This window comes from Carex rostrata, chromosome 21, assembly GCF_964058835.1.
Source record: "Carex rostrata chromosome 21, lpCarRost1.2, whole genome shotgun sequence".
Lineage (NCBI taxonomy): Eukaryota > Viridiplantae > Streptophyta > Magnoliopsida > Poales > Cyperaceae > Carex > Carex rostrata.
The window spans coordinates 7,773,573-7,845,211 of NC_135938.1; the positions used below are offsets into that span (position 1 = coordinate 7,773,573).

Below are 71,639 nucleotides of genomic sequence, written 5' to 3' on the forward strand. Positions count from 1 at the left end.
AATTTGCCATTAATTAACGCATCGATGTTTTAACGCATTTCTATTTTACATTGATTGCTTTAAATGTTAGCTTTGCACGGTTTTGTCTTGTGCTTTAATTTCGTGGACAGTCTGTTAGGAGGAGTTGTAATAACTAATCCCCGAGCTAGTCCCCCAGCTTATTAACAGTCATGTAATCATTAATTAACTACTTACTTGAACGTACTTTAAAGTACAATTTAAACCCAGTTAACTCGAGGACGCGATGGGGGATTGGTTCTAATTTTAATTATGCAAATTAATAGCTTTTGATATTTAATAACTAAAAATACAGTCTCCATTTTGAACAAGTAATCCATTAAATGAAGATTTTTCAATGTTTGTAAACGCATGTTTATATGCTTTAAAATGTGTTTGTAAACACAGGTTTATAATGCACAAATTTTTATTGCTTTATTTATGTTGTTTTCTTACCAGTATATATTGGTTTACTTGCTTTACACACATGTTATATGCTTTAAAATATGTTTGTAAACACATGTTTATATGCTTTAAAATGTGTTTGTAAACACAGGTTTATATGTTTGTAACAAATTTTTTAATGTTTGTAAACACAGGTTTATATGCTTTAAAATGTGTTTGTAAACACAAGTTTATATGCACAAATTTTCATTGCTTTGTTTATGTTGTTTTCTTGCCAGTATATACTGGTTTACTTGCTTTACACACAGGTTTATATGCTTTAAAATGTGTTTGTAAACACAGGTTTATATGTTTATAACATAGGTTTTTTAATTTTTGTAAAAACAAGTTTATATGCTTTAAAATGTGTTTGTAAACACATATTTATATGTTTGTAAAAAAAATTTCAATGTTTGTAAACACATGTTTATATGCTTTAAAATCTGTTTATAAACACAGGTTTATATGCATAAATTTTCATTACTTTCTTTATGTTGTTACTAGTTATATGTTATGATTTTTACAAGGAAAAGTCTTTGATGCTCCCAGCTCATAAACGATGTCTATATCAATTATGTACTGTACGACTTAGCTTAATCCACTCATATCAGTTTACTGTAGATTTAAAATGAATTGTCAACTAATCATTGCCACTTTATGTAAAAAAAAAATCAATATCAGAAGTAATTTTTTTTTATAGATGTAATATAAAGAGGGACTTACGAGGCTTCTTTGTTACTTGGAAAATCATGTGTCGCTATACTGTAATTGTCAAATAAGTATATTGGTGCTCCATTGGATCTAACAAGAAAAAAAATGTTGTGGGAGAATTGTTCCAATCAGTTAAAAAGTTCATTTGATCCAAAGCCAATACAAAAGAACATTTCTTTTGTGTTTTTATGCAGTTATGGCTACACTGGTACTATAGTATAGTTTTATGCTTAAGTCCCTGATATTTCAATTCTGTTGTGTATTAAATTCTTTATTCTTTCTGAAACATTTTCAGGATGATACAATTATTGTTGTGAACAAACCACCCAGTATGGCTGTGCAAGTAGGTACTTTAGATTTTTTTTTTTTAAGAGTGAGGCTATGGTACTATGTATATCGCAGATTTATCTGTACTATGGATCAATACTTTATTTTTAAATTCCAAACATTTGGTCTGAACCGTTCAACTGATCTCCATATGAAAATGTACTTGTAAACACAGATTCAATGTGTTTGTAAACACAGGTTTATATGCACAAATTTTCATTGTTTTGTTTATGTTGTTTTCTTGCTAGTATATATTGGTTTACTTGCTTTACACACAGGTTTATATGCTTTAAAATGTGTTTGAAGAATAAACTTTAAAATGTGTTTGTAAACACATGTTTATATGTTTGTAAACACATATTTTTCAATGTCTGTAAATACATATTTTTCAATGTTTGTAAACACAAGTTTATATGCTTTAAAATGTGTTTGTAAACACAGATTTATATGCACAAATTTTCAATGCTTTGTTTATGTTGTTTGCTTGTCAATACATATTGGTTTACATGCTTTACTTGTTCACATGTACTGTTTCTAGCACATTCTGCACAAATGAAAAATATTTGTGCTAGGGGACGCCCTGGGGGATTAGTACAAATTTAAAGGTGTAAATTTCGTGCTCGGGGACGCGCTTAGGGATTGATTCTAGTTTAGATCTGTAAATTTTTGCTCGGGGACGAATTCGGGGATTCGTTTTTGTTTTTAAAAATAAAAATTTAACTCATTTACAATGAAAGTTAAACACTTGAACGCAAAAGATTAAACGATTTCCTTTATATGTTTAAATTATACGATTGTTTCGCTGCATTTGGTGGTGCTTTTGTTAAATTTGTTTAACATAGCGTTTTTCTCTTCATGCAGCAAAATTTTATACAATAAAGAAATATTGGTACTGTTATTGCGTTGTATGAAGTAAAACCTGATCTTCTAGAAGGTTGGGGGACGCGTACGGATACTTTGTTTGAGGTACAATTATCAGCTTCCTTTCAAAAAATATATATAAATATTAAAAAATTTAAAACTGAACCTCCATTGTTTTTCTTAAAAGAAATTAGCGAAATGTTTGTTAGCCAAATAAATATATATTTTTTCAATGCAATTACATATTTTGGAATAATAAAGTTAACACGTACATATTTTGTCATTTTTAATTAGACCCAATAGGACATTGTTAGCTTTTAAATATGTGTGCAAGTAGGCAACATAATGGAACAGCGCACCAGTCCCGATTCCTTTTCATGTCATTTCACGTGAGCATTTAATAAAAATCTAATTAACACTTATTCATTTCATAGCTCCCCGCAGTTCTGTAATCGCACTCGCCAGTACAAATTTTCTCTTCCCTTCACGTGCCATCAAATTATTTTTAGTAAGAGTTGAGATCAAGTCATTAATCATTATTTATCCATTAATAATTATAGAATTTTTTTTATTTGATCCCGATCTAGATCGAAGAGGTTAGTTTTTTCGCCACCAAATTGTTTTATTTGAATAGCAGAAAGTTGTGGGAGAATTGTGTGGGAGAAAGAAATAGATGTTGGGTGAAATTAAAATTGAATAGATTTATGTAAAAAGGTATACAAAAAAAAAAAAAAAAAGGTTTGGACATTACAGTCAAATTTATTCAATTTTTATATCTAGTTCCTTTCGATTCTATTGAGATAGAATGATCATATTATAGGATATGTTTGGATGAAACAAGTAATAGAGCAAGAATAGATTTAATCTTAAGTTTGAGAATAGTAGTTAACTCAATTTTTGGTTGGTTGGGTTAGTAGAATAATGAGCTATTCTTGCTCCATATAAGAAAAACAAAGAATTGTGGATTAGTATTATTATTGCTCCATCCAAATATTGAATAGTTCAAAAGAATAGTGTTATTCTTGGGTTAGTGCTATAATGAAGAGTGAATAGTACAAAAAAAATAAGCGTTTGATTGAGTGATTAAAGAAAATATTATTTGTATGAGAGATTACAGATTTGAGATTCAGATGGAAATTTTTATGTTTATTTAAAATTAAAAATTTGCCTTCTAACTTTATCTTTAAAAACGATTAAGTCTTGGTAGGTCCTACCAACAATCTAAAAAATACGATTAAATGGCTATGTATAAATATTTACCTAAAAATGTTTCACCTCCAACTTTTATGAAAAGAAAAATAATAGAAGAATACTTATTTGAGGCTGAAATGGATCCAAATTTTACTATTGTTGTTAAATTATATTGAAATAATTTATAAATGACTCAACTTTTGAAACATTCGTATTTCTATGCTCTCTCTATTCCGGTTTCACTAAACATGAAGAAATTTATAATTAGCAATTCAGGTGTATATACGGACAGATGTCTTTTTTCTGTTAAAAAAAAAAAATCATTATTAAGTAATGATCATATGAATGCACCCAATAATTTATCATTTTTTGCGATCTCTTGACCTTATAAAAAATAATCAACTTATAAACAATCTATTCATCAAATAAATCAATATGAAGCAGCTCAGATTCACCATTTGATTACTATTCAACTGTTCATAATTTTAATTCACAAATAATTTTATTAAATTAAAATTCATACTTACATTTAAGCACCATATCCTGCCCCAAATGATTGGGAAATGATCGTTTTGGAAACCTGGGTTAATAATTTTTGAATTATAATCTGGGTTAATACCTGATACGCAAGTACAGAGGAAAAAAAGAGAAGCAGACAGCGACACAGAGCTTGTTTAAATTTGGTTTATTTATTTATTTAATTATTTTTGTTTTACATTTCAAAAGGAGAAGAGAATAAGAGATGGCAACGGCTAGTCAATGAATAGTGGCAGAAGTTGCGTCAGAGATTCATCGAGTCCAGCAGTACGGATAAGATTTTGAATTTAATTGAAAATGTTTTGTCTGTTTGACAATTTGATAAACTTCTCCAACTGGATGACTTACATTAGTTATATACATACAACTCCGATTTTTTTTAAAATACCCAAAACAAAAAATAAATAATTTAAAATACCCAGGTTTCGGACAAAATTTTAAAAATGCCCAAACCGCCTCAAAATTCGGCGGTCCGGAATTTTAATTCCGAACCACCAATAAATTCGGCGGTCCGGAATTTTAATTCCGAACCACCAATAAATTCGGCGGTCCGGAATTATAATTCCGAACCACCAATAAATTCGGCGGTCCGGGCCTATAAATACCCCCCAAAGCCTGTTTCTCTCTCCTCACAATTCATTTTCTCAAAATCTCACTCTCTCTCCTCCCCACCCGAATTTCTCCTCTCTTTTCTCCTCTCTTCTTCTCTCTTCTTCCAATTTGCAAGTAAGTCCCTAGATTTTTTTGAAATTTCATTTGTAGTGTAAAAAAGTTGTAGATTAGTCCAATTATGTTAGTAAGGTACCAAAATTAGTATTTTTTTTTTAGTTAGTTGAGTTAGTGCTAATTAGTTATAATTAGGATTAAATAATTACGGTACCAATTTAGTAGTAATTAGTATCAATGTAGGTATCAAAATATTTATAATTAGTGATAATTATGGTACCAAAGTTAGTTTTAATTTTAACTTGAATTATTTAGTCCAAAATTTGATCGTAATTAGTGCTAATTAGTTATAATTAGGGTTAATTAATTACGGTACCAATTTAGTGGTTATTAGTGTCAATGTAGGTACTAAAATATTTGTAATTAGTGATAATTATGGTACCAAAGTTAGTTTTAATTTTATTTTGGATTATTTAATCCAAGCTATGATCGTAATTAGTGTTAATTAGTGGTAATTAGTGTTAATTAATTAAAGTACCGAATTTAGTGATAATTAGTGTTAATGTAGGTACAAAATTAGTTTTAATTAGTGATAATTGAGGAGGCCAAAGTTAGTTGTAATTTTATTTTGGATTATTTAGTCCAAAATTTGATAGTAATTATTGTTAATCAGTTATAATTAGGATTAATTAATTACGGTACCAATTTAGTGGTAATTAGTGTTAATGTAGGTACAAAATTAGTTATAATTAGTGATAGTTGAGTATATTTGAGTATATTTTATCATATTTGAGTATATTTTTGTCGTAATTAATGTATTTTAGCATATTTTACCGTGATAAGCGTATTTTAGCATATTTTAGTATATTTTGCCCAAAAAACAATTTTTTTTTCATATTAACGTAATTTAACCAATTGTAGCATGTCTAATTTTTTTTCAAACGTAGGATGGCTAGGGGACGGCCTAGGAGACCACCACTACCCGACCATACTGATGATCCCATTTCCGTGGACAGCACGGAGCATTTTAGTCCATTATTATGGATACCTCATAGTGAGCATCGAGTCTCACTGGCATCCCGAGAGGTACTTGATTACTTTTTCCTTTATTTTTTGAAAGTTTAAATTTTTGCTAATTGCTCATTTTTTTAAGTTTTTATGTTGTTTTTTTTTTCAACACAGAGTCAGGACCTCCTAGAATGTAAGAATCGGGCATACGGCATGCAGTACTACTCTCTGATGGACCCGTATCTACGAAATTTGGGGTTGTACCATTTGGTCGATATTTTGGAGACGGAGAGCAAGGCTACTAATGCATCCCTCATCCAGGCACTAGTGGAGCGATGGCGCCCCGAGACGCACACGTTCCACTTCCAGTTTGGAGAGATGACAGTGACTCTTCAGGATGTGAGTGTCCTTTGGGGTTTGCCCATCCAGGGCATACCCGTCGGTGGCATATCAGACTCCACTGATGATAAAACGATTAATGCCACCCTTGCAGAGTTGTTGGGAGCGGAGCCAGCTATACGCGATAATGGCGGGAAGTCGAGGTTTCATGTGAAGAAGACGGCACTGCGAGCTCTATTCGCCAATCGACCAAATGGTACAGCCTAAAAGTAAGCAGATTTATGGACCGACACTTCTACTGCAGCATTGGTCATGGTCACGTATACCAGTGGCTGTTCCCGTGCCGAATGAGCCCGATGATGCATATCGCCCGGCACTTGCCAAGAAATGGTACGGAGATCACCGCTATGTTAACCAGCATCACGGAAAGACAGTAGGTATCAGGCTAGTCCGAGGTCAGTTGCAGAGTTTGGGTGACACGCAGGTGAGCTGGACTCCGTACAGTGAGTTATACGATGAGGGGAGGCTGCCGCAGATTGTATCGGATGATGAGGAGATGTGGCTCTACAGGGGTCCGTTGGTTTGCTTCTGGATAGTGGAGCACAAAGTACAACACAAAAATAAGAACAAAAAAATAAGAACACAAAAATACTTCAAAAATAACACTAAAATAAAATAGTACAACAACAAAAATAAGAACAAAAAAACACTAATAAAAATAACCACAAAGTTAAACCCCGGAAGAAAAATTTATCGGTTTGGGCTATTTTTGCGAGCTTATATCTCACGTTTTGTTCAGAGATTCTAAATAAAACTTGGCAGTGCTATTCTAGGATGTTGATACTGTATGTCGGTAAATTTTCATGATTTTTGGAGATGTTTTTCTAAGGAAACCAGAGGTGCAAAGTTGGACCCCGGAAGAAACATTCATCGGTTGGGGCTATTTTTGCGAGCTTATATCTCACGTTTTGTTCAGAAATTCTGAATGAAACTTGGCAGTGCTGTTCTAGGATGTCGAGACTGTATGTCGGTAAATTTTCATGATTTTTGGAGATGTTTTACTAAGAAAACAAGAGGTGCAAAGTTGGACCCTGGAAGAAACATTCATCGGTTGGGGCTATTTTTGCGAGTTTATATCTCACGTTTTGTTCAGAAATTCTGCATGAAACTTGGCAGTGCTGTTCTAGGATGTCGAGATTATATGTCGGTAAATTTTCATGATTTTTGGAGATTTTTTACCAAGGAAACCAGAAGTGCAAAGTTGGACCCCGGATGAAACATTAATCAGTTGGGGCTATTTTTACGAGCTTATATCTCATGTTCTGTTCAGAGATTCTACATGAAACTTGGCAGTGCTGTTCTAGGATGTCGAGACTACATGTCGGTACATTTTCATGATTTTTCAAGCTGTTTTGCTAAGAAAATCAGAGGTACATTTTATTGCAAAAAATCTGAATATATAAAACAATTTGATTTGCAAAAAAAAAAAAAAAAAAAAATTCGGACCGCCGAATTTATTGGTGGTTCGGAATTAAAATTCCGGACCGCCGAATTTTGAGGCGGTTTGGGCATTTTTAAAATTTTGTCCGAAACCTGGGTATTTTAAATTATTTATTTTTTGTTTTGGGTATTTTTAAAAAAATCGGCATACAACTCCAATCAGACAAAATTTAAATCAGTCTGTACCAACACGTCTATGTTTTAAGCATGCTATTTTTAATTATTGATTGTTTGTAGTTGATTTGTTGAGAGCACCGACATTTTTATTTTTACTCAAATTTTAAAATATTTTAATAAAAATAACCAGGTTTTTGAAAAAATTTTAAAAATACCCAAAGTGCGGAAAAATTCCGCACCCCAAAATAAAATTGTTTAGACCTTTGGATTAAATCCAGCACGGATCTTGAAGCACCCAATTAATCCTCTCTCCCTTCTCTCTTTCTCTCCTCTCCCTCCCTGTCCGTGATTTTTCCGACTCGATCGAATTGCTCGAACCCCCTCTAGATGACCTCCGTTATGATATTGGTAAAGGCACAAAATTTAAATAGAGGGGTTATTGGTAAACTTAGATAATAAGGAGGGGTATAATGCGAATAAACTTGAATTGTGTAAATTACTCTATGCAAATCTGAAAATTTTGAGTTATTGTTATATCCCGAAATTTTAAATAAATATTAATCATGCTAATTTAAAATTTTCACTCAAATTAAAATTTTACTAATTAAACCAAATGGTCGTTTAGAAATTTTATTATCAATTTAAATGAATCTAAAAATTTCAAAATATAAATAAACTATGATATGAAATTATGTATATTAAAATTTGAGATTTAAAAAAAAAAAAAAAAAAAAGTATAGTACCTATAATAATTTATAATTATCCACAAGATTCATAAATCGAAAATTCGTTACAAGTTCGTAAAATTTAGAATAGAAAATTAAATGATTCGTGTAGAGAAATAAATAAATAAGAGTTCTAATTAGGAGAATAAATATATAAAATTCTCGTACAAATAAGATTATATAAAAGTTACAAATTTCGTTCATTTATGAATTATAGATATTTGATTTGATATTTATATATATATAGAGAGATGGGCTATGGTGCATTGCAATGCATGAACCCCCTTATGCATTGCACTATAAATCATGGATTTAAAGTCCAAACGACCGATCCGAACCGTTAGATGTTTAATCCATATTGAAATGTGCTTGGAGACCAAATTTTACATTTTTTGAAATTTTTTTACTATTTATTAAGCATTTTTGAAAATTGCTGTTTTGCTGTGAACAGTAAAAAACAGTAAAATTTTCTGGACCATCAGATCAGCGACTTTCAAAATTGCTTAATAAATAGTAAAAAAATTCCAAAAAATGTAAAATTTGGTCCCCAACCACATATTAATATGAAGAACAAGATGAACGGTTCGGATCGATTGTTTGGACTTTAAATCCGTGATTTATAGTGCAATGCATAAGGGGGTTCATGCATTGCAATGCACCATAGCCCATCTCTATATATATATATATATATATATATAGAGAGAGAGAGAGAGAGATGGGCTATGGTGCATTGCAATGCATGGAGGGGTTTGTGCACTGTCTCTATATATATATATATATATATATATATATATGTATATATAGGGTCTGTCTAAATTGCTGCTGGCAGCATTTCAGCAGAGGTGCTGTCGGGGCTATATTTAGCCGTGTGATGTCCAAACAACAAATCCAAACCCTTAGATGTTTAATCTATATTATAATCTACTTGGAGACCAAATTTTACATTTTTTGGAATTTTTTTACTATATATTAAGCTGGTTTGAAAACCGCTGATTTCAGTAAATTTCTGCAGCATTGAAATCAGCGGTTTTCAAATCAGCTTAATATATAGCAAAAAAATTCCAAAAAATGTAAAATTTGGTCTCCAAGTAGATTATAATATAGATTAAACATCTAACGGTTTGGATTTGTTGTTTGGACATCACAAAATAAAAAAATGGGCGGCAGCACCGCCGGCAGAAATGCTGCCGGCAGCAAATTAGCCACAGCCTATGTATATATGTATATACATACATACTAATTGATATCAAATTTTTCGGATTCTAAAATCGAATTATAAATACTTGAAAATATTCGTACAACATTATGGAAATTTTACGAAGCCTCGATTCGAGTTCTGAATTGAAGAATGATTTGTGAATAAATTACATGATATGAAATATTAAACTTTGAAACTCATATATAGAAGAAAAATATATAATAATGTTAATTAAAAAAATTATAACTGTTTACTTCCCGTCAGATACAATTCGCATCATATATATATATCACTCAATTTGAATAGTCGAATTTGCAAAATCGACGGAATTTATATATAAATATTATTTCTTAAGAAGAAGAATATCCCACCATTGGTCGGATTTTATTCGATTTTTTTACAAAATTCATTTCAAAGTTTTATTGAATGGTTCAAATGTCTTCATTTTTTGTGTCTCCATGTCTTCATTTTAAAATTTTAATGACTTATAATTTAAAACATAAATATTGTAATAAAAGTGTCAGATATAATCCATATTATTTTGTCTATATACACAAAAGATCATGATATTTGAACTTTGTTTTTTATTGTAAGTTTTGTACTATTTTGACTTATAAGTTTTTAAAATAAAAAAATATTATTCTAAAATAAAAGATAGAGACATAATAGGAGGCACAAAAATTTAAAACCTCCTCATTTATTTGTTAGATTAATCAAAATTTAATCTATGTCTAACCAGTCCAAACTAATTTTATAATTATCCGAATTTGATTGGTTTGTAGGGCTATTTACAAGAAAAAAAATGCCTATATTGCAAAATACCAAAAAAAAAGGCCGGGCCATAGAAAAATTCCGCACTCCCGAATTTTTATTCCGGGGTGCGGAAAAATTCTGCACTCCCGAATTTTTATTCCGGGGTGCGGAAAAATTCTGCACTCCCGAATTTTTATTCCGGGATGCGGAATTTTTCCGCACTTTGGGTATTTTTAAATTTTTTTCAAAAACGTGGTTATTTTTATTAAAATATTTTAAAATTTGGGTAAAAATAAAAATGTCGGTTGAGAGCATATACACCAAAATTTTTAAATATACCATACCCCAAAAAAAGATAAATCAAACAACCATAATTTTTGAAAAATTTGAATTTTGACACGGCCGCATACCCTAGGTGCGGCCACTCTTTTTCGGGCCGCATCTAGGGGATGCAGCCATGGCTGTATCCCCTAGATGCGACCACCCCTTTTTTTCGTTCAGATTGAACTGCCGAACAAAAAAAAAAGGTGGTCGCATCCCCTAGATGCGGCTAGCAAAAAAGTGGCCGTATCTAGAGGATGCGGCCATGTCAAAATTCAAAATTTTCAAAAAATGTGGTGGTTTGGTTTATCTTTTTTTGGGTTATGGGTATATTTAAAAATTTCGGGCATATACATCAATAAAACTAAAATTAAATTAAAAACAATTGTCATAGAAAATAATCAAAATTAACTTGGAGCATCTTTATTTTGCTAATGTGGGGATTAGAAAGTATTTTTTTTTAAATAATTTGTTAATTATGAAATTTTCATATATTCCATTATTGAAAAAAATATTGTCACTTTGAATTAAAGATTAGAATGAAAAGTTCAATGTAGATATTCTGAGAGGTTAATCTTTATTTATGGGAAAATTTAGTATGGATATAGTAAACTATAAGAGGAAAAAAAAAGATATTAACATATACAGTATACAACATTGTATCAAAGAATCTAGGGAGAATTTTATATGTACTCCTCAAAACTTTAAAATTATGTATTTTTCCGCTCTAAGGTTCATAATTTTTTTTATGTACTTTAAACTTGGTAGTATTTACTAAGGATTTAAAAAAAAATCATAATTATTTTCTTTTCTATTAAAATACATTTTAAATTATGATGTACTCATTTTACTCTTTATTAAAAAAATATGTAGCATAATTACAAAAAATATCAGTCTTCTAAATGGTCGGTTTTTGAGAAAAAAATGGGTTATTTTTCTACTTTTGATGAATACACGGTGACATTTAGGTATATACTTATGTAAGCGTCAGAAATAAAGAAATGACTCATTTGCCCTCATAAATTGTCCAATTAGAAGAATCACACTTTTCTTAAACATGCTACATTTTTTTTAAAATGGTAAAACGGGCACTTTATAAATTTAAAATGTGCTTTAACAAAAATGACAATAAAATAGATAAATTTGTGAGTTTTTGAAATTTAAAAGGGTAAATATGATATTATGAAGTTGGGGGTGGGGGGGGGGGGGGGGGGGGGGGGGTATGTTATTTAAAGTTTTTGAAGGGTATACGTGAAATTCTCCCTAAAAGGTATGGCACCTTGCTATAATTGTGCCGTAAATTGAATGTGCCGGATAATGATGCGGTTTGTGAAAAAGGGTTCTTTAGAAGCGTGCGATGCAAATCGAACGATTCAATCACATGCTATAATTGGGATCCTTTTAAAGTAAATTTTGAATTCCAGGCTTGTAGGAACGGAATAATGCATGACAGTTGCTTAACGCCTCAACATGAACTTTCGGTAACTTGCATGAAGATGCAAAATACGTTTGTTGACTTTCATATGCAATATTTGAAGAGTGAGGATTCTTTGACTATAGTTTATCTTTCATAACTTTAACAACGTTCCAAATTACGCGACAGCATATTGCATTTGCAAACTCTTTTGACTAGCACGATTTGCATCCCTTCTTCTAAGCGTGTTTCCTTGTACCCTTCGGCGACAAGGCATAGACTTTATTTTCAACTTTCACGGTACGTCGAAATTAAGCAGTAAGCACACAGATACTAAGAAAAATATAAAAAGAGAGGAAAAAAAAAACAAGCACACGAATGGTTTAGAAACGGTTTAAGCGTGGCTCGTTTGGGCTCTTCGAAAAGAAAAGAACAAATAATTCTATTTAGAGGTTTTGGGTCGGTGTAAAGTAGTGGATAATAGGCTACTGGGCCCCACAGCTCAGCCGACCTATACATGGAAAAGAATCTCATAGGCAAAGAAAGAAAGAAAGAAAACGAAGTCATACTTTCCATCCAATTTGGTAGCCCACCTTTTGTTTGGTTTTTATTTTTTATTTTTTTTCCAATTCTTTAGAAATGCATTATTCTACATTTGTTCTCAATTCCCAACTTGTCCAAATACAGCAAACTTTAGCATTGCTCTGAGAGCGACATCTTATTGGTATATGATTTGTTGCACTTGTGACAACAAATCAATCAAATGCAACAGCAACAACTCCAAAACATCATTTTCAAGCAATTTGTTGTTTAGTTTATAGCATAAATGATTTTCTTACAGCAATATATAATACAACCAACAAGGGTGAAACCAGAAATACAATGTAAGGTAATATTGGGGTATCTCTAGCCTCTTCCGGTTCGGCTTTTGCTGATAGTATAACCTCTTTATTGTCAACAAACGAATCAAAGTACATCTCATACCCAGTTGTTCGTGAAAGATATGTAGATTTCACTTTCATAAACTCCATTGCCTAATTTGATGACAAAAAACAAACAGAAAGAAATTACAGAATGAAGAAAGCAAATGATTAAAGCAATAAAGGCTTTTCTTTTAAGTATAATTAAGTGACGACAGCTACAATATGTCAGAGGTTGACCTATATTGTAAGTTCTCAAACATTATTGGTCTATTGAGTAATAGAAAAGCCACCTAACATATCAGTATGATTTGAATTAAATTAGACTGGCACCATTAGTCCTTTGCATAGTCTATTTAATCCAATGATTCACAATGATGATAAATGATAACTTAAAATGTGTTTCTTTAACCTTATTGTTTTTGTTGTTATTATTATTATCATTATTATCATATGAACTTCAATTGTATCATGTAGCTTTCAGGTAGCTATTCTAAATTCTCTCTGCTTACAGGCCATTTTCCAAAAAATAATAATCCTCTTGATGTAACAAATAACAAAGGTGATAAGGACTAACTGAAGCATGTGGATAATTTGAATTTGAATTTCTCCAGCTAATGCAAAGCTGTTTGCAGATACTAGAAGTTAGGGCTCTTTTTGCAATTTTCTGATAATGTAGGGTTTTTTCAGCAATGTTTATCCAGTTCATATTAGAGCCTCAGTTATGCTGTTTCATAAAATTCTCTTACCTTAAAACTGTCATAAAAGTGCCTGGCCGTCGTGTTAACCTCAGAGTTTGGGTGATTTTTGAGCTTTTCATACATGACTTTTGCTTCACTTGACCTAAGAATATTGCAGATGGATCCCAAACAGCAATCAAGAAATTAAAGTACAAAGTTTATGCAAATTTTATATACATGTGCTTGGAAAATTTGGTCCAATTTTATATACATGACTTCAGTTGCGTCCTAGTTCAGTGTTATATATTCAAAGCAAATAAATGTGAAGTTGCTAGCTTCAGTTCCTTGCTAGATAAATTGGCTACCAATCTACCATGTTTCAATGGTCATTTCTGAGTGAGGCTATGTACTATGCATAGCGCACTTTGGTCCGTACTATGGATGCATATCTCCATTTTTAAAGTACAAACGGTCGATCCGTACCGCTCAACACGATCTCCATATAAAAATGTGCTTGGATGCCAAATTTTACATTTTTTAGAATTTTTTTTACTATTTTTAAAATATTTACAAAACCACTTGATCTAAATATTCTGGGCCATCTGAAAGTAGTTATTTTCTACCTATCTAAAAAATAGTAAAAAAAATTCTAAAAAATGCAAAAGTTGGCCTCAAAATACATTTTCATATAGAGATCATGATGAACAGTTCAGATAGACTATCTAGACTTTGAAAATGAAAATATGGATCCATAGTACGGACCAAAATGCACTACGCATAGTACCGTAGCTTCACTCATCATTTTTTGTTACTCATGTTTGTGTCTTGTGTGGGTATGTGTGTGTATGAGAGAGAGAGCAACTTGGCAGCCACTGCAAAGATTTTGGAGAAAGAGAGAGAGAGAGCATACCTTTGAAGTGAATCAAGACAGATCGCCCATTTCAAGGCAGCCCTTCCATGGAGTTCACTCTGCAATGAGCAATAGTAGACTTAGTAGTAACATACATATATTCAAGTACAATGATCAAAACGGCAATTCATTACAGTCTCAAGCAATTAGGGCAAGCACAAACATTGGTCAATTATAATGCCATAGCAAATTTCTTTTTTATTAATAATACTGAAATAGTAAAATTGTCAATTTAAATGTCATTTAAACAATGAAGACCCAAAATTTAATCAAATTTGCAAACCAAAATGCTGCAAACATTATATGGCAACCCAACACCAAACAGTTATCCCAAAGAAAGGACAAAGACTCCAGAAGTCTAATGATGATATCTTATCAAGCTAATAGGAAAATTGTAATCTAATTTTATTATTTATAATTCAGCTGTCAGTGTTAGATGTGAAAAGCCAAAGAAAAATTGATATAGATATAAGAGATACGGGGCACTTGCATTGATACTATAAAATGTTGGGTTTAGTTTGCTGAAAAACAGTTATTTTTAAAGATAATTCTAACACTTCTTGATAAGATCCTATTGCTTTTACACCTTCTATGGTAATAAGAGGATAATGCACACATACTATCACATGTTCAAATCTGAAAGAATAGTAGTTGTAATTTTCGATTGCTAAAAGTAACGCATTCAAAGTTTAAACCTAACCATCAGCATGAGAATAGGTTTGATGTAGCTTCAGATTTAATCTAAGCAGATTGAGAAAATATATACCTCAAAGATCATGTCTTTCATTACATTCTCATAGAAAGGCAATGCTTGCTTTAGTCTTCCCCGGTCCATCAAATCATTGCCTTCTCTCAAAGACTTGATAAACAAAAAAGGATAAAGACAATCTAATCACTGAAACAGAAGCTAAACATAAACTTGATAATTGCCAAAAATCATGTCTGTTTAAATAATATAAAAGAAATATTGTCCCCGTGAGGAAAAAAAATAGTATCCTTGCAGTGTTTTAGACATATTTGCGAAATGCCCCTGTATTGTCACAAGTTGCAGGAAAGTTCCTGTTTCCGAAATTTGCAAATGATCCATAATTTAAAGCTGTTATTATTTTTTTTGCTAATGTACTTGCTGTAAATGAAATAATTCTTGTCAAAATAACTAATCTGTTGTTTTACAATTCCTTTACAATAATACCTTCTGACATTCAGCTATGAGTTTTGGATCAACATCCAATCCCGCCTTACTTCTATAGGCAGCGATCAGCTCTCTACTACGCTTCTCCTTTGCCTCCTTAGCTTCTTTCGTCTCAAGTTCGTCACCAGGCCGTATCACTTTCCCACCACCATACTGAAATGAACACACATATACTATTATCTATGTTTTTTGACAAGTAAAATTGTTAATGGAAAATAAATTACATCTAAACTCCCATGACCAATTTAGTTGCATGGTTACTCCTTAACTCTGTTTATGTATAATAAACCAGTAATGTCAGTGCAATAGAAAAGGTGGACTTATTGCATATTATGATCTCTTTTCTTTCTGAGCATGAGGAAAGCTAAAATAAGCCGACTTTAATTAGATATTTCAAGGACCAGTTGTAATTTTTTTTATTTGAGTTACCAAGGAATCCGATGGTATTTTGTTAAACCCTTTGTTTTGGACTTAATGGCTAGTGTTATCGAACAATACCCCACAATTTATCAAGCAGATTCAAGGGATGATGAGTGATATCTGCAAATAAAGCAAAAAGGTTGGGTTCTTTTTTCAAAAGAGAAAATAAAAAGGGATAATCTTCCTAGCAATGCTTTTATGTACAACTTTTAAATGGTAGAGCAACTGCATCAAATAGCTTGTTATACTGATTTAGAACTGCAATAAATATTTTCTGACACGAAATTGCAATTAGGATTGGATAAATGAACCCATATATCAGAATCAAGGGAAGGCAGTTACGATAAACAAAAATAAGATACTCAATTTTTCTTAATACCGTTTTAGATATATTGCTAGGCCTTGGGAAAACGCCCCAAGTTTTAACTTTTGGTCGGTATGCTTCTGTTTCACCATCCTTCTCAGGCTCTTTGATTTTTGGTCGGGAAGCTTCTGTTTCACCATCCTTCTCAGGCTCTTTGATTTTTGGTCGGGAAGCTTCTGTTCCACCATCCTTCTCAGGCTCTTCAAACCTTCGCCTACGGTTTCCAAATTTGGTGGGGTCCCCAACAATAATCTCTGCCTCTGGCGGTTCTAAATCCCTAGAACCTTCATTAGCTTGACCAAAGTCATGCCAAAGAAAACAATAAAACTACAAAACATAAGGTTAATATTCAGGAAAATGATATCCATATACTCTAAATGGAAGAGGAGGCGTAGGGGACTTAGTTAAGCCAACAAAAATAATAATAATCAAGAAAGATATTGTGTGGGACAATCTTTTGGTTTCTTAGAGCTGTCACACTTGACCTCATAATTTGATTTTATACACATTTAGAAGGAAAAGCGTTCATTGGAACTAGTAAAGCTATTGTTAACCATTTTATAAAAGAAAATAGTCTACTCATTTCATTTCATTTGGCACACACATGGTGTTCGGTGAAATGCTTTCCTGATTTTATTGTTTTTATCTGGTTCCTAACAGTTTCATGCCAGTATTTAACATGCATCAAATTTCTATGACTAAGTAACACGTTTGCAAATTTGAGAAAAAAATTAGTTGATTACATGGTAAATGGGTTTGGTTCAGTGCCATGCTTCAGTACTCCTATTTGAACTATTCAAAAAGTGTTGCTCGTCAACCCACTACTGCAATTTGAACTGATAGCAGAATAAAGAGAAATTGAATGATCCGTACCAGAAAAAGGATTATCCACAACTGAACTCTTTCCTCCCTTGCCAGAAAGGTTGGCTTCGAGCTTCTGACCTTGGGCCTGAAGCTTCTGTTGCCTGTAAGCCTCAGCTCTTGAAAAGGCGAGCTTTACCGGGTCGGACATTTCCGGGTTATCTTGTCCGTCGAGAGGTAGATCCGAATTAGGAGAGGCTTCAAGGGGCTTGAAGCATTTGAATCTGGTGGTGACGTTGCGAAAGGAGGGATTTGGGGCCAAGGGGCGGGAAGGTGGATAGCGTATTTGGAGCGAAGCCATTTTTTTTTTTTTTTTTTTCCTGTTTTGATTTTAAGTGCACGGTGCTCACTGATCAGTGAGTAGGAACTGAAGATCATATCTTTGTGGAATAGTTGCGAAAGTGTCCTTCTGTTTTTTCTATTTGTTTTAGTTAAATAATTGCTGCTTGTCGGATGGCGTTTTAATCTGAGCCGTTTATTAAGACGGATCTGGTCCCTCGGATCAGAATTTAATGGTCCCGAGAGTCTCAGGCTCCGCTGCTCCTGATTTACAACGATAGAAGAGGGTGGGAAAATATACTGACAGTTGAGAGGTTCATCCGTTTACGAGAGCTGGATATAGGGGTTCAAACGGATCGGATACGGGTCGGATATTGGTAAAATCATATTTGTATCCGATTTTATTTTTCGAATACAGATCGGATATTAGATCGATATGAATGCGGATCAGATATTTACCTGATACGAATACGGATATCCACTTTTTATAATAGTAAATAACATAAATTTCTTCATAATATATATTAAACTATACAGTATATATCTTCTATTCGGATACGGATAATTAAAAGTTAAAACCATATCTGTATCCGTATTTGCACGGATATTCGAATATCGGATATCTGTATTAAATTTTCGGATATAGATTCGGATACGGTCGAATAATATCCAATCATTTGCACCTCTAGCTGGATACATGATCTTTTTCACAATTTACAAAAATTTAAATTGATATTTTCATTTTGTAAAGCATATCAAAATTATACGTAAAATATGAACTAACGTATTCAAAGTGTTATGTGAATTCATCCGCACAAATTTCAAACATGCGTTTCTTCTTTCGTTTCCTTGCAAATGCGGATATTATCTACTTTTTATAGAAGCTGGAATATACAGCAAATATTATAGAGAGGGGCCCGAATGGATTTTTATTTTTTCAAGCAAATGCTGTTATTCTCGTGAATGGACAGTGTTTCTGTTATCTCTGTCTTTTCAAATTCAAATTAAATCATTGAATTATTTTAAGATGCATGTACAGACATTTTTAAAAAAAAGTTGCTTTGAAATTCATTTCTCAAAAAAATTTAATGGTTGAATTCGAAAAAGCGGAGATAGCGGATTTTATTCCCAGACGAAGAGGCCAAAAGCCTTTTTCTTTGGGGCGTGCTATTCTGAGGGCATAAATTGAGATTTTCAGGGCAGAGAGAATATTTTTTTTCTTAAATTCCGATTTTGCCCTTACTCTTTCTTTCTAAAGTAATTAAGAAGGGAGCTAATAAAGGAGGAGAAAATAGAAATAAATCTCAGTTGCAAATCTCTCATGTCTGTACGCCAAGTTGCTCTTCCTCCAGTACGCAAAAATGAAAATCTTTGATTTCAAATCTCTCTTTGTCCGAATCAGAGAAAAACTTATAACAAAATCAAATTTTATGATATTGATTTTACAATATAGTTAAGCAAATCATGAATAAATTATTAATTATACTGAGTACATATACTATTGTTAGGTACAGAGTAAATCTGAAATTACGAGCCAAAAATACAAACAAATCTACTTTAAGGAACAATATATTGACAAGGGGGACAATCAAATTGATAATTACTACTGAATTCATGAAAACTTTGCGTAAATATTATCTTTTTTTTCTTTTCTGTTTCATTGGGGCAGGATAATTCTATCAACCCACCCTCCCTTGTTTTATGTGACCATTTTGTATATTATTGTTTTTTCTCCTTTTATTTGTGCTTTTTAATCACGGAGGAGGAGGCAGCTGGTTGACACACAGGGATTGGAGGTGCTTCATATGATTTGGAGATTAATCACGAAAGGAAAGATTTTTTAGGCCTCTTCTCTTTTCTCAGAGATGGAAGGAACTTTAAAGTTTCCATTAAATTATTTCCTTTATTAGTTTATTTATTAAATGAGTGAGAGAGAATGTGGAAGGGCAAAATAGGTGTTTAGAGAAAAAAGTTTATCTCTGTCCTGAAAATCTCAATCCATGCCCTCAATATAGCACTCTCCTTTTCTTTTCCGAAGCTTTCAGGAGTGCTAGTCCGAGTCCGGAACCTCTGAGGTAACTCAAATTTCCAAATTCTGAGTTTGGATGCTGACCGTCCGATCATAATCTAGATAAATCTAAATCTAAATCGTGATGAATCATAATCTAGATCAATCCAAATCGTGATGAAATGCACAAGACCCCTTTAATAGTCATACCAAAACAGATCGGACGGTCTGGATCCAAATTCAAAATTTGAGTTACCACTAGTGTGACTTCCAGCTCAGTCTAAGAACTTAGTTCAGCTTTTCAATTCGAAGAACTTTGATGCTAGAACATAGCATTACAAGTACATAGTAGTACAGGTCCAAGTCAGCTATTCAGTCAAGATAGCTCAATGGTCAACTGAGCATAAATAATAAATATGCATTTTTTTTCTTCTCAATTTGACCCCTAAATGAGTAATTGAACCATACCATCAATCTAGAAGAAGTATAAAAATTGGAAAAACCCGATCCATATATCAAGCAAAGCAGCAGCACTTACATGTAAGAAGAAATGTTATCTTATACAGTTCATGGAAAAAAAAATGAATTTCTTGAAGAACCCTTCTATTATCTATTGATAAAAGATGCACCCTCTGAAATTCTCTCTATTCACCTCTCGCTGCTCTATTTGTCATTACTACAGCCCCACAAAATAACTCGACATGAGGTAATGAAGGAACTGGTAGATTCCCAACAATACCAAGAAAACCTTTCAACTTCAGTTCTACCTTTGATGCCGTACCAATTTGTGCCCCTATTTACAAAATAGTAAGGTTCATCATCCTTCCATTGGCCCCCGATTGCTCAATGAGCTAGCCCCGGGTAGATACAATATCCTGTTAACATATCCAAGTAAATCACATATGAAAACTGCTTTGCAGTGTCATAACAATTATATGTTGCTCTTTTCAAATAACACCAAACAATTTCTGTTTTGGTAGTAGCAGGATATTATAGTAACCCTTCCACTTTAATTGCGACCCAGTAACCCCAGATTTAAATTTTGCACAACCATTATCTTATCTTATTGGAATTTTATAACAATTGTGTTATCTTATATAGTAGTTAAACTAATACAATCTTTATAATTATCATGCATTACAATTGTTTCAATTAATTTCTCAAAAAAAAAGTAAATTTACTAAAAACTTTATCCAACCAAAGTTATCAGTTTGAGCAGCAGCATTCTTACCTTTCCTAGACCACGCATGTCAAAAATTTTACTCTGAAAGAATTAAAAAAAGGTGTTGGTTAGTCAATGATTAATTGATGATATTCAAGAGGAAAAATTTGCTGAAGATTAAGCTTTCATTTTTGTAGGAGCAACTGCAATAATTAAAGTAAAATTAAGTAAAGTGGGTCTTTGAATTGTGCTCGGTTATGTTATCCAACGTCTGATTGACCCCTCATGAGAATACCTTTATCAGAAGGATTAGTGGAGAGGCCTTCTTTTTCAAGTATTTCTCCTAGTTCTTCAATCAAGAATGCCTCCCATAATCATCACTATCAATTGAAAAAACAGAATGAGCTAACAAATAATCATTCAATGCACCGACTTATATCTAACATGATGAAAAAGAACTTGATAAATATGAAGGAAAACTTACTTTCTGACAAAGAAGATCAGGCACTGCTCCTTGATTGGATGAAGCTGCAAATATTATCCGCCAGATCAAACCGACCAAGTTACAACTTGGCACATCCAACCCTTCCTCTAAAACTTGGGTAGCAACAATAATATTAACCTACATGCATATAAGATGAACAAGTCAATCATAATTTATATTCTCTCTTTTACAAATCAAAACAATATTTTACTATACTTCGGACTAACACCAATAGTGTGTTGGAGTTATTATTCAAGTATCACATGATGTTTAACACAAAATATATGTAAACCAAAAGCAACCAAATTACACCCCAAAAAGAAAGAAAAAAAACAACAACATGTACTTTGATTATCAAAGCTGCAACTCAACACCAAATACCACCACTAGCTATTTTTTCGGAATATATTTCTGGACTTGATCACCTCTGAATTGGCCAAAATTTTAGAAGATAATTGGACCGACTGATGTTTTCTTTTTTTGGTTCTTCTCCTCTATATAAGACTCAGTTTTCCATTTCGCCATGGACTCCACATGGATATGGTTAAGAAAACTTTTATGTACCTTGTAATTGCTCCCAGCTAGCTTGCCAGAAAGCCTCATTCATTACCCAGCCATCAGGCAAACCTTCCGACCTTTTGCCTGAGTAGCCAACCCTGGGCATCAAGATCCAACAGTAAAGAGAAAGTGAGAAAATTGTATCACTTTTATGTGTCAGTTTTTAAAACAGAAAAAGGGAACAATGCTTTTTTTGTATGGTGAATATGTTCCTATCTACCAGTACTGTACAACAGAAGTTTTTGTGGTAAAAAAGAAATAAAAAATGTGTTAATTGTCAAGCATAAAATTTATCTTAAACAAATTACCAAGAAAATATTATGAAACCCAAATTATGACCAATTTTGAGAAGGATTCTTACCTTTCCTAGACCACTCATGCCAAATTGACATGCAATAGCTATTCCCAAAGCTACTGTTCGAGTTCTCAGTTTTTTCCTCTGGAATAATTGCACAAAATAGAAAAATTAGTTTTACACGTTTTAACAATGATTGGTTGACCACTTGCAGCTCATTAGGGATATAGTTACAATATTCATTAATTTGTATGATTTAATTAAAATTAGAGCCAACATACGAGATAATGGTCGACAATGACATACACTCAGGTCTGGAAATTTTAAACCTCTATTTGTTAAACAGTGCCGATCTCCGTTTGTTTTGTACTTCTCTTTATTTTTTAAACACCAGTGAATTAGTTACTGTACTAAATAAAATATTATATCAGTATACTAATCTAATATCTAATCGACTCACTATTATAGAAGCAACTACGTTCACTGCTGCTTATTTGTTAATTAATTACTGTAGGGAAGTTATCTTCCAGACTATTCGTACAGTATGTACAGTTGAATAAAAGCATTAGCAGGACAATTCGCGAATAAAAGCATTAGCAGGACAATTCGCGAATACAGTTGGAGCACTGGTAAGGAAAGTTTGGAGCTTTGGATTGAGTTGGGGCTGAAGATGACAAATCTGTAGGTCCAAAGGTAAAGTTCCTCTTCAAATTAAGATTGAGTAAAAAATAAAAGAACAGATCTACTTAGGCTTTACTTATTTGTACTGCGAATTTGGAAATTTTTTATGCAACTGATTGGAGGAGCTTGCTATAATGATCAAATGACTTTGTAAATATTAGGCCCAAATATACCAAAATGAAATAAGACATGTAATCCTCTTGTCAAGGTTACACAATGCAACATTTCGACGGGGAAGAAATCAAATCTCTGAGAAAATATTGAGAAAATGGGAACCGTGAGAAAATGGAAAAAAAAAAACCTTTTTGTCTCTCTTTTCGTCGAATCCTTTCATGTAGATGAGATACCAAATTTCTTTCTTTCCGATCTCTTATCGTCTAATCACTTGAAAGAGAAATAAAAGGTTTCTATCTAGGAAACCGTACAATCACCGACCAGGAGAGCTGGGGGAAAGGGGAGAAGCTAGGGTTTTGCAATCTTGGCTTAGGAGGGGCGGCGGGGTGAGAGAGCCGGAGGTAGGGGAGGGGGTATTAAATAGCTTGAGCCTTCAGTAGTGTAACGGGAAAGTCACGAGTAGTAGGGTGAATTTGCGCCACGCGGCACAGAGAGTTGACAGGTGCCAGGTAGGGATGACAGGTTTCACGAATGCGGGTGATCCTCTCTGTTCCTCTGTGGAGGTACTGGCATGAATCGCAAAGCATAAATAATACTGCCCGCCCGCGCCATTTCAGAATAGGAACCGTTTGAGTTAATCTGGGCCGTCCGTTTCAATTTACTTGAGTCAGGTTGCTGGGAGGATTCGGATTCATTTCTTTTGGACTTATCTGTTATATTGTGCCATGAAATTACGATTTTGATATATCCGAAAAACATGAAATTTCTGTTGATTTTACTCGATCGTTTACCAAAACAGTTTTGATAAATGTTAATTAATTGAATACAAGCCCAATGTGTGTTTGGACTTTGGACTTCGTTGAGACTTGAGCCCACGTAACATATCTGAAGTCCGTAATTAAAATATGATCTGGCCCCATATTTTACTGTTTGATGGATTCCAGCTTTCGAAATAAAAATAAAAAGACGTTCCTCCATACATAGCAAACATATGCACCAAAAACACAGCATAAGGTAATTAATATTCCGTATACGGTATACTACATACTCAATACTAGAGCAAGAGCATGGAGCAATGAAATAGAACAAATTAACAAAATCATGACTATTACCACCAAATCAACTTCTCCCATCTCTCATAATTAAGTAGGTCCCCAAGCGAAAAGAACAAAAAAGATTAAGGATTCACTATATCTCTGTTGAAGCTAGTCTTCAAGTTGATCCATACTGTCTTTTAACTCATCAGAAGTGCAATCAAAAGTTCAGCCCGATACCAACTTAATCAAGTGGTATATAATCCTGGTCTGCTATCTCAATATATTCAACTATTTCTTTTCTATTTTCATCATGTGACTTGAGAGCAATGTAGTTTTCAACTGCTTTGCTCTTTTGGCAAAACCAAAACACATCCATTTCCAACTTACCAGCTTCAGGCTCAAGAGCAATGTAGTCTTCAACAAGGTTACTCTTTTCATTATTTGACTCAAGAGCAATGTAGTCTTCAACTAGGTTACTCTTTTCATTATGCAAACACAGGTTATCCTTGATTACAATCATAGGCACTGTGCCAAGCGGTTCTGGGTTGGATACAGATTTATTTTCTTCAGTCTTCTCACCAAGTACTAATTCTACCTCAGTTTGAGCTTCCTGCTGGTCTGCTATCTCAATATATTCAACCGTTTCTTTACTATTTTCATCATGTGACTCGAGAGCAATGTAGTCTTCAAGAGGGATGTAGTCTTCAACTAGGTTACTCTTTTCATTATACAAACACAGGCTGTCATCTTTGATTTCAATTATAGGCTCTGTGTCAATAGGTTCTGGGTTGGATACGGATTTCTTTTCATCAGTCTTCTCACCAAGTACTGGTAACTCTGGTTGACCTTCAGAAAAGTTTGCAATTTGTAAAACACTATCTCCTTTATGATTACCTTGAAACCCCTCACATAGGGTATCTACTAATTCTACCTCAGTTTGAGCATCTACATCCATGGTATCAGTTATTACCATACTTTCTTCATCTAAAGCAGATGCAGTACTAACCAAGGAAGGCCTGATTAACCCCATTTTCTTCTCATCTCCTTTATTAGGTTCAATGCTTAACTTGTTACCCCCATTTCTCCTATTAAAATTCACAAAAGGTATTTGGGTTTCCTCAGACCCCACAGTCAAATTTGATACTGGGGCAGTGGGGACCACCTCCTCCATTGTATCCACCGCATCTAAATCTAAGCCTGCCTCCTCAGTGTCTGTATTTGAATTCATGGACTGGGTCCTGACTAACCTCCTTTTCTTTTTATCTCCTTTCAGTTCGATGCTCAACTTGCTACCCCCATTTCTTCTTTTGATATTTTTAACAATACGTATTTGGGTTTCAACTGGTGCAGTGGGGCCCAACTCAATTCCAATTCTATCCGACTCCACAGCTCTATCTATATGGACTGGCTCTTGAACTTGAACAACATGTTTGTTATAAACGGTTCTGGGCTGTCTGGCTGCTCTACTATCATGACCTGGCTGATTCTTGGTGGGGTATACACCTATCTGACAAGGATCTGTCTCCCGTGCTGTTCTCTGCGGGTTTCGTGCTAGGCGCAAGAACGCACTTTTTCTCCGCTTTATTACATCTGAAAAGAGGCTGGTAAGAACTTAGGATTTGTGTTTCAGTTCAGGGACAGATTTGGATTCAGGCTAAGGTTAGGACTAAGGGTACAGTAGAAATTTCTTGGAGCTAGTTTCCCAATTTAAGAAAAAATACCTGTACGTTGACCATACTATGGTTTTGATATGAAGCAATGAACTGGTTTCATCACTTTCATGTCTAACAATAAGACCTAATTTCTGACTTGTATTTAAATTATAAAGGTTTTAGAGACTTAATTGTAAATCTAACCTTCTAATTGTGGTTCACTATTTAATAGTGATCCACCATAAAAATCGGAACATGCACCAACCGTCATTATAGTATTTTCTGGAAAAGGAGGGTCTGGATCATAAAGTTGCACAGCTTGAGGAGAAGAAAGGTTCGGATGATTATAAGCTGACAGAGTAACTTGTTGGTCATCAGGGTTGACCTGTAATCCACATCATTTCAATTGTAAGCCATAATATCTGGTACCATCTTCTGCATACCTCACAATTACCCATACCAGTACAATACCCAAACCGTCCCAGCTGTTGAGCAGGTTCATATGTGGACTGGCACAAATTAGTATTACCAGTATGGCAAATTTGGGTTTGGGTTCTTACCACATCTGCGTCAATACGGTGATGCGGATTTATGTCCGAGTTAATGAAATGCACAGCCACTTCAGCACTAGGATCAGGGTTTCTGATGTGTCTATGTATGGTCTGGCTTAGGGTATTTGTGTTAGACATGCCATCGTATCTGGGTGAGTCTGTCAAGGAGCTCGGATCCCATCTGTCAGTGATTGATTGAGGTACTCCCTTAACTTGCTTTTCTTCAAATAGAACTAGAAGCCTTTGAACCTGAAATTAAAATAGAGAGTTAAAAAAAATTATAGTCAAATCTTAGTATGATAAATCAGTGTCCAAGTCAGGGAGGATTTCTATATAATTGAGTATGTGCCAGCACTTCAATGTATTAGGCAGGCAATGTAGTCACAAATAATGGTAAGAAAAATGGAGTATTACAGAAGGAATAGGTATAGTACAAAACAAGCATATCTCGGTAAGGAAGGTACTTTGATTTGAGTAAAACCAATATTATGGGGGGGGGGGGGGTCGGGGGAGGAGGAGCGAGAGAGAAAACCTGATCTACGTTGAGATCAAAGTTGAACTTTACATCAGTAAAGTACTTCTCCAGGATTGCAGGCTTGAACTCACGTTCTGTCAGTGGCTTACACTTACTTATAATTTCAAATGGCACCTGCAGATGAGAAAAAAAAAACCCCACAATTGTTACACTATTAGACAATATAAATAAAACCTCCTTTAGATGAGACATACAATGTGCACAACATGTCATATTGTTAATAAGAACATAAAATATATATATATATATAACTCACTAAAGTAGTATCAAATTAGTACCCAAATGTAATTATGTTAAAAACATTTAAAACAAATTGTTCCAACTTTAATATGTTGTACCTGAGCAGGATAGGTGGTGCCACTGGAAGTGAATGCCTGAGGCACAATGTTCATGGCACCATTAGAGGTAGCCTTGAAAACACCATACATCTTTCTATCATCAGTATCAAATAGAAAAAGAAACATCCTGTCCGTCACCTGTTAAATTGAATGGTACAGATGGGGTATGGTTGCAATAAAAAAAATACTAAGAGCTAAAAGCAAAATGTTTAAGAGTTTATACTGTTCTTTTATGTAAAAGTACCTGTCTGACAAAACGCTCTCTGGAAGCTGGAAGGCCAAATATTCTGCGACTAAAGCATTCTTTTCTAGTGTCATTGTTGCACATGAAGATAGCACCAGCTAGTTCTGGAATGACTTTGTCTTGGCAGTGATAGTGTCGGCGGTCATGGTGACTGTTTCTCATTTTGCACCTGTAATGAGTAGAAATTTAAAAGTTTGCAATTCTCCATTTATTCCCCTGCTTTAATATTTACTACAACAAGTCTTCATAAAGTTAGACATAGACCAAAAGATTAATATTAACACCATCAGTTTTGGAGCTTAAATTATTAATTACCGAATTGTCATATCACATGCATCTAAACATTTATATGCTATGTCTCCTCTAATTTCTGTACTGTGTAAAAAATTTAAGAAAATAAGAAGACATCTAAAGACAAGCTTAATGTTCAAACAAAAAACACCACAAGCAATTATTAAACAAATGGTTCTACACAGCCAAATAATAGAGAAGTATAAGCTCATGCAAGGGTCATCTCCAACATGTACCTGAGCATCTCCAACAGTGATTGCTTATGGATTGCTTATGCTGATGTGTCAATTGTTTTTGTAATTGCTGGGTTGTATAACTATTGCTTAATAAGAAATTTTTTTCTAAAGATGAGTTGGCCAAATGTTTAATTTTTATTGGCCAAGTGTTTAATTCTCAATTGTTTAGTTAATTGTACTAATGTAAGAGTGGATTGCTTAATTTCTAAAATTTTCATAATTGTTATTTAGCAATTAATTTCAATTGCTGGATTGAAGATGCTCTTACTGCCTAACAAGAAAAAAAAACACAGTCATCCAGTGTTCTACATGCTATCACAGAAAGAGCATAGATCTAAGAGACTAAAATTAAAATAATGCAAAATCTAATAACGTACATATGGATACTGGGTTCAATGCTTGTATATTGGTCCTATGAAATATGATTAGACCTATTTTTGCAACTACTATAAAACCAAAACAAAGAGCAATCTCTGCATAAACACCCCAATTTTCCAAATTCGCTTACTAGCTGATGCTGGAGCATACTTATTCTACATTCCTACTATAGAACTGTCAATTCTCCATACAAAGTAAATAATTAATTCAAAGCACTAAGAATCCAGAATTTTTTATTTTAAAAAAAAACAGCTTAAATGTAAAACTAAACAGATCCATAAAAATCTAAAATTGTAATAACTGGCACACATATAAATCAACACCAGAAGCGTCCCCAAAACTAAATGGATACAAGCTACAGAGAAAGAGTGGCAGTACCTTGACAGGAAGTAGGAAGGACGAAAGGGGATATGCCTCCTTGCGCTCTACTTGAGTCAGTCAGTGCTCTTTATCTTGATCAATCGAGGGGATTGCGGTTTCGACTTGCGATGGTGGGGTTTTGGAAGAGACGAAGAGAGAGCGGGGTTTATAATCAAGGGTTTTATGCGAATGAAAATGCGGTGGGGGGGGGAATATACAAATGACTGAGTGAGGGGGGTTCGGAATTGGCGCGCTACACCGTGTCTAGGTTGGAATTCACATCCTCCCCGGTACCGTACAAGGGAATATTTTAGAATTAGTGGATCTGGACTCTTATTTTTAAATTTGCACGACTATCAAAGCCAAAAAAGATGTCTCCTGCACTTGCCCGAATCTCAAAGCGACTGAAAATAAATCTCATACCGTAAAGTGAAGGGAATCTTTTACACATATTGGAGAGGATACTTGATCGTCTAAGTTAATTAGTTATTAGTACGGAACGAATCCGTAACATTCCTTTCAGAGGGAATCAGATATCTCATATTTTGCGTGACTTAATCTCATCCGTTCATTGAATCCAACGGATAAGACTCACAACCTAATTTACCAGTGCTGCCCACAAACCTTTAACCTGACCAATTTTCTCTCATCTCGCCTTCCTCCCTCTTTCTTTTTCTCCTCCAGACTCTCTCTCTTTCTCTTCTCCTTCGACCAGATCAGATGAGCTCTCGTGCTCTGCTCCTCTGTTCCGACCCGACACCGTCCCCTCCATCCCAACCCAGCGCCGCCCCCTCTCCCCCTCTCTCTCTCTCCTTCCTCGCGCCCATGCTGGATATTGTCGAAACCTAATGCACTATATGGTCATATTTAGTGTGTGTTGCACTTGGGTTGTTTTAAGGAGTTCTAATTAGGAGCAATAATGAGTCCGATTTTGATGTCAGCTCTTTAGGGAGTTCTAATTAATCAATTTTCATTTTCATTTTCATTTAATATTAAAAATGATACTTGAATAATCATTTATGTGAAGACTACAGTGCTATTTTGCTACAATAGTGTGGTAGTATTTTATCTAACAATTGTAGCACTGATGTGCACCTGCCTCCGCCATTCCTATTGGCCCATACCAGTAGAATAAAATACAAAACTATAGCATTTGAAGTGATTTTATAAAGATTTTGGAGAAATTAAGTGCTCACTCTTCTTGGATTATTAGATCAGATGTTCAGATTGTTAAGAATGGCTTGGCTATACTAAAGGCTAAAGCTACCTAAGGTTGTCATCTCTCTAATAGTTAACAACACATGCTTTTGAATTTTAGTAATACTTGCGCAATATAAATTAAGATACCTACTTCAATTTGTGTTTAGTATCACATGCAATTTCGATGATATATATATAAAAATTTGGGTTTGCATCAAAATCCATTACATGCTACTTTGCTTCAATTTAAATGAACTTAAGCAGTGAAACAAAAATGATCAAATTACATGATACTTGATGTAGAACCATTAATACGTATAGAACCGTTATATCAAGTACATAAAAAAAAAAAAAAAAAAAGTCATTACATCAAAATCCATTAACTACATTACATGTAATTTAAAAAAAAAACATAGCCGAATTACATGTTAAATCAAAATCCATTAACGACAAAGTCAATCATCAAAATCCATTAACTATATCAACTACATTAAATGCAATTTAATTACAACTTCAAAATTTCCAAACTCAAAATTAATTATTGTTCAAGAGATCTTTATTAGATTATATTCCCTGCTCTTTCTAAAAAAATAAATGAACATCATGGCGAAAATAGATGAGCTGCTCGTGTAAATTATTGATTTGAAGACAATTAACGGGTCCAGCTCGTTTTACTTTTGTCATCGGTTTTGAGTTTAACCGATGCTATTTGATAATTTTTCCAATCAACAGAAATTTGGCCTTTTGCTTTAAACCCGGCAACGGCGCCAAAAACTTGTTCGCACAGAATATATGCTACAAAGTTTCAGTATAGCAAGCTATACCTTTTAAACCTTTGTTATACTCTGTCAAATCAAATAGCAAGTGCACTATCCTATCGATGAGTATACTCAGGTATCGATCCACAGGGACGGAAGAAAATAACCGGACTCGTCTTAAAATTACTTGAGATTCTAGAAGTGAGAAAAATTGGTTTGATTTAATCCTAACAATTCTACTGATTTATGACAAGTTTAAAAAGCAATAAAAAGAATTAAAGTTGTTTTCAATTAATAAAAAGGCGTTTCCAGGGTTCAGATTTCATTTCTGTTCTGCCCCGAGGCATACGGCCCGTAGGGGACCCCGAGTTAATGCTGCAGCTACTGTTTTCTGCGTTGATACTAATGTTTAGGGTTTCTATCGACCAGATCTAGATACCTAACCTCAACTTTCGCATTTTGGCCTAATACCCGATTACCGGACTCAAATACTTCCCTCTTAGATGCGTTAAACCTCAACTTTCGCATTTTGGCCTAATTTATCTAAGTTACTTGTTGGTTTACTAAAAGTATCCAAGGACTTTCGCCTCAAGGAAAGTTTCACCTTTCGGGTACTCCTTGGTTTAACCCTACTTCATATACTTTATTCGGTTGGATTAAATGTCATAGACTTGGCTCCTAACACTTAGATGTGCGCATTCATCTAACGGGATGACTAATCAATTCAAGCAAGCACAAATAAAGCAATCAAAATACTACTCAACAAAGTAAAAACAAAGCATTCAACACAAAATCCAAGTAGCATGCAAACAAAACCAAACTAGAAACTACATCTTAGCCCTAGAAACAAAGTAAATTAGCTACTCATATTCATAAGATAACACAAATAACAAGAGATAAAAGAGTTCATGACAAAACAGTGGAGAAATCCGAAGATCCGTTGCAAACTCGCGTTTTTCACTTCTCTTCCTCTTCTCCTCCTCTTGTCTTTTGCTCCAAGAAAGGTTGTCCAAGTTCCAGTTGTGAATTCCCTTTTTTTGGTGAGGAAATATCTCATTTAATGCCCCAGATCGCGCCCCCAGGGGCTTCCTTTTCGGCCTCCTTAAATTATGCTCATTTCAGATTCCAGCTGGATTTTTCGAATTAGCGCCCTACGGGCCGTATGGGACCCCGTACGGGCCGTAGGGGACCCCGTACGGGCCGTATGCCTGTGCTTTGTCTTGGAGACTTTGTGCCTCTATTGTGGAACCTTATGTGCAGTTGGGCAGATCCTGTACGGGCCGTACAAAATGTCATACGGGCCGTATGAAAAGTAGTCAGATCCAGTTTTTCGCCCTTTTTCCTGCAAAATACCAAACAAAGCATAGCAGTACCACATTTCATCGAAATATAAGTAAAAAGTCCACATTTATAGGCTTTAAAGCACAGGTTTCAGTGTAAATCAGGGCTGTAATTTAGATATAATATGGAGATATCAAATTCCCCCAAGCTTGAACTTTGCTTGTCCTCAAGCAAAAATCCCAACTTAGGTATCCGGTTGGACTTTGGACTACCTAAATGCAGATAAATTCCTAAATGTGAAAAATTTACATGAGCTTGCTATTGTTAAGAACCTAGAGAATCATTTTGGATACAATTTGGACTTTCCTTGATCAATTTGATTCACCCCACAAATTGACTAATGAAATTTCATATTCTGAGATGCTTTAATATTTGCAAAAACTAATTACTTGAATTGATCAATCTTTCATTCTTACATTGAAATTATGCCCTCGTTTATGGTGATTTTTCCTTTTTCGCCCCCCCAAGCTTGAAACAAGCTTAGGTTAGAAAGTCGCGGATTTCATGTGTTGATAACTGCAAATATTTTTGAAACTTTTCGAGCTCAAAGGCATCCCGTCGGATTGTGCTAGTACTCTTTTTTTCTTTGGGAGACGAGCTCAAAGGCGCCCAGTAGGACTTATTGCCAGTACTCTTATTTTCTCCATCTTTTCATTTATTTCATTTGCATATATCATGAATACACACATCCAAGGTATTCTTTCATACCCATGAATATCCCAATCTTTCTATTATTTAAAATCCCCAATTCCCTATTTTATAAGGCACGGTTCAGTTTCAAAATGTTTTTTCAATACAATTCGAGTTTTCATTTTTTTCTCAAAGTCTCAAAACATCTCATCCTATGCAATTCTTTGATCAAACATGGAATTATTTCTAATCTTTCAAAGTCATCCAAATCACTACCAAAATTTTTCAAACAAGTACTTAATTCTAACAATCACACAAATTTTTGAAAAATAAACATGAGTTTTATACTTTATGCATTTTCAGACAATGAAGTCCAATTATGCAAGACTCTATTTTTCATAACCTCGTAAAACATCTTGACAAATTTGCAAGTTCAAGCAATTAAGTTCAAAATCACAAATTCTAATCAAGGTCAAGTAAAAATCAAGGTTATAAATCCTAAAAAGTTTGAAAAATAAACATGACCTAAATGCAGATACAGTTTTCTTCTATTCCACCCCCCCAAACTTGAATGAAGCATTGTTCTCAATGCTTGAATTCACACAAGAAAAATAAAATAGAAGAAAATATGAAAACTAACCAGACATGGAGTGAGGGAAGAGGCAGGGGCGCCTCACCGATTGGTGGGAGGTGGGTCGGGTGGTTTTTGGTGGAGCGCCATGTCGAATGTGTTGAAGGGATACACCATTCTTTCCTTTTTAATGCGCCAAGGGAGAGAAAGCATAGACCAGGTTGGTTGTGCACGGCTCGTATGCTGGTCTGCACGGTCCGTGTGCCTGTGATCATCCGCTGGTAAGGTCCTGTGCATACATGTGGCTGGGTTTATGCCCATCAGCTCCTCGATTAAGTTCCCAATCACAGTTTGCTGAGTTTTCAAATCCTCCAAGAGTCCAGCAGTGCGATTCGGGGGCGGATCTGAGCGAAGTGTCATGTTCTCAAACACTTGCAAAAGAAAGATCCACCCTATATCTTTCAAGTCCTTGATCGAGCACCCGATCGCGCTTATGTGAGCTTTCAATTTCCCCAAGAGCGTGGCAGTCCGATCAGGGCTGAGATCTGCATTCAAGATCACAGGACAAGATTTATTTGGGTCTAGAAACTCATACCTGAAGTTAGCTGGGAGAGGCTTTAATTCGGGAGTGATCTGCTCTGTCTGGCTGGTTGTACGGTCCGTATGAATATTGTGCGGATCGTATGCCTCAGCTCCAGCTTGAGCTTTTGGTTCCTTCTCAATCTCCAGCTTCTCTGTTTGAGATTCCTCTGGTGTACGGTCCGTATGATCTGGGTACGGTCCGTATGGCAATTCTTCCAGACAGACAGGCGTCATGTCTGCCGTGCAGATCGTCTCAAACTCGCTTGTTTCATCCTGCAACTCAGATAAATAATCAGAGTAATTTTTAACTGAGCTCCCGTATCCCTCACGGAGTTGTCCCTTAGCCAATCGATCCTCCACGTTGACTGCACAGCATGTTTCTGGTTCAGCTAGCCTCTGAGGGAAAGGAACAGGTGGCTGGTAGGGTGGTGGTTTCTCGGCCACCTTCTTTTTCTGTCTGTCAGCTTCATTTTGTACAGGCCGTACGGGATTGGTACGGACCGTATGGTCTGTCTTCTCATTCACAACTTCAATCGAATCAGGTTCTGACTGCTCGGGAATCTCAGGGGAGGTCGATACGGGCCGTATGGGATTCGTATGGACCGTATGGTCTGTTTCTGGCTTCACAGGTATGGCTGGTCCTTGGTACTGTGTCCCACTAGGCGTGCCAGGTGGTTTCTTGGCCCCCATCCTTCTCTGATTCTCAGCCTCTTTTAAAAAGTCTAGCATAAGCAAAGTGTCCCCCTTCCTTCTCTGGTTCTTAGGCTCTCTCTGTACGGCCTGTGCTGGGTTGGTACGGCCCGTGTCAGAAGAATCTTCAACATTCACTACTAGCCGCGTTGGATTTGCACGGTCATGGATCTCTTCAGATGGCTTTGGCACGAACTGTGTTGGGTTAGTATGGTCTGTGCAAGGTGGTGTGGAGTTAGATGAGGTTACTGGTTGAGCTGGTTCTTCCATTACAACAAAATTATAAACTAAAAAATTAATTACAAACTCAGAATTAATTATTATTTAAAAGATCATCCGATTATGAGTATACTTTCATTTCATCTACTTCACTTGTACGGCAATTTAATAAAATTTCCCCAATTTTACATCTAACAAGATAAACAAATAAATTTCATCAAAACAAATAAATTTCCCCAATTATTTCACCAAAGTGTCAAGAAGTGGTCACGGCATGCAAATAGTCACGTCGTGTTCAAATGTGCTGTGACTAAATGTGACTCACATGATCATTTGATTATAATTTAAGTTAGTTTTTTAAAAATTCATCATTTGATCAAAATCTAACGGTTTTAATAACACATCTCGCATAACTACGTGTCATGCCGTGATTAGATTTTTCGTATGACACGCCGCGTCAAATTGTCTAAAAATCGACACAACCAACAACCATACCAGCATGCAAATCACTCAAGTCACATAAATTCGAGTTTAATTTGATTGGGCTATGCAAATGCTTTACACAATTCAATGATGCAATCAATCAGATATTCAACATGACAAACAAATAAACAGTTTAATTCCTGAAAATAAAGTATCAAACAAGTCCAAGAATCCCGCACCTGATTACGACGAGCGTACCGCGTATTTATGGATCAGACGTCTCGAAGTGTCCTGCAAGGTCTTACTCGACCGAGTCTACGCCTATATTACACATATGCTTGGTTTAACCTTGGTTCACAATCGAGAGGTTTACTCGAGTTATATTAGGCTTACACCTTAACTAATCTCCTATCCTTTGGTACCAATTCGTTCGATTCCTTATTTCTTACCAACCTTCTCTAAAACCACCCACAATTTCATCTAGGTCCTCTGGACCATATAAACTCTCAATTTGGTAACAATTCACTTACTGGTTCACCAATTTGGTTCTCGTAACAATTGGATTTACCGATTGGTTAAACCCTAATTTGGTCAAAACCTCAAATTAATCGTTAAACGTTCTAGAAATTCAAGATCAAGAAGTAACCCTACCGATTACAAGTCTAATCGGTCGGATTAAACAAATCAATTCACGATTATGCTCAATTCCAGTTTTGGCACGAAAACCCTAAAAAATCAATATCTGAAATCGAGATGAAATCGGGAAAGAATCGGCAAATAAATGGTCAAAGAAGCTCAAGGAGCTAGTCTATACGCAATTCAAACACAAATCTTGGGTTTAAAACGAAAACCCGAGCAATCGAGAAATCCGAGATTTTAGAGAGAAACGGAAAGAGAAAAGAATACCGAATAGGAGAGCCAGGAGAGATTCACGAGCGCTTACTCGGTTCCAGCTTCGATTTCTCGCAACAATCGGGGGTTAGAGAGGGAAGGAAAACTCTCTCGCTCTTTTTCTTCTCTCTTGGGTGAAATTTCACTTAAAACGGTAAAGGGAATGAAGTGGAAGAGAAAGGAACAAAGGAATTATGCAAATAAACCCTCAGAATCATCCAGTGCGGATCGCTCTCCCGCACTGGATCTGAGTGCGGACGCACTCAGCATTTAGTTGGTCTTTCCAGCACCTTCCAGAGAAAAGAACTGGTGTCGGTGCGGGTCATCCATCCGCACTCACCATCAGTGCGGACACACTCAATACTTAGTGTTATTTTTCAGCAAAATTTGGAAAAGTCCGAGCCTAGTGCGGACGCACTGAGACTCTAGTGCGGGTCGGCCCACCCGCACGTACCCAGCACTTAGCCAATTTTTCAGGAAAGTTCAGATCAACACAGAAACTCATGAGTGCGGACGCACTGGGATCCAGTGCGGGTCATCCATCCGCACTCACAGAAATTTCGAAAGAAATCCTAAGGAAAATAGAAGCCAGTGCGGGTCAGTCACCCGCACTCACCACCAGTGCGCGACGCACTAGACCTATAAAGGTTCAGAACTTCGAAATCTCAACGCGGTTTCGATTCACACTTAACTTACTTATTTAGAGGAACCTTAATTAAGATTTAAACTTCCATTTTGTTAGCACAATTTTCGATTCTTGCTTTTAAATCATTAAAAATTAATTGTTAAAATTTCGTAACGTAACAACATTGGTAAAAGTTAAGGCAAGGCTTGCTGCCTTAGATGTTGTATATACCTTGAGTTGGAAATTTTTTTTTTTTCCGTAAAATTTATGATTCAAAAATTCGAAACTATCTCAAACTACATAATTTCATAATCTTAAAAAAAACAAATTTCCAAATCGCCAATTAAAACTGCCAATTTAATTGGCAGTTTGGATAGTTTTAATAAAAATTTAAAAATTTGAGTAAATTTGATAATTTATATTTTAAGTTGAGGAGGGTTAAAATGCACCATTTCTTTTGTGCTCCTAACGTGCATCGATCCTCCCCTTATATCTTCATTTTCAAAGTTCAAATAGTCGATTCGAACCTTCCAACGTGTTCTTCATATTAAAATGTGCTTAGAGACCAAATTTTATATTTTTTGGAAATTTTTTACTTTTTTCAGAATTTTTTATTAAACTAAATAATAATAAAAAATTTAGCAAAGTGATGATTTTAAAAAATTCTGAAAAAATAGTAAATTTTTTTCAAAAATGTAAAATTTGGTCTCTAATCACATTTTAATATGAAGAACACGTTAGAAGGCTCGAATCAATGAATTTTAAAAATAAAGATATGAGGAAAGAATACACGTTAGAAGCACAAAAGAGAGGGTGCATTTTAACCGTCCTCTTCTAATGAAGATCTCTTGAGCAATAATTAATTTTGAGTTCGGAAATTTTGAAGTTGTAATTAAATTGCATTTAATGTAGTTGATATAGTTAATGTATTTTGATGATTGACTTTGTCGTTAATGGATTTTGATTTAGCATGTAATTCGGCTATGTTTTTTCTTAAAATTACATGTAATGTAGTTAATGGATTTTGATGTAATGACTTTTTTTTTATGTACTTGATATAATGGTTCTACATCAAGTATCGTGTAATTCGATCATTTTTGTTTCACTTCTTAAGTTCATTTAAATCGAAGCAAAGTAGCATGTTAATGGATTTTGATGCAAACCCAAATCTTTATATATCATTGAATTTGCATGTGATGCTAAACACAAATTGAAGTAGGTGTCTTAATTTATATTGCATGCGCAGTATACTAAAATTCAAAAGCATGTGTTGAGCCACCACCGCATGGGGCAGTTGGTAATTAAAAGCATAGTCTCCCTACGGGAGGGACATGGGATCGATTCTGCTTGGGGGCAGAATTGTAGCCTACGGGCTTTACTCAAAAAAGAAGAAGCATGTGTTGACATTGTTAACTATTAGAGATGACAACCTTAGGTAATTAGTATAGCCAAGCCATTCTTAACAATCTGATCTAATAATACAAGAAGAGTGAGCACTTAATATCTCCAAAATCTTTATAAAATCACTTCAGATGCTATAGTTTTGTATTTTATTCTAGTGGTATGGGCCAATAAGAATGGCGGAGGAAGGTGCATGCTACGGTTGTTAGATAGAATACTACCACACTATTGTAGCAAAAATCGCACTGTAGTCGATCTTCACATAAATGATTATCCAAGTATCATTTTTAATATTAACACCCTGTTTGGATGGAGAGTAGAGAAAGGAATGAGAGTTAAATAATAGAAGATTAATATATTTAATCTTTTCGTGTTTGAATAATTAATAAGAGAAAATAAATTTAACCTTTCTTTTCGTCATATTTCTTGTTTGACTGATTAAAATTTAGGAGGATAATAAGAAATTCGGTAACTGTTGTAGAATGAGAAAAAAAAAATTTGTATGTGAATTATATATGTAAGATATAGAATTGAGTATTTATGTTATTTTTTCTAAAAATATTTGTAACAAATTTTTTTTTTCATCAATTATACCCCAATTTGAGAGAGAAATCGATTATATTAATTATAATGATACAAACACCATGCCAACAGAGGACAAGCACCTCATAAATTTATATTTGTATATAAATATTTTTTAAACTTTCTGAACTTTGTAATAGTTTGGTTTTAATTAGGTTACTTTGGCTGAAAGGTCATATTCACTTGTGCAAAGAATAGGTGCTATCTCTTCATATAGAAGTAAGCTCATCCATCACCATCTACATTTTATTCAATTTTATTTTTAGTGAATATAAAAATAAAAGTTAAGCTTCCTTTTCTTTGGTCATCGTTCGTTGAGAGATAAATAAATCAAATACGAGCATAGATTAGAGATTAATATATGGCTAAAGCAAGTTTAGGAATTTTGATTATTGTATAATTATCTTGTTGAACATTGTAATAATATGTTTTAGAATTTTTCATGTTGTAAGGATATTTACACTATTTGGAGCTTACAAAATATTAAAAGATTTGAATAATTTTAAATATAATTAAGCATTCAACACTACTTTTTTTATTAGTAAAGTCAATGATGTAATCTCTAGTAAAATTTAAATCCAATGACTATGTTATTAATGTTTTTGTACTGAGTAGGACTTGAGCATTGATAATTTATAGAAAGATCAGAAAAAGACAAAAAATAATTAGCAATTTGAAAATATTGTTACTATTTCACAGTAAAACTTAAAAAAATAAATTAAAATTAGTGAAGTAATATGAACGATTGTTACTCAATAAAGCTGAAACTTATTTGAAATATTTTAGAGAACAGAAAAATTAATAACCAATACAAAAATATTTAAAAAATTCACTGTTAGAAAGACAAGAAAAAGGAAAAAAAATATGCAGGGGTGTAATGGAAAATAATGACAGTCATTAGGAGCACGGTATGCATCCCACCGACACGTGGATACATGCTGGATAAAAAAAGGTTTACCTTTGCGCAACCGATTCTTCGGGCCACTGAGGTGAGGTGGTCTGTACTGGATTTGGCAATAAAAATAAAATATGGGCATTTCTGCTAATCGCGAATCTGATCGATTTGGTTCTGACTTCTGACTCATCAGTCTTCATAGTTATCATGACTTGTCTGTTGTGGGTCCCACTTTACAGATAATGGTGGGCCACTTGAATTTTTTTATTAATATTTCTTTTCTTTCCGTGAGCTCAAATAGAGTGATCAATCGGGACCGTTCCTTTAACTTGGCATGAGTCTCAAAGCAAACCCCTACAGTTTCAATAGGCAACTAATTGAGTTCGGACACGGACTCCTATTACTGGGCCTGAAATCTACACTTCTGGAAAGACCATTAAAAGCCTATGATTAACATGCCGAACGGATTACCCTGCTTAATCCTGACTTAAAATCAGAGCCGTTTAGGAAAGAACTAATGATTGAGATGTAAAGATTCCAAATGCTAACACCAATGTGGAAATAATAAAACCCTAGACGCCCGTGTCCGATACTCCGATAGCATTACATAGTTAGTGCCGAGTAGAGATTTCCGATGGATTTACAATTCTCTGCTTCATTTTCGAACGAATTTGTTCTTTTTGGTGTTTTAGTCCCTGTTTCAATCTGTTGTTAGCTGATTGGGAACGATGATGATTGATATCAGGTCTCGTTCGTCGTAATGGCTATTTGCCTTGACGACCATACTATATATCACCACCCATATTCTGAGTTCAATCCCTTTTTTTAAGCAACTATTTAAATTGATTTTCTTCGATTTCGATTTCTTTTTCTTGCTTTATTATACTGTTTGTATGAATTTGGTCGATGATGTTAAAAAAGAAAGACAAGCATATATCCGAAGCTTATGCTGTGTGGATTAGATCTAATCTTCTCTCTGAGGCTATTTTGTTTTTCCTTATTGATCGCCTTTTTGGTAATTGAAATTATGAGTTTATTTTTCATCTTTTAAAGGGTGGCATTGATGATCTTTAGGATTTAATTTATTTGAGTTTTATGAAGACAAAATCCACGAAATGTCTTTCACCTTCTTAGCCACCCTTTAACACTGGAATAAAATGATCGGAATTTTTTGAACTTTTTATTACATTTAATATTCAAAGGTAGTATGATGATCAAAGTGCATAGTTCAAATGATGGCCCCAAATTTGGGCTCTGATTAGATTTGAATGTCTTTCGCTCCTAACTGAGTACCTTCTCAACTAACTACTCTTTTTGTCATCTTGATTTCTCTTATTTCCAAAAGGACCCCTGAACAGTCCAAATTTTGGGCCCCTAAACTGCAGTTGTTGACAGTAAAGCATGATTACCGTATTTGCCCAAAGGGAGTCAGTACTTTTGTATAGTCTCCACTACCACCTCATGAGAACTGTTTGATTCCTCAACAGAAGATTGGCTGCTCCCATTCCACTGTTCTGTTTAGGAGTACTGTTGAATTTATGCAATTTCTGAGGAGAGATTATTTTGAGAAAACAATTATTTCATTTTGTTCTAATTCTTTACACTGTTACCATTCCTATATATATTACAAACATCTAAGCTACTGTTTTGTTACCGTTTGTACCTTGTACCTATGTACAGTATACCTATTTGTTGAATATATGCAAGGAGGCCCCTTTACTTCCTTGATTTAATCCTAGCCTTCTATTTCGAGATCTATGATGATTATTAATCTGAGATCCTAGATCCTATTTCTCAACACTCCCCCTCAAGCTTGGAATGTATATATCATACAATCCTAGCTTGCTTGAAATTTTTTCAAATGAACTCGAGTCCAAGCCTTTGGTGAGGATATCCGCTAGTTGATCTTCACTCTTAACGTATGGTGTTTCTATTTCCTTTGCTTGAACTTTTTCTCTAATGAAGTGACAATCCACTTCTATATGTTTGGTTCGCTCGTGGAATACCGGATTCGATGCGATATGTCTTGCGGAGTTATTATCACAATACATCTTCATTGGTTGATCACAAGCAATGCCTATTTCTTTGAGTAGATGTTTTATCCAAGTTAATTCGCATGCGGTTGACGCCATGGCACGATATTCCGCCTCCGCGCTAGATCGTGCCACAACGTTTTGTTTCTTGCTTTTCCATGTGACTAAATTTCCGCCTACAAATGTGCAAAAGCCGGTAGTGGATTTTCTATCAAAACTTCCAGCCCAATCTGCATCGGAATAGCCACATATGATATTAGAATTATTGTTTTTCATCCAAATTCCCTTGCCGGGATTTTTCTTTAAATACCTTAAAATTCTATTTATTGCCTCTAGGTGTGGAGTTCTTGGCGAGTGCATGAATCTACTAATTTGGCTTACGGAAAAAGAAATATCCGGACGGGTGACCGTTAGATAAATTAGCTTTCCAACTAGCCTTTGAAATTGGTTTATGTCTTTAATTGGTTCACCATCCTCATCATTTAATTTATGCCGGTTATCAATTGGGGTAGAGATTGGTTTGCATCCTAATTTATCGGTTTCCTTTAAGAGGTCTAAAGTATATTTTCTTTGGGAGATGAAGAGTCCCAATTTTGAATGTGCTACCTCTATTCCTAGAAAATATTTTAAATATCCAAGGTCTTTGATGTCAAATTTTTCCTTTAATTGGCTTTTAACTCTTTTAATTTCTTCTACGTTATTTCCGGTAACTATAATATCATCTACATATACTAGTACAAGGGTTATATTTTCTCCATCATTTTTAATAAATAATGAATGATCGGCACTACAAATTTTAAACTTGCAAGAAATTAAATAAGAGCTAAGTTTTTCATACCATGCCCGTGGAGATTGCTTCAATCCATAAATCGATTTATTTAACCTACAAACTAAATTAGAATTGTTTTCCAATTTATGGCCGGGTGGTAGGTTCATATATACCTCTTCTTCAAGTGTTCCTTGAAGAAAGACGTTTTTTACATCCATTTGGTACAAATTCCAATTGTTATTCGTCGCAATAGAAAATAAAATTCTAACGGTATTCATTTTAGCTACCGGGGCAAAGGTTTCATTGTAATCTATTCCATATATTTGAGTATACCCTTTGGCAACTAATCTAGCCTTGTACCGTTCTATGGTACCATCACTATTATATTTGGTTTTGTATACCCATTTGCAACCAACGGGTTTTTTGTTTTTTGGTAATTGTACAATTACCCATGTCCCATTTTTTTCAAGAGCTCTTAGTTCTTCCTTCATGGCACCACACCATACTGGATCAATTATGGCTTCTTGGTAGTTATTTGGTTCTAGTGTTCTCTCAATGGAGGTGAGAAATGCATTATAAGAAGAAGGAAGGGAAGAAGAGAAAGAAAGGGACTGAGTCGCGTGGGGGCTTTTCTGCTCAAACTGAACCCAACCGGCCAATAAAAATGATTGGTTCAAGTGAACCAGGGTCTAACCCAGATGGCGCTGGCGGGTCAAGCGGGTCAGATCCGATGCAGCAGTTTTTTGAGCAGTTCTCTGTGTGGTTCTCCAAGAAAAATTCAAACAACACTTGTGGTATTGTCTCTAACTCAAATTATTTAAATTTGTATAATCAAATAATTATAGATAGCGGTGCCACTGACCATATGTTTGGAAATAAAGACCTTCTTACAAATTTAGACATTGCAAAAAATAATCAATTTGTATTAGTGGCCAACGGTATGAAAGCACAAATTAATGGTGTAGGAGAAATTGATATTTTTAACAAAAAAGTTCATAATGTTCTATATCTTGATACATTCCCTATAAATCTAATTTCCGTAAAAAAACTAACATATGAGTTTAATTGTGACGTAATTTTCTCATATAAAAATGTTATCTTTCAGGACCGGGAAACCGGGAGGAAAATTGGGGAAGGTTTTCTTGAAAATGGACACTATCTCTTGAATTTACAAGAATTAAACGTTTGTGCTTCCGCTAAATCTATTAACCAAGGCCTTTGGCATAAGAGGCTTGGGCATCCTTCCAACAAGATTTTAAATAGTGCACTAGATTTTTCATTTTCAAATTGTATCAATTGTGATATATGCAAGTTGGCAAAACAAACAAAGCTTCATTTTTTCCAATCAAATAGCAAAAGTGAAGCATTGTTTGATTTAGTTCACTCCGATGTATGGGGTCCGGCCCCAATTAACTCTTATAATGGATTCAAATATTTTGTTATATTTATTGATGATTTTTCTAGAACTACTTGGTTGTATTTATTAAAATCAAAAGATGAGGTTTTCAATTGCTTTCAAGAATTTCTATGTTTCATAGAAAATCAATTTGATGCAAAACTTAAAATTTTTAGATCGGATAATGGAACGGAATTTGTAAACAAAAATTTCACAACGTTTTGTAAAGAAAAAAGAATCATACATCAAACTACTTGCATAAACACTTCCGAGCAAAATGGAGTGTCGGAAAGAAAAAATAGACATCTATTGGAAATGACACGTGCATTACTATTTCAAAATAATGTTCCAAAAAAATTTTGGTCGGATGCCATCCTTTGCGCCACTCATTTAATAAATAGATTACCAAGCGTTATTTTACAAAATAAAAGTCCAATGGAAATCCTTTACCAACGAAAAATTAATTTTGATTATCTAAGAGTATTTGGTTGCGTATGCTTTGTAAAAATTAAAAGAAAAGATAAATTTGACTATATGTCAACCAAAACCATTTTTTTGGGATATTCCTCATTTAAAAAGGGATATAAGTGTTATGATCCTATAACAAAAAAATTATTTACGTCTAGAGACGTTATATTTTGTGAAGATAAGCCATATTTCAAAACAATGGAAATGAGTGAGACACCACATGCAAGTGACCAAATAAATTTGGAACCAACGGTACTACCTCATGTAAATGACCAATTAGTTACACAAGATAATAACCAAGAGGTTGAGACAAGTGTTGTTGAATAAACAATAGAAAATATTGAAACCAATGATAATGAGATAGAAGAAAATCAAGAAGTTAGACGGTCCATAAGAACACCAATACCGTCCACTAGACTTAGAGACTATGAGACCTATACGGTGCAATACCCTATACAAGAATTCATATCATATAAAAATATTTCTTCTTCTTATAATGCATTTCTCACCTCCATTGAGAGAACACTAGAACCAAATAACTACCAAGAAGCCATAATTGATCCGGTATGGTGTGGTGCCATGAAGGAAGAAGAAATATTTTTATATGATATGAATTCTTGTATAGGGTATTGCACCGTATAGGTCTCATAGTCTCTAAGTCTAGTGGACGGTATTGGTGTTCTTGGAGAACCACACAGAGAACTGCTCAAAAAACTGCTGCATCGGATCTGACCCGCTTGACCCGCCAGCGCCATCTGGGTTAGACCCTGGTTCACTTGAACCAATCATTTTTATTGGCCGGTTGGGTTCAGTTTGAGCAGAAAAGCCCCCACGCGACTCAGTCCCTTTCTTTCTCTTCTTCCCTTCATTCCAGTCCCCCATTTTCACGTCTCCCCCTCCCCTCTTTGAATCCCACCACTTCGGCCTGAGATGTGGGTGAAGAAAATAGCATTTTTCGGCTTGGTGACCCGCGAGATATTGGAAGATTTTATCTTCTTCTTCTCTCTGAATGGCTATTGGATCTGGTATGGGTGGCCGATAAACTCGAAGTTCATGCCATTTCTTTTGAAGAGCACCCAGGTACTCTATATTACTCCTTGACCCTTGTTGTTCTTGCTGGATTTCTAGTTTTAATCGATAAATGTGGGAATTGTTGTTTTGTCGGCCATACATCGTTTTTATGCCTTCCCACAGTGAGAAAGCTGTTTCATGGCCAAGGAATATTTCTGAAACACTCGGCTCCATGGATTGCATGATCCATGTCATGACTCTGTCATTCTTAGATTGCCACTGTTTTCTTGCCTTTTTTTCGGCCTCAGTTGCCTCATCTTTCTTTTTTGGAACCGGCTTTACAGACTCTCCTGTGATGAATTCTAAAACCTCTCTTCCACTGAGAGATAATCTTGCGGCACTTGCCCATGAGAGATAGTTTTGGCCGTTGAGCAATGAGTTTGTGAGTTTTGAGGTATTGGTGGCTTCTTTCGAATGCTGCCCCTATGAAGCCATCTCTTTGACGTGCTAGACTTCTGTTTATGGGTTTTGATTTTGCTTGTGTATATACCAGTTTTGCTGGTAAGAATTTGGAAGAGATTTTTTCGGTCACAGAGACTGATGCTCTGATACCATGTTGAATTTATGCAATTTCTGAGGAGATATTATTTTGAGAAAACAATTATTTCATTTTGTTCTAATTCTTTACACTGTTACCATTCCTATATATATTACAAACATCTAAGCTACTGTTTTGTTACCGTTTGTACCTTGTACCTATGTACAGTATACCTATTTGTTGAATATATGCAAGGAGGCCCCTTTACTTCCTTGATTTAATCCTAGTCTTCTATTTCGAGATCTATGATGATTATTAATCTGAGATCCTAAATCCTATTTCTCAACAAGTACAAACAGTAGGCCAATTTATAAGTGAGATTCCTCTTCGTGAATCTGTTTTTCCCCACAAAAAGCCCTTTCTGATCTAATCAAGCCTCTTAATCACCCATTTCGGAAAAAAGAAAAGAGGCCATGAAATAAATTGGAATGGAGCTTAACACCAAGTTCATCAATTCAAGACGACCTCCTCTTGATACTAGTTTGCTCTTCCATCCCTCAAGCCTGAACTCCACCTTTTCAATCAGAGACAAAAAAGAGGGCCCGAAGCGGTTTTTTAACAGTAAGAGGTAATCCAAGATAATTAATTGGAAAATTGGACTGAGTGCAGCCCATAACTGCAGAAATCATTGGAACCCTTTGCGGCCTTGCATTAATGGGGATCTATGTGCTATTTTCATAATTAAATGATAGGCCTGAGGCTGTTGTGAATAGTCTCAAGACAATTTTCAGTGATGCAACCATCGAAGGATTTGTGGCTGCAATAAGGACTCTGTCATCGGCATATTGATGTGCAAAAACCACCTTATTCAACATGATTGATATTCGGGACGGTAGATTCTCATTCAACCTCTGAATCATTTGTAGCACATCAACAGCAATGTTAAATAACATGGGGGATAATGGGTTACCCTGCCTCAATCCCTTTTTGTGAGCAAAGAATTCTGAAACTGCCCCACTTAACACAATCCTTGAAGAAGAGCTTTTCAGCAAGTGATCAATCCAATTAATCCACCTGTTAATAACATCTTTTTCTAGGATGTTCATCCCTGATATCTTGATATGATTCATTGATTTACACTGGGAATCCTAATCATTCTAAATTTCTCATTCAACAGATAAGTTGTTTTCACGGGATCCACGATGGCTTCGTGGGATCTCTCGCATGGAACAACTATATCCTCACTAGTGGTGATGGAGATGGTACTGTCATCAACAGCGATGTGAGGATCCAATCTCACGTTGTCAACACTTACTATGACCATCTAAATGCAGTATGTCGTCTCAAATGGTCTCCATCAGGAAATTACCTTGCAAGCAGAGGCAATGACAATTTTCTTTATATATATGATACCTCTAGATCCACACCTCTCCACCGATTTAACAACCACACTGACACGGTAAGGGCACTCGGTTGGTGTCCATTTCAGAACGACCTACTAGCCTCAGGTGGGGGTGAAACCGACCATTGCATTAAATTTTGGGATGTAAGTGCTGGTACATGCTTGAACTCGGTGAATACGGGATCGGAGGTGAGCAGTTTGTTATGGAACAACAATAAGAAATAACTGTTGACTAAACACGGGTTCAGATGGCCAAGATTACTGATCACAAAGCCCCTGTATATGTAAAACATGAAATTTACAAATTGGTCCCTGTACATTTTGATTTATTTGTAACTTGTGTTCTTTTTTATTCTCTTTTTGAAATTTTGGAATATTTTTGAAAAATCAAGTAAAAGTCGATGTACACCTAGGATTTCACATGCTGCGGGGCCATGTAACATGTACAGCCACATACGATGATAAATAAGGTAATTCAATTTCTTTCTGCTTGTGTGATTTCCACGGTAAGGCAAAGAGGCATCAGGTTTCCATCATGTCATGTTAGGTAAATTTTGGTTTCTATTCAATTTGTTGGTTAATACCAAACTGGTACGGTTGTACCTGTCATATTGGATGGTGCAGGACTGAAATTTTACAACTAAAATGTGTATTTCAGTATGTTAGGTGGTTGTATTCAAAATTGTGGGTAAAGTGTCTGACTTAAAAATAGGAGCTTCTACCATATCACGATATAGTCACTTAGCTTGTTGGCACCATGGTTTTGGAAATCTATCGGCAGCTCTGATCGGAAGGGTAGATTTGATTGCATTGATGATCGGTTGAGATATGGGGGAATGGTGTGATGTCCACCAGGTTGGTGGGGCTTGATTGTCAGCTACGTCTGCTACAAACTATTTTGAGCGGGGCCGAATTTTTTGTTGTTAGGCTAGCTGTTATTTATTTTTTCGTTCAATTAATGAAAGATGTATATTTTCTTTTGTAAAATGTAAGGGTTAATCATCTGCTACTAAGGAAATATTTGTATTGTGTTTTGAAGACGTAGATAGAAATGTACTGTATCTCTTTTCTTTTATTTAGTTTAATATATTGTACATTTGATGCTTCTTTTTTCTATTATGTCTACAACTATTTATGAATTAATTCCGGAAAATATCATTTATTGCAGGATCTAACAAGAATTTTTTTTAAGTACTTGATCGATCAGGGAAAAAAGGAAATTGAATCTTATGAGTACTTGATCGATCATTCTTGTTGCAGTTTTTTTAGTACTTGATTGACTTTTTTGAGTACTGAATCATCTTGATTGCTGAATCATTCATGTGGAATTTCTAGGAAAAAAATAAAGGGAAATAGAATCTAGCAGTTGAACAAATCATACCAGTGGAACAGAAACTAGCAGAGGCGGAGGGGGTGCATCGCAATGGAGGGTGTACAGCGGTGCGGAATGGCGGGAAGAGAGAGGAGTTGAAGGTAGGAGAACACATGTTAGCAACTGATAGTGAAAAACGATAGCACACTCGGTAAGCTAAAGGGAAATAGCACCGACCAAGAGAGAAGAGGGGAAGGGCACGGAGCGTGGTAGGAGAACCATGTAGCAGGGATCTGATACGGTGCGGAATCGCGGAGATGGGTCGACATGCAGATTTCCGAGCGACAAAGTGTTTTTTTTTTGGGGTTTTTTCGGCAAAATCGTGGAACCAAGCGAATACAAACGGTGGTTTGGAGATAACGGGAGGAAGCGTCACCTTAAAACAATCTCATCCACAAAATTCAAATCAAACGGTTGAGAGGTAAAGTGTTACTGTTCATTGCTGAAGTGGAAATTAAGGATGTATAATGCCTCCAATTTAAATTTTCTAATTCCCCTCTTGTTTACGTCTCTCAGTTTTTTACTTCTAAATTCTCACAAAAATGCCGACAGAATATGAATAAGCAATTTTTTCGATTGACCTCAGAAACAGTATAGAACTTGGAAAAAACATATTCATATTAAGCAAATCAAGAAGTATTTTACATGTCAGAAGAAATGGTTTCTTCTACAGATAATGGAAAAACAAAAAAAAATTGAGTTCCCTGAAGAACCCTTATGGTATCCATTGATATCTCCCATCACATTATGAGCTTTAAAACTATAAATTCTTTCTTAAATCAAATGTATAACCTCTGAAATTCTTTCTTCATTTAGTCACCTCCCTGCTTTACTTCGATCCCATTAGTTAAGTCCCACAAAATAACTCAACATGGCCACTTGGCCAGTCCATCCATGACTTAGTTGGGCTTCCAGACTTCGTATCCGTGAAAAGAGTTCACTTTCAAAGTGCGTCTTCTCTAATTTGATCCATGGAGGGTGTTCGAAGGAACTGGTAGCCTTCCCTTCCCTTCCCTTCCCTGATAATATTCTCAAGAGCTCCCAGAAACTTCTACTTTAGCTCTCCCTTTGGCTTCGTACCAATTTGTGCCCCATTTTGAAATAGGAAGGTTCATCAGCCTTCCATTGACCCCCAATTGTTTAATTATTTAGCCCCAGGTAGGTACAACATCCTGTTAACATGTCCAAGTAAATCACATATGAAACTGCTGTGTGGTCATTTTCTTATCTATTGGGATTATACAACAAAAGTATTATCCTACATATTCGTATAAAAATAAAACAACTTCAGATTATCATGTATTAAAATTATTTTAGGTAAATTCACTGAAAATTTTAGCCAACCAAGGTTATCACCAAGTTTGAGCAGCAATTACCTTTCCTATACCACTCATCCCAAACGAGTCCTCAAAATTTTTACTCTGGGAGAATGGAAAAAACAAAGGTGTTGGTTAGATAATGATTGATTGATGATTTCAAGAGGAAATTTTTTCTGAAGATAGAGCTTTCATTTTTATAGAAGAAACTCGAATCATGAAAGTTTGTGTCTGAATATATTTCTATAACGAACCTGTCTTTCGAATGTTGTAATTTCCCCCATAAGATCCCTGTTAATAAGAAAATGTAAAATGCTATTACAGAAGTTGAAATTTATTTTTGTAATAGTAGATTTAAAATTAGAAATTATCACTACAAACATGAAGAAGCGGTTGTTGTGCGACGCAACGGTCAGTGAAGCTTGTCAAGATCCTGACCTTTTCAGGATCCTTATTATGAGCTTAAAATTCAAGCTCCATTTTTTTCTTGCCAATTCCCTATATCTGTAATAAGACAAGCAAGAGAAGAAAGGGAAGTTATGTTTAATACAACCCAATAATTAAATATCATCATTACAATCAAACATTAGAAATTAATACGGTAATCTGAGCACTAAAACTTATCACAAAATATAAATGTGAAAATGTCCTAAGAAAGCACAAAGAAGACCCACCATACTTATTCCTTGTACTCTATAGAAGATATCTAAACTATAAATGCTTCCTTGCTCTCCCTAGGAACAGAGAGATAAAAGAAGGGTATGTACCTTTGAAGAAATTATTAGAATAGGCATATAGGTGTCATTTTGGATCTTCCAGAGTTCACATTCTTGAATTCTGCAGCAAGGTTGTGATAATTTTATGGGTCTGCATTAATTTTCTCTTATTACAGAACTAACAACAAAATTTCTTATAGAGACTGTATTCTTACAAGAACAATGAACTGGACATTTTTGTCCACAAGATCAAGAAAGGCAGCGGCAAGAATGTCAGGGCCAATCTTCTCTTCAAGACAGCCGACGAAGATTTCAATAATTATCTGTCTGGAAACCAAGCACACAGTAATACAACTGTATCAGATTTTTGGTACGTGCATGCTAATGGACCCACATTACAACCTTCATAGATTACCAAATATCTAAGAATACAATACTGTTATACAAATGAACCATCAAGAATAATTATTTTAGGATATACATTAGTTCTAGCTATATTTTCATATTTGAATAATATAGGGCATTAACATTAAGAATAATTATTTTAGGATCTACATTAGTTCTAGCTATATTTTCATATTTGAATAATATAGGGAGTTACTTTGACAGTCTTTTGAATACTTGTATAAATTAAAGTGCAAAATTCATCTCATATTAAAGTTGGATGTGATCTACATGGTCATTTGTACAAATGCCCTATTTGATTAATTTCAGGTCTAATTTTGGTTGTACTTTGAGAGTTTCAAATCAGGGTCGATCTGAATTTATATTTGGTGCAATCTTTATTGTTATTTGCTCAAATGTCATTTTCAAATTAGTTAATTTGAGGGTTAATTTTGGTAACATTTTGAGAACATGTAAACATAAGGGCAGGGAATCATGCTAAATTCAAATTATGACCAAATTGAGCAGCATTCTTACCTTTCCTAGACCACTCATGCCAAATTGAAGTGCAACCTAAAGCAACTCTTCGAGGTACAACATCCTGTTAACATATCCAAGCAAGTCACATATGAAAACTGCTGTGTGGTGTATAACAATTATACGTAGCCCTTCTTCTGGTTATCATGCATTAAAATTATTTTTAAGTAAATTTACTGAAAATTTTATTCAACTGAAGTTATCAACAAGTTTGAGCAGCACTCTTACCTTCCTAGACCACTCATCCCAAACGGAGTTCTCAAAAATTTTACTCTGGGAAAAAAAAATTGTCAGTTAGATAATGATTGATTGATGATTTCAAGAGGACAATTTTCTGAAAATTGAGCTTTCATTTTTATAGAAGCAACTGCAATCATGAAAGTTTGATAATTATTTCTGTTTCTGAATAATGGATGATTGATGATTGATACAAATTTGTTTCTAAACATATATGAACATTTCAATATCATAAAAAAAATGTTTTAAAATTACAGAAACAGAATTGCGGACCAAGCACAGTTGGGTGTCATGATTGTCAGTACTGGCTACAGAGTCAGAGATCTTAATTACCACCCGCCATTCCCCACACCTAAAAAAAAGATAATTATTTTCAAGCAGAAATCCTAATACAAGTTAAATAAAAAATGCATTGACATGAACTAGAAAAAAAAACCTTTTGAAGAAACATGGGGTTGTCAACGAAGACACAGTTAACACCGCTCTCATGGCGATGAAAATAATGGACTGTTTCGTATTTGTCTCCAACGTCTATCTACACATAAAATCAATCCCGTCAGAAAAATGAGTTTCTAGGGGCGTGCATTAATCTTTTCTTATTACATAATTAACAACAAAATTTCTTCTGAAGATTATAGTCTTACAAGAATGGCAGCGGCAAGAATTTCGGGTCCAATCTTCTCTTCGAGACAGCCGATGAAGATTTCAACCTACAGTGGCCGCTAGAACCTCCGGTTTGGGGACCTTGTTTATGCTCATCACTTGAACAGTCCTCTGTTTGTTAGCAAAAACAAAAAAGAAAAAGAAAAATGCATATTGAATTAGTTGATTCAGTTTTGAAGAACAATGTTAGCTTAAGAAAATTCGAAAATACTGCACATCTCCCAAACCATTAAGTACTCTATATTTTAGAGGCACCGCATCTAATATCCCCTATTTCTCTTTTCAAAAACAACAAAATCCTTATTGTAATTAAAGTGCAGAATTAATCTCATATTAAAGTTTAATGTGATCTTGTGATCTACATGGTCATTTGTACAAATGGCCTGTTTCATTCATTTCAGGTCTTATTTTGGTTGTACTTTGAGATAATCAAAGCAGAACGGTCGATCTGAATTTATATTAGGAGCAATCTGCATTATTATTCGCACAAATGTCATTTTTCAAATTAGTTATCTTAAGGGTTAATTTTGGTAACACTCTGAGAACTTGCAAACATAAGGGCAGGAAATAATGCTAAATTCAAATTATGACCAATTTGAGAAGCATTAATTCTTACCTTTCCTAGACCACTCATGCCAAATTGAACTCTTCGAGTTTTCAGTTTTTTCCTCTGAAAGAATTGCACAAAAAAAAAAGAGTAGTGTTACAGATTTTAACAATATTTTATTTACTATTTTAAGCTCATTAGGGTTACAATTACAATATTAATTGTTTCAATATGATTAAATTAAAATCAGAGCTAATATAGATATCGGTCGATTATGATGTACACTCGGGTCTGAAAATTTTACACCATTATAAGTACTATTGTCCTTTTCAATAGTTAATCAACAACCAATAAATAGAGCGATGATCTCGGTTTGTTTTGTACTTATCTTTATAGAAGCAGCTAAATTTGCTGATGTTTATTTGTTAATTAGTTACTGTAGGGAAGTCGTCTTTCAGACTATTCATACAGTATGTACAATTGAATATAAGCATTTGTAGGACAATTCACTAGTAGTATTTGTGGGACAATTTGCGAATGGTATTTGCGGGACAATTCGCGAATGGTACTTGCGGGATTATTCGCGAATAGCTATTGCGGGACTATTCGCGAATAGCTCTTGCGGGACAATTCACGAATGGTATTTGTGGGACGATACAAGCAACAAAATTTTGAAACATACGTGCAGGTGAATAAAAACATTTTAAATGGCTTGAAGCCCTTTTGTTTTAGCTCATTTTTTTTTCTGTTACAAGAAGCACTTGTAAGGAAATTTTGAGTTTTGGCCTTAAGTTGGAGCTAGATACACAGACAAAAGTTTAGCTTCAAAGGTAAAGTTCATCTTTAAATTTAGATGGAGCAGTTATTAAATAAAAGAACATATCTACTTAGGCTTTACTTATTTGAACTGTGACTTTGGACATTTTCTATGCAACTGACTGGAGGAGGTTGCTAAAATGACCATATGACTTTGTAAATAATTTTAAAAAATAAAATGAAACATTTGACAAAATCCAACATTAATTTGGACTGGGGAGAGATCAATTCTCTGAGAAAATTGGAGCCGTCAGAAAATGTTTAAAAAAAAAAAGGAAAAAAAAGGAAGATGAATTGAAACCGCGAGAAAATCTCTCAGGTGATGGTACCATAGGACACAAATAACTCGCTCTTCTAGGCTGACAGAGAGCTACTTAGGAAATAAATAAATCAAGAAACAGAGTATAGCAAACCTTTTTGTTTCTCTTCTCGTCGAATCCTTTCATAGAGATCAATTATCATATTTCGGTTTGCTCCTCTCGCCTAATCATTCAAAGAGAATAGAAGGATCAATCTTCTATTTACCAAACCCTACGATTATATTTTTTTAAGAACCATTTGAGGAGGGTCTAAATAACCCTTTTGATCAGTAAAAAAAAATGGAATAAGACTCAAAAGGGAGGCAGCGGTCATATTTTTAAACCACAATATATACTTTGGCAGTGTACAAAGATGTATCTCTACAGTATTTTGATCTTGTCCGTTTGTTTGCAATATGTTTACAAATTAAGATGTTGATGTGAAACAGCCAAAATCCCTAATCTAAATTCAATTAATAAAAAAAACTTACCACCACGAACAGCATACAGTCTTTTTTTTGAAAACTTGGTAGTAGCTACCAAAGTGAACAGCATACAGTCAGAAACCGACCAGGAGAGGTGCGAGAGGTGGGGGAAAGGAGAGAAGGGTTTAGCAATCTTCGCTTAGGTTGGGGCGGTGGAGTGAGAGAGCCGGAGGTAGGGGAGGGGTTATTAAGTAGCGCGAGAATGGGGGTAGTGTAACGGGAACGTCACGAGTGATGAGGGTGAATGTGTGCCACGCGGCACGGAGAGATGACAGGTGCCAAGTAAGAATGCCAGGCGTTTGTTTCGCTTTGACCTTTTTCTAGAAAATGCGGGTAATCTTTCCTGTTCCTCTGTCGACGTGGAGCAATGAAACAAACCTATGACAGATGGGCTCCACATGATTCTTTTGGATTTATCTGTTATATTGGGTCAAGAAATTACGATTTTGATCAGTTCTGATAAATGTTACTTAATTGAATAGAAGCCCAATGTGTGTTTAATATGATCTCAAGTCCGTACTTAATATGATCTGGGCCCGTATTTCACCGTTTGATGGATTCCAGCTTACAAAATAAAAAGACATCCCATTAACAGCAAACATACACCGTTTGATCAGATATCTTTCTTATTTGTGAGGATCTTTGGAGTTGGTTAACAAAATTCTACAATTATTATCATTATCATATTATTTTATAATGAAATCGGTTGTTGATAAATTTTTAACTATTTTTGTTTTTTGTTCATTCTCTTCACTCTCTTCTTGGAGTAGACGTTGTTATGCATTTCATTTTTTATTTCAGTGTAGATAGCATGCTTTGTTGATGTCACAATGAATATGGATTCTCTGGACCAAGTTCAGCCAGAATGATTTCTAGATCGTTAAGCCAAGTACATATTGTCAAATCAGTCTTTTGCTTTTAATTGGTGAGTTTCTTTTAATTTTTCACACAAAAATGCCAACAGAGCATATATATGTAATTTTTCCTATTGACTCCTGAAGCAGTAGTATAGAACATGGAAAAAACCTATTCGATATATCAAAGCAAAGAAGTATTTTACATGTCAGAAGAAATGGTTACTTAATTGTTAGAAAAAAATGATGAGTCTGTTGAAGAACCCTACTACAATCCATTAATATCTGCTATTTCATTATGAGCTTTAAAACTACTAAATCCTTTCTTAAATGTATAATACACCCTCTGAAATTCTTTCTTTAAATCACCTCTCTGCTTTACTTTCAAAATAACTCCACATGCCTAGTCTTCTCTCTTTGAATCCATGGAGGGTGATTGAACTTGTAACCTCTTCCTTCAACTTTAGCTCTCCCTTCGTTGTCGCCTCTTCCTTCGATGTCGTACCAATTTCTTCTGTTAACATATCCAAGTAAATCACATATTAACAGCTCTGTAATGTTATATCATAATTTTATGTTGCCCTTTCTACATAACACCAATTTTTTTTTTTATTTGGTACATTGTGGCAGGATATTATACAGTAACCCCTCTCCATTTGAAGACCAGCAAATCCATATTTAAATTTTCCACTGCAAACAAACATTTTCTTATCTATTTGGATCATACAACAATAGTATAATCTTATCCTATATATATATATTCGTATAATCTAATAAAAACCTTCTTCTGATTATCATGCATTAAAATTATTTGAAGTAAATTCAGTGAAAATTTTATCCATCCAAAATTATTGCCAAGTATGAGCAGCACTCTTACCTTTCCTAGACCACTCATCCCAAACGGACTTCTAAAAAATTTTACTCTGGAAGAATGGGGAAAAGATGTTAGTTAGATAATGCTTGATTGATGATTTCAAGAGTAAAATTTTTCTAAAGATTGAGCTTTCATTTTTATAGAAGCAATTGCAATCAAGAAAGTATGTTTCTGAATATATATTTCTATAACGAACCTGTCTTCCAGACTACTCAAACAATAAGCAGAAAAGTCCTTTCTAATGTTGTAATTTTCACCATAAGATCCCTGTTTATAAGAAAATGAAAAATGCTATTACAAAAGATGAAATTTATTTGTAAAAGTAGATTTAAAATTATAAATTATCAATACATACATGAACAAGTGGTGCACCCAGCGGTCAGTTAAGCTTGTCAAGATCCTGACCTTTTCAGGATACTTGTTCTCATGAGCTTCAAATTCTAGCTCTATTTTTCTTGCCAATTGCCTATATTTTTATAAGACAAACAAGAGAAGAAAGGAAAATTATTTTTAAAACAGACTACAGTAACCCAAGAATTAATATCATCATAACAATCACACATTAAAAATTATTAAACAAGAGAAGAAAGGAAAATTATTTTTAAAACAGACTACAGTAACCCAAGAATTAATATCATCATAACAATCACACATTAAAAATTATTACAGTAATCCGAGCCCTAAAACTTACCACAAAATATCACAAATATCCGTAAGAGTGATAAGAAAGTAGAAATGTGAAAAGGTCCTAAGAAAGTACAAAGAAGATATATAAACTACAAATGCTTATAATCTCACCAGAATGATGAATTGGACATTTTCATTCATGAGTTCAGGAATGGGGGAAGCAAGAATTTGGGAAATTTTCCGTCTGAATTGGTGCAATATGCATTGTTATTTGCACAAATGGTCATTATTCACATTAATTAATTTGAGGGATTATTTTGGTAACACTTTGACATTTTGTAATCGTAAGGGCAGGGAGTCGTGCTAAATTCAAATTATAACCAATTTGGGCAGAATTCTTACCTTTCCTAGACCACTCATGCCAAATTGAAGTGCAACTTAAAGCAACTCTTCGAGTTTTTAGTTTCTTCCTCTGCGAGAATTGCACAAAAAGAGAAAAAATAGTGTTACTCATTTAAAAAATGATTGATCGACTATTTGCAGCTCATTAGGGTTACAATTACAAATTTACAATATTCATTGATTCAATATGATTCAATTAAAATCAGAGCAAATATACAAGATAATGGTCGACTATGACATACACTCGGGTCTGAAAGTGTTGCACCTTCATAAATACTCTTGGCCTTTTCAAGAGTTAATCAACTAACAATAAAACAGAGCGATGATCTCTGTTTGTTTTGTATTTCTCTTTATAGAAGCAATTACATTCACTGATATGTATGGAAGTTGTCTTTCAGACCATGCATGATGTAGAGAACATATTCCGACATATTCGCAAATAGTATTTGCGGGAATATTCACAAATAGTATTTGCAGGACGATAGAAGCAACATAACCTTTTAAAATATGTGTACAGCGATACAGGTGAATAAAAGGTCAAGTTTGAAGCACTGGTAATTAAGGTAAGTTTGGAGCTTTGGAATTTGGATTGAGTTGGGAGCTGGAGATGACGAACCTTAGGTTCAAAGATAAAGTTCCTCTTTAAATTTAGATTAAGGAGTAACAAGCTAGATAAAAGAAATATCTACTTGGGCTTTATATTTATTTAGACTGCGTATTTGGAAATTTACTATGCAACTGACTGGAGGCAAATCATGATGAAAATTGAAAAGTCTTATTCTAGTTACATCCTAGTTATAAACCATCTTAAGTTGACAGAGCTACTTAGGAAAAAAAAATAAAGAAGATAAAGAGTAATTATAGCACACCTTTTTGGCTCTCATCTCGTTGAATCCTTTCATGCATGAAGATCAATTATCAAATTTCTTTCCTTCCGCTCTTTGCTTGTCTAATAATTCAAAGAGAATAAAAGATTAATTTTCTATTTAGCAAAATCTCTAATCTAAATTCAATTTATAAAAAAAACTTACCAGCATCAACAGCTTACAGTCAGAATCAGGATTGAAAGTTGAAACCAGCACCAAGCAACTAATACTTGTAGAAACCGACCAGGAGAGGTGTGAGAGGTAGGGGAAATGGGAGAAGGGTTTTGCAATTAAACTTCGCTAAGGATGGGACGGCGGGTTGAGACTTGAGAGAGCCGGAGAGGGTAAGGGTTATTAAATAGCTGGAGGAGGGTGATCTGAATTTGCGCCACGCGGCACAGAGCGATGACAGGTGGCAGGTAGGAATGCCAAGCGTCACGAATCCGGGCTGTCTGTTCGCTTTGACGTTTTCTATTAGTGGGAGAAAATGCGGAAATTTTTTTATAAACCATAATGAGTAAATAAATTCTTCCGGAACCAGCATGATTACTTCGTTTTTTTGAAAAACCAGAAGGACCGAGTGCTCCATTCGGTCTCCAGTTTTCCCTTTTCTTCAGACCGAATGGAGCACTCGGTCTCAACCATTTTTTCACGTTTTCCCTGCAGGCGCCACAGAAAATCCTGAAAATTCCAGACCGAGTAGACCATTTGGTCTTGAGATTTATTAAAGTGACCCGTCTCTGTGTTGCGTTCCCCATTCCCCCATTCACCATTTTTCCTCCCCTCCCCTGTCTCTCTTCTCTCTCCGTGGCTGCCTCAAAATTTTTTTTTTACTCTCTAATTATTAGTTTAATTTTAATTCTAATTATATAGGTTTGTGTATTTTTGAAAGGAGAACAAGAAGAGCTTCAGATCTACAAGTTTCGTTAGGTATGGAGTTTAATTCTCTTATTTTTGATTAATAATCCGAAATTATAAATAAATAGTTAGAATAAATGGTTTAGTAGCATAAATGATTTATGTAATAATGGTAGTATAAATAAATAGTTTTTGTGTAATTTTTTCTTTTTGTAGTATAAATGATTTATGTGTATTTTTTAGTAGTATAAATGGCTTATGGACTAATTGTAGTATAAATAAATGTTTATGTAGTAATTGTAGTATAAAAAAATGATTTATATAGTAATTTATTTGCATGTAGTTTATGTAATAATTGTAGTTTAACTAAATAGTTTATGTTGTAATTTATTTGTATGTAGTTTGCATGTAGTATAAATAATTGTATTAATTTATATTTATTTGCATGTAGTATAAATAATTGTATTAAATAGTTTATGTTGTAATTTATTTGTATATAGTAATTTATTTGCATGTAGTTTATGTAATAATTGTAGTTTAACTAAATTGTTTATGTTGTAATTTATTTGTATGTAGTTTGCATGTAGTTTATGTTGTAATTTAATTGTAGTATAAATTATTTTTGTAGTAATTGTATTAATTTATATTTATTTTTCTAGCGTAATTTAAGTTTATATATTGTAACTATTAATTGTAGAATTATTTAGTGTACATGCATTTAGTAATTGTTGCAATCATTTATATTTTTCGTGTAATTTAGATTTTTCCAGTGTAATTGTAGAATAATGAAAAATAATAGAATGAATGTTAATATTTAATTCAATATTTGCATGTCAATATTGAATTGGAATTGCATGTTAATATTTTTTTTGTATGAATTTATTTATATTGTAGTGGAAAATGGAAGGTGAACAATCTTTATTGCAGTTGCCCCAAAAGCAACATAAATTATATGCGGCGACTACGAAGGTATTTATTTAATATCGGTTTGAATTTAAATTTACTTATTAAATTTTTGAATTCTAAATCTAATTTTTGTAAAAAAAATTTTGCATGTCAATTATCGTTCCAGCCTGATTTTGAACTGCGTACTGGTAGTTGCAAAATGGCAGTTAGGTACCAGCCTAAGATGAAAGAAGGTTTAAAAAATTTAGGCTTGTATCAGATGGTTCATGTCCATCACTGTCTGATAGATAAAGGGTTGATCACTGCTCTCGTTGAGAGGTGGAGGCCCGAGACAAATATTTTTCATCTTCCGGTGGGGGAGTGCACAGTGACATTGGAAGATGTTAGCTGTTTGTGGGGCTTATCTGTTACTGGTAAAATATCGATTTAGAGAAAACGGCTACATGGATTTTGATATACTTTATACCAAATTAAAGGTATGGAAGTCTAGTTTCCATAAAACATAAGTTCTCTATACAAAAATATTACAGATAAGTACAGTTTTAATGATTAATGGGCGAAGGTCAGAACAGCTACAAATTTTTTCTATTTTTACCACGTCTGAATATTCTACTCCAACGGCTACCAGATGGGCGGCTACCGGATGCCTCTGCTTGGCTACCAGACGGGCGGCTACCGGATGCCTCTGCTTGGCTACCAGATGGGCGAATACCGGATACACTTCTTCGTGAACCTTGTGTAGCAGTTGCCTCTCTATACATAGCGGATGCCTCTGGACGTGGACCAGATACGCTTCTTCGTCTTCCATCAGTTGCTCCTTTTAAATAATGACAAAAAAATAATTAGGTGTGTGTCAAATAATTAAAATATTAACTTATTCACTATGTAATTTCGAACCTGAATTTCTTGTTCTATGGGATCCCTCTGGACGATGTCCTACATTGCGTGGCCTAATTCGAGCTTCCATATCATCCATAGAATTAGGAATTATCTTGTGCTTTCTCCTACCCTTATTAACTTTATTTGGGTCTGGCCTGATTATAGGCGCTCCCGCGTCAAATGGCCAATTGTGAGCGTTACCAAAGCTGGAAAAATTACCCCTCCATGTGTTGACATAATTTTCAACACTATAATAGTGGCTTACATAATTCATCGAATTTAGACGAAACTTACAACACACCGCTAGGACGTGGTCGCAAGGAATACCAGTAAATTGCGGTTTCTGACACTCACAAATAGGCAACCCCCCCTCTCCACCTGGAAATCTAACTTCATACTTCATATCTCCCTTCACTCCCTACAATCAATAAATCAAAATAATTAAATGTTATCATTTATAAGTTGAAACTGATAATTTAAGTAAACAGCTGACATACCGTTCTGACGACTCCATCATGAACTACGACCTCAAAAACGTTGGGCCCCATTGGTATCACTCCATGCTCCTTTCCTTTTGCTGTCCGATATTCTAAAACTGATAATATATTCTCTGATAATTGCATTCCTCTTCGAACCCACTGTTGAGCGACCTTACCTCTATTGAAATACCAATCCACAATTTTGTAAAATGTGCGATCAACTATCGCTGTTATAGGCAGTTGGCGAGCCACTCGAAATACGTTGTTCAAGGATTCTGATCCGTTTGTAGTCATTATACCCCACCTATTCATGCCTCCGTCATGACATTGTGCCCATTTATGGAGTTGCAAAGGCTCTTCTTCGAGATTTCGCAACCGTTTACCACACCACATTACATACTTATAAGTAGTAATACTCCTACCTTTTATCAAATCCATACCCTCATTAAACCTCCAAGGTTTCATCTTACAAACAAATTTCTTGAATATTTTTTTTATGATTTGGTCCTTGCACAACTTGTAAACATTTGACGCAATATGTTGAGAACATAATCGATGAACTGCTTCACCCCTTTCCTCACACCACCCTAAATCAGGTCTATCAAACACTGAACGGATTGCAGCATGCTGGTCTGATATAACGCATATCCGACCAGGACCGACAACATTTTCACGTACAAATTGCATAAACCAGCCCCAATTAGATGAACTCTCCTCATCCGCAATCCCGAACGCAATTGACAATAATTGTTGTTCTGCATCGTAGGCGCATGCCATGAATAATTTTCCTTTATACCTGCCGGATAGGTGTCCAGCATCTACACTTATAACTGGTCGGAGATATGGCCAGGATTCAATGCATGGACCGAAAACCCATGCCACACGGGTGAAAATACGGATGCCCATTTCTGTAGATGGTTCATGCTCAATTACGTATTTTGTGCTTGGGGTAGACATCTGGATTGCACTGAGCAAAGAAGGTAGCAGTTCGTAGGCTTTTTCCCAAGAGCCAAATAAATCAGCAATAGCCAACTCCCTCCCTCTCCAAATCTTGTTGTATGAAGGCTGAACCATTTTGTATCGATTTCTAACTGCAAATCGACATGCTTTAATTGACATCTCCAGGTCCTCCTTCAAACCAGGTTTGATTACATCTGCAATCATCCTGGCAGTCAGTTGACGACTGTCTACTTTACAAGCAATACTGTAATAATTGTGCTCGTATGGGTTTGTTGCAATTGTCCAATTTCCCGTCTCAGTAGTTTTTGCGTATACCCTCCATGGACAACCCTCTGCTCTACATATAACTATATAGCCAGTACGATTGGTATGGGTTTGTTGTAATTCTAAGTTATGATTTAGGGCAAATTCACCCAACTGAGATTTAAGATCGGCTTTGGAGTCAAACATCTGTCCCACTGAAAATTGACCGTCAATTCTGGGTGGATAACCAAAAAATGCTTCATCCTTGTACGGCATCGGCACATCGTCATTAAATGCCGGAAAAGGATGCTGCAATCCTCGATTAATAAAGGGAATAGAATTTACCCACTCCTTCATTACATCTTGCATTCTAATTTGATCCTCCATTTCAGCCATATCATCTTCCCCGACAGCTGAGCCACCAAGGTCAGAGTTTGTGTCTGAGCTAGAGTTTGTGTCTGAGCTAGTATTATTATTCATCTCATTAAAACGAGTTACCAAATCATCCACTATCGGTATTTCGGGTGGGTTATCACAATATATGCGTGAATCAGACACCGTTGGGTCTCTGCTACTTTCAGGTACACTACCCGGATATGGGTCATAATTGGTCTGATTAACAAATGGTACTGACTCAACCACTAAATCAAGAAGTTTAAAATTCAGTACCGGAGTGGCATGTTCAAGCACCATGTGCCATATCGTTCCGTTGTCTATGCTAAACAACTGGTATTTTTCTGCTGAGCCAGGGGGTGCGGTATTCAAACGTGCCCTGATTGTCAATTCGAACTGGCTAGGAAGCAAACGAATGCCAAGATATATATTTTTTCTTAGCTCATCAAGACTCGTTAAGTTAGTAATAGCAAATGTGCAGGTCGGTGCGTCTAAAATTTTGCGTTCATGATAAACATTTATTATTACTTGAGACATTACCTGAAAAAAACAAATTTCACAATCAATCATCGATATCATTTTTAATTTTACAACATATTTAAGTGGGATTTATAATTTTATAATTTAGATTTATTTTAAGTCGAATTTAATTTAATTTAAGTTTTGTGTCAGGTTAAAATAATAATTTGACTATTCAAAAAGCAGTATATCACCACAAAAATTGCTAAGAACTGTCAAAACTATCTAATTAATTATTTATCAGTATATCACCACACAAAAAAAATTATCATTCAAAAGCAGCAAGCGCTTGTGAAACAATATACCTTAGTCTTTATATTATTTTTTCAAACTGAGAATTTATAAAAGTTATGAAGTTGCATGTAACTTTTATTTTCTTATCATGTCAGAATGTTAAAAAATATAGTTCATTTTATATAAAATCACGAAATGGTAAACCCTCAAGATCAATAAAAAAAAAAAAATTTCAACTTCATTACTTTGTATAAAAAAAACTAAATAATTATAACTTTTTTGAAGTTACATTTTTCTTTTAAAATCTTAATTTCCTAATGCAAGAAAATTTGACCATATACAGTGGAGCATAAGAAATGGTAAACATTTTGACTCCTTCTATAAAATATAATTACGTGTATGTTTTGTCTTAAAAAGTATTTAGCTAATGTCAATCAATATTTATATATCGATTTATTTATTTTATATGATTTTTCTAATGAAAATAAAAATACATTTAATATCTTAAAATAAAAGATGCTCTTATGAACGTAATTAAAAAAAAAACTTACTAAAATCTTTAGATGAAAACTACCAACACAATGCAGAGGCCGATATGTAAAAACACAATATTGTGATGGAGCTTGATTTTCAGCTATAAATGGTGAAAATGGAAGAGTGAATTGGAGAAGCAAAACTTGAGAAGGGAGTGAATTGGATACGCTTGGGAGAATTGATTTTCAGCTAACATGCTCTATGTCTTATATAGACGGATTATGTCGGTGCGTGCACAGAAACAAAAGGTGAAAGTGCTACCATATACTGCATCATTTCTAACTTCTAATGATGGGAATTGTCGGTGGAAATGGACTTTATTGGAAAAAAAAAATCAAGACCGAATGCTGTATTCGGTCTGGAGGCATATACCGCACCATTCGCTGCACAGGAAATTGTGAAAAAGTTAAAAAAATGGTTGAAACCAAGTGCTCCATTCGGTCTGGAGAAAAGGGAAAACTGGAGACCGAATGGAGCACTCGGTCCTTCTGATTTTTTCAAAAAAACGAAGTAATCATGCTGGTTCCGGAAGAATTGATTTATTCATTATGGTTTATAAAAAAATTTCGAAAATGCGGGTCACTCATTAGTAACTGTTCCTCTGTGGTGGTGGACAGGTGGAGCAATGAAACAAACCTATGACAGGCGGCTCCACGTGTTTCTTTTGAACTAACCTGTGAGAAATTACGATTTTGATATCTTGTGTTTGGACTTTGGACTTCGTTGAGCCCATGTAACATTTCTCAAGTCAGTAATTAATAAGATTCTTGGCCCATATTTCACTGTATGATGGATTCCATTTCATCTTTCGAAATAAAATAAAAAGATGTTCCGTACACAGCAAACAAATGCACCAATAACACAGCATTTGTATTGGTAATTAATATTCCGTCTACTACATACTTAATACTACAGCATGGAGCAGCGAAATATAACAAATTAACAAAATCATGACTATTACCATCAAGTCATCAACTTCTCCCATCTTCCATAAGCAAGTCCCAAAACGAAAAGAACAAAAAAAGAGAGACAGAGAGTGAGGATCAAAACCAATACCAACCTCTATTCAAGTGGTATATAATCCTGGTCTGCTATCTCAATATATTCAACCGTTTCTTTACTATTTTCATCATGTCTCCAGCGCAATGAAGTCTTCAAGAGGGATGCACTCTTCAATTAGGTTACTCTTTCATTATCCAAACACAGGCTGTTATCTTTGATTTCAATTATGGACTCTGTATCGGTAGGTTCTGGGTTGGATACGGATTTCTTTTCATCAGTCTTCTCACAAAAGTACTGCTAACTCTGGTTGAGTTTCAGAAAAGTTTGCAATTTGTAAAACCTTTACACCTTTATGAATTCCTTGAAACCCCTCAAGTGGGGTATCTACTAATTCTATCTCAGTTTGAGCATCTACATGGTATCAGTTATTACCATACCTTTTCCACCTAGAGGCTAGAGCAGATGCAGTACTAACCAAGGAAGGCATGATTAATTTAAATTCCTGTTCTTCCCATCATCTCCTTTAGGTTCACGTAACTTGTTACTCCCATTTCTCCTATTGAAATTCAGAAAACGTATTTGGGTTTCATCAGGCCTCACAGCCGAATTTGATACTGCTATTTCTGAAATTAGTGGTGAAATCAGTGTGGATAATATCAGATCAGTATTCAGTTTGTATTCAAAAAATTAGATGTGGATATCTGATATCTGAATATCCATGTGGATATAAATACAAATATAGTTTTACGTTTCAATTATCCGTATTCAAATAGTAGATATATATTATATAATTTAATATATATTATGAACAAATTATCTTATTTATCATTATAATTAGATAGAAATATAAAATTTAATATTTTTTCTAATATTTTAATATATTTTTTAATAAATATTTGATTCATATCCAAAATATAAAAAAGAAATATGAATATGATTTTATCACCCGCTATGTTTTCACCTCTTAGTGGTAATATATAAATATTTACAATTTTAATTTTAAGGTATCTTGTATAATGAATTGAGGTCAGACCGAGTAATAAATAAATATTTACAATTTTAATTTTAGGGTATCTTGTATAATGAATTGAGGTCGGACCGTCGGAAGAGGTAGTAATAAATAAATATTTACAATTTTTTTTAAGGTATCTTGTAAAATGAATTAAGGTTGGACCGTTGGAAGTGGCAGTAATAAATTTTTCTCTCTCTCTGTTGCAAGCTGGCTACAAGCACAACAATTTTTTCCTCTTTCGTTATTTCCAGAAATAGAGAGGTTAAGTTTTTGTTTTCCCTCTAAGAGAAATTAACCAAAAAAGAATGTATTAAATTTTCCTATTGTTTAATTCAAGATAAATATAATATTGTTAATTTCAAACAGAAGGGGATTTGTCCCATAAACAGGGGTGTACAAAAAAACCCGAGACCCACCCAACCCGTCAAACCCGTCCGACCCGACCCGTTTTTTACCGGGTTGAGATGTTATTGGATCGGATATGGGTTGAATTTTGGACAAACCCGTTACTCTGGGTCAGGTCACAGGTTTGCTCTTACTAACCCGTTTATACCCGGACCCGATCCAGAGTCCTTATCTCCTTCCAAAGCGACCCGGCATCAATTAAATACCGCAATCCACATTAAATCTCCATTAAATCCCGCAATCCTTATCTCCTTCCTTCTCGCCACAGGCGGCCTCGATCTCCTTCGCTCTCGATGCCTTGATCTCCTTTCCGCACGGCGCGCTCTCTCTCTCCCACGACGCCTGGGAAAATGGTTCCTTTCCGTCTTCAATATGCCTCAAATCCGAGACTGACAACAACAATCCTCCACTCAAAATACTCAGCCATCTCTACCTTTCAATTGCAAATCCGTCTTCAATCATTTCAATCTTAATGGCGACCTCAGAGAGACCAGTACCACCACGAAATACTCAGGCTCAGCCAAAGGTACTTTTCATTTTTTTTTTTTGGTCTTTCTTGCGTTGAGGTTACCATTCTAAGAATCTCTTCATTACCTTGCGTTGAGGTTACCATTATGAGAATCTCTTCATTACCTTGCGTTGAGGACTTGAGGTTACCATTCTTTTTTTTTCACTAGAGGATCAGACATTCAGATGCCAAATGGTATCAGTATATGTACTGGTACGACTGCACTGGTACCACTGTACCAGTTTCCAAATTGAAATAGAAATAGACATATATCACTTAATCTGCTTATTTTATTCAAAATATCTAAATTAAACAAATTATTTATTGTTGCTTTTTTTGTTTTCTTTTTATCATTATGTAGTGTTTTTATTGAACCGGCATCATGTTCTTTGGTACTAATGACATGGATTTCATTGTAGTTAACATACAGTTTAGAGATGAGACCAAAATATTTATCATTGACTCTCGTTCAATTCTGGTGCAAAAACCAGAAGTATGATACATGTTCTAAACTGATTTTTATGCTACCTTGGTATAGAGACAATCTCTAATGAACAGACTGAAGCTTAAGGCATATGGGTGCTGAATTGCTGAGTGCTGATTTTGAAGTTTACAAGGGGATTTTATGCTTAATATACTTTAGTTGTCAGTTTGGATTTTTTTTCAACTTTGTATGATTTGCTCTTTTGTATCGGGATTGCTATGTTGTTTTGCTTTGTATTAGGTTTGCTGCACTGGTGTGTTAATTTGTTTAGGGTATGTTGCTTAATACCTAGGTTAATATTGGACAAGTCACTAAATTGTGGAGCCCACTATAAGTTTCTCGTGGATATATTTTTGCCTTTCTGTCTCTTTGATTTTTTTTAACGCTATGCGTGCAAGTGCAACGTAGCCACTGGTCCATATACAGATGAACATAAAAAAATATAGCTACTATAGAATAAGGGCTATTCGACAATACCAGAATGATAGCTTGAATTAATAACCCATTTAACCCGTCTAACCCGCATAACCCGTATATAAAAAAATAGATGAGTTGGGTTGGGTTATGGGTGGGTCAAGTAAAAAAAATTTTTAACCCGGTGTAATCGGGTTGAGTTCAAATTTTAATAAAATATCATTGATCCGACCGTTGTACACCCCTACCCATAAAATATAATTAAGTAAATAAGTTAAGTTAAAAGAAATATTCTAGTCCAAAGAAATTTTAACGGGAAAGGCTGAAATATTTTAAAGCCAATTTATACATGTTTGTTTTCCTTTTCTTTGTAGAAATAACACTTTAAATGATGTCAAATTTAAATTTCATTATGTCACATTATCACTATTATATTTCATTTTTAAAACATTAATAATTTTAATTTAAAATTTTGAAATGTTAAAATAAAATTGTTAGATATGATTTATTTTATACTATTTACAAAAACATTAAAAATTAACAATTTTTCAATTTTGTTCATGTATGAATAAATAAGTTAAAACATTAACGTCCATAAATTATTCGCATTAGTGCATCTTTACAAGTACTTGATGATTAAAGTAAATTTAAATATAATAAACTTCTACGATGCACATAAAAAAAATATACTCTCTCTTCTCTGTTATATTTATTATCATTGGTTAATTATGTTTTTCAATTTTACGAAAGTCACACAAAAATGCCAAGCGGGCATGAATATGCAATATTTCCGATTGACCCTATTAATATCAAATCCACAAGCAGTATAGAACTTGGAAAGAACCTATCTTATATATAAAGCAAATATATGATTTCTTCTGCATATAATTGGATCAAAACAAGATGAGTATGTTGAAGAACAACCTTTCTACTATCCATTGAAATTTTTTCTTTAATCCTCTCTCTGCTTTACTTGCCATTATTTTCAGTCCCACAAAAATAAAAAACACGTCCAGTATCCTTCGACATCGTACCAATTGTTCCCCATTTACAAAAAGGAAGGTTCATCATCCTCCCATTGCCCCCCTGTTGGTCAATTAACTAGCCGTATGTACAATTTCCTGTTAACATACAATTGTAAATCACAATGAAAACTGCTTTCTAGTTTCAGATAATAATTAGTGTTGCTCTTTTAAAAAATCTAAATAAATTTGATTTGGTACATTGTGGCAGGATATATATATGTTGCATGCTCTATTTAGATAGTTGGTAAAGCTTATATCTGTACATGTTCAAGGGGAAACCAAAACGAGAACACATTTTTTTTATCAATAAAGTGAATTTTTTTATTTTACATCAAGACCCAATAAGTATATAAAATTGAGAAAATTGTTCACATTTTTCTGTCAGTTGACTCAGTTGTAAAACAGAAAAAAGGAACAATGTTATTTTTGTATGGTGAATATTTTCCTATCTACTGGTACTATGCAACAGAAGTTTTACTAAAAAAATGAAAACAAAATGTTTCCATTATCATGCATAAAGTTTAGCTCAAACAAATTATCAAGAAAATATAATGAAACCCAAACTATGACCAATTTGAGCAGCTATCTTACAGTTTCTAGACCACTCATGCCAAATTGAAATGCAGTAGCCATCCCTATAGCTACTCTTCAATTTCCTCTGGAAGAATTGCAAAAAAAAGAAGAGTAGTGTTACTAATTTTAACAATGATTGATTAGCTGTTTGAAGCTCATTAGGGTACAATTACAATATTCATTGACTCAATAGGATTCAGTTAAAATCAGAGCTAATATAGAAGATAATGATCGACTATGACATACAAGATAATGTATCACTCTGAGGCCAATCAAAAACAGTTTTAGATTATATATAGATCATTGCTTTTAATCATTTCTAGGCTGAGAGAGCTACTAAGGAAAAATATAAAGAAAATAGAGGAATTATTGCAAACCTTTTTCTACCAATCCTTTCATGGAGATCAAATATCAAATTTCTTTCCTTCCGCTCTCTTCTCATCTAACCATTCAAGAGAATAAAAGAATCAATTTTATATCTAGCAAACCCTACGAATACAATTTGTTTCGAGCCACATGCATGAGGATGAAAATCTCTAATCTAAATTCAATTAATAAAAGAACTTACCACCATCAACAGCATACAGTCAGAATCAGCATTGAAACCAACTGCTCCTCTCAGGGGAAACAAATTAACCTGCACCAAGCAACTGATAATTCTACCACCACCAACCAGGAGAGGTGTGAGAGGTAGGTGAAAGGAGAGAAGGGTTTTGCAATCTTGGCTTAGGATGGGGTGGCGGGATGAGAGAGCCAGAGGGGAGAAGGGGATATTAATATTAAATAGCGCAAGGATGGGAGTACAGAGTAACGGGAAAGTCGTAAGTGGGTAGGGTGAATGTGCGCCACATGGCATGGAGAGATGACAAGTGCCATGTAGGGATGCCGGGGGTCTCGAATTCAGATCCAGTGCATACCTGACAGGGTAGAATTTGATCTGAGTGTTCCGTTTTAATTTGACACTAATCTTAAAACATATCTTCTATATTCTAAATAGATCATAGTTGTGGGCTTTAACGGTTTTAATTCATCATTTCAAGCTGAGATAATATATATTGAAGTCATACTTACGTATCAAAGACTTTGTGAACTTAAGAACACTCTAATTTTACTCTTAGAAAATAATTAGAATAAACTTAATTTAATTTATTTTGCACCATTCAGCTACATGCTTACTCTTTTCCTCCTATCTTGTTGGTCTCTAAAATCTTCTTTCAAGGTTAAGTCTTCCTGTTTAGAAATTCGGATTTTGGTTTATCTTTGAGTTAGCATATTTAATTTGTTTTACTAGACTTTCAGGATTCTCTCGTACTGCCATGCACCACACATGTTTTTTTATGCGATGTTTAATACAAATTATAACTTTGACATGGCACATTTATCACTTATTTTTTACACTTACATGGCATGTTTTTATGCAGCTACTCTACAACACCAATTGTATAAGGGGGTTGGGTATACCATAGAAGCAAAAGGTAATAATAGCAGTATTATTGTAAAAATAATATAATCCATAGGCAATGGTTTCTTGGTAACACCCAAAATTCCTTGATTATAGAATAAACGAGGAAGGAGTTTTGATACAAAAAAGAGTTGCAAGTAGGAAGTAATACAAACTATTTTCCATGGTAATTAATGCCAGCTGTACTAGTACCATATAAATAAGATTACCATAAATCATATCCAAAGAGTACTTAATTACTCTTGAACGAATTTGCCAAAACATCCATATTTTTGTCACACCTTGTGTTGCTGCATTATTTTTCACATACATCGATATCGATGTTTTAACCTACATCCCAACGAACAGACGGATAAAAAAATAACAAAGTTCAACTAAAAGCTCAGTGCCAGTTATTTAACAATCTAGCTAGTTCCTAAGCGCGCAGTTGAAATAACAAAGTATCTCAAACTTTCAGTCATATTTCAAAATCAATATATATATATATATATATATATTTATATTTCCTAAGCAGTTGAAATAGAAAATATTTTTTATCTACTCAAAATTGCAAATAATAAATCAAAATTTAAGTAACAAAACAATTTTGTTATAACTTAAATGAAACCGAGTAGAAGACACAATTCAAATCTTTACTTGAAACTACAAGTTAAGCAACCAGAATTATCGA

General features: G+C 34.5%; 4 protein-coding genes, 2 long non-coding RNA genes and 2 other non-coding genes across 15 annotated transcripts; 4 read left to right on the forward strand and 4 right to left on the reverse strand.

The window, feature by feature from the left end:
• Positions 1–12,900: 12,900 nt before the first annotated feature.
• LOC144573398 (cytochrome C oxidase subunit) lies at positions 12,901–17,835 on the reverse strand. Its single transcript, XM_078323181.1, has 7 exons — positions 17,469–17,835; positions 16,611–16,888; positions 15,812–15,964; positions 15,386–15,478; positions 14,620–14,678; positions 13,779–13,872; positions 12,901–13,143 (listed from the first exon to the last, which is right to left on the reverse strand). Exons 1-7 carry the CDS (start codon positions 17,755–17,757, stop codon positions 12,925–12,927), a joined length of 1,185 nt encoding a protein of 394 aa, XP_078179307.1. The 5' UTR covers positions 17,758–17,835; the 3' UTR covers positions 12,901–12,924.
• Positions 17,836–20,256: 2,421 nt separating this feature from the next.
• LOC144573228 (uncharacterized) lies at positions 20,257–58,417 on the reverse strand. Of its 4 annotated transcripts, none has more exons than XR_013517912.1 (6): positions 23,225–23,592; positions 22,309–22,386; positions 21,390–21,527; positions 21,175–21,285; positions 20,975–21,007; positions 20,257–20,618 (listed from the first exon to the last, which is right to left on the reverse strand). XR_013517912.1 is itself a non-coding variant. In XM_078322946.1 (6 exons), the coding sequence occupies exons 2-6, from the start codon at positions 58,113–58,115 to the stop codon at positions 20,595–20,597; spliced, it is 306 nt and encodes a 101-aa protein (XP_078179072.1). In that variant the 5' UTR covers positions 58,116–58,162; positions 58,245–58,417; the 3' UTR covers positions 20,257–20,594. The 4 variants fall into 4 exon arrangements, 2 of the variants coding, with proteins under 2 accessions (XP_078179072.1, XP_078179071.1); XR_013517911.1 differs by having other exon boundaries at positions 21,201–21,285; positions 23,225–23,591; XM_078322946.1 differs by lacking the exons at positions 21,175–21,285; positions 23,225–23,592 and adding exons at positions 58,083–58,162; positions 58,245–58,417.
• Positions 25,917–27,576, reverse strand: LOC144573226 (uncharacterized). The gene is made up of 5 exons (XM_078322942.1): positions 27,395–27,576; positions 27,151–27,288; positions 26,810–26,926; positions 26,287–26,526; positions 25,917–26,111 (listed from the first exon to the last, which is right to left on the reverse strand). The coding sequence occupies exons 1-5, from the start codon at positions 27,554–27,556 to the stop codon at positions 25,926–25,928; spliced, it is 843 nt and encodes a 280-aa protein (XP_078179068.1). The 5' UTR covers positions 27,557–27,576; the 3' UTR covers positions 25,917–25,925.
• Positions 40,191–40,281, forward strand: LOC144573694 (small nucleolar RNA Z43). The gene has a single exon (XR_013518066.1). It is a non-coding gene; the product is annotated as a small nucleolar RNA Z43 (small nucleolar RNA).
• Positions 40,666–40,764, forward strand: LOC144573693 (small nucleolar RNA snR60/Z15/Z230/Z193/J17). Its single transcript, XR_013518065.1, has one exon. It is a non-coding gene; the product is annotated as a small nucleolar RNA snR60/Z15/Z230/Z193/J17 (small nucleolar RNA).
• On the reverse strand, positions 49,051–54,744 carry LOC144573227 (uncharacterized). Of its 5 annotated transcripts, XM_078322943.1 has the most exons (12): positions 54,512–54,744; positions 54,086–54,155; positions 52,926–52,979; positions 52,376–52,420; positions 52,083–52,177; positions 51,902–51,998; positions 51,638–51,682; positions 51,410–51,473; positions 50,704–50,815; positions 50,540–50,609; positions 49,833–50,276; positions 49,051–49,628 (listed from the first exon to the last, which is right to left on the reverse strand). In XM_078322943.1, the coding sequence occupies exons 2-9, from the start codon at positions 54,116–54,118 to the stop codon at positions 50,808–50,810; spliced, it is 441 nt and encodes a 146-aa protein (XP_078179069.1). In that variant the 5' UTR covers positions 54,119–54,155; positions 54,512–54,744; the 3' UTR covers positions 49,051–49,628; positions 49,833–50,276; positions 50,540–50,609; positions 50,704–50,807. The 5 variants fall into 5 exon arrangements, 1 of the variants encoding a protein (XP_078179069.1); XR_013517910.1 differs by lacking the exon at positions 52,926–52,979 and having other exon boundaries at positions 51,410–51,998; positions 52,083–52,181; positions 52,291–52,420; XR_013517909.1 differs by lacking the exons at positions 52,926–52,979; positions 54,512–54,744 and adding an exon at positions 54,463–54,483 and having other exon boundaries at positions 51,410–51,998; positions 52,083–52,181; positions 52,291–52,420.
• LOC144573230 (uncharacterized) lies at positions 50,845–53,090 on the forward strand. The gene is made up of 3 exons (XR_013517914.1): positions 50,845–50,973; positions 51,055–51,463; positions 52,964–53,090. It is a non-coding gene; the product is annotated as an uncharacterized LOC144573230 (long non-coding RNA).
• A 438-nt stretch (positions 58,418–58,855) lies between the features above and the next one.
• On the forward strand, positions 58,856–60,127 carry LOC144573126 (uncharacterized). Its single transcript, XR_013517884.1, has 3 exons — positions 58,856–59,009; positions 59,832–59,906; positions 60,010–60,127. It is a non-coding gene; the product is annotated as an uncharacterized LOC144573126 (long non-coding RNA).
• Positions 60,128–71,639: the final 11,512 nt, after the last annotated feature.

Coding starts and splice junctions, on each gene's coding strand:
- LOC144573398 (XM_078323181.1), bottom strand. CDS start 17,757: ATGGCTTCGCTCCAAATACGCTATCCACCTTCCCGCCCCTTGGCCCCA. Junction 15,965..16,610: donor CTAGCAATATATCTAAAACG/GTATTAAGAAAA, acceptor TGTTCATTTCAG/TATGGTGGTGGGAAAGTGAT. Junction 13,873..14,619: donor TGTCTTGATTCACTTCAAAG/GTATGCTCTCTC, acceptor CAATATTCTTAG/GTCAAGTGAAGCAAAAGTCA.
- LOC144573228 (XM_078322946.1), bottom strand. CDS start 58,115: ATGAAAGGATTCAACGAGATGAGAGCCAAAAAG. Junction 21,008..21,389: donor CTGATCTTCTTTGTCAGAAA/GTAAGTTTTCCT, acceptor TAATTCTTTCAG/AGTAAAATTTTTGACATGCG. Junction 20,619..20,974: donor ACATGCGTGGTCTAGGAAAG/GTAAGAATGCTG, acceptor ATATGTTAACAG/GATATTGTATCTACCCGGGG.
- LOC144573226 (XM_078322942.1), bottom strand. CDS start 27,556: ATGAGAAACAGTCACCATGACCGCCGACACTATCACTGCCAAGACAAA. Junction 27,289..27,394: donor GAGAGCGTTTTGTCAGACAG/GTACTTTTACAT, acceptor TCAATTTAACAG/GTGACGGACAGGATGTTTCT. Junction 26,927..27,150: donor GCACCACCTATCCTGCTCAG/GTACAACATATT, acceptor TCTCATCTGCAG/GTGCCATTTGAAATTATAAG.
- LOC144573227 (XM_078322943.1), bottom strand. CDS start 54,118: ATGAAAGGATTCGACGAGAAGAGAAACAAAAAG. Junction 52,980..54,085: donor ACGAGAAGAGAAACAAAAAG/GTTTGCTATACT, acceptor CAATTCTTTCAG/AGGAAAAAACTGAAAACTCG. Junction 52,178..52,375: donor ACAAGGTCCCCAAACCGGAG/GTTCTAGCGGCC, acceptor ATGTGTAGATAG/ACGTTGGAGACAAATACGAA.